This window comes from Mesoplodon densirostris, chromosome 14 (genome assembly GCF_025265405.1).
Source record: "Mesoplodon densirostris isolate mMesDen1 chromosome 14, mMesDen1 primary haplotype, whole genome shotgun sequence".
Lineage (NCBI taxonomy): Eukaryota > Metazoa > Chordata > Mammalia > Artiodactyla > Ziphiidae > Mesoplodon > Mesoplodon densirostris.
Genome location: NC_082674.1, coordinates 88,905,882 through 88,963,885, shown reverse-complemented (window position 1 = coordinate 88,963,885; position 58,004 = coordinate 88,905,882). Strand labels below are relative to the sequence as shown.

General features: G+C 40.5%; 2 protein-coding genes and 1 long non-coding RNA gene across 3 annotated transcripts; 2 read left to right on the top strand and 1 right to left on the bottom strand.

Annotated features, from left to right (window-relative positions):
• Nucleotides 1–257: 257 nt before the first annotated feature.
• On the bottom strand, nt 258–19,920 carry MTHFD2 (methylenetetrahydrofolate dehydrogenase (NADP+ dependent) 2, methenyltetrahydrofolate cyclohydrolase). Its single transcript, XM_060116637.1, has 8 exons — nt 19,785–19,920; nt 7,005–7,189; nt 5,432–5,554; nt 4,655–4,807; nt 4,129–4,236; nt 3,198–3,290; nt 2,694–2,819; nt 258–1,517 (listed from the first exon to the last, which is right to left on the bottom strand). The coding sequence occupies exons 1-8, from the start codon at nt 19,883–19,885 to the stop codon at nt 1,354–1,356; spliced, it is 1,053 nt and encodes a 350-aa protein (XP_059972620.1). The 5' UTR covers nt 19,886–19,920; the 3' UTR covers nt 258–1,353.
• LOC132501184 (uncharacterized) lies at nt 19,262–33,932 on the top strand. Its single transcript, XR_009534185.1, has 3 exons — nt 19,262–19,452; nt 29,846–29,971; nt 32,029–33,932. It is a non-coding gene; the product is annotated as an uncharacterized LOC132501184 (long non-coding RNA).
• Nucleotides 33,933–35,550: 1,618 nt separating this feature from the next.
• Nucleotides 35,551–54,954, top strand: MOB1A (MOB kinase activator 1A). Its single transcript, XM_060117215.1, has 7 exons — nt 35,551–35,787; nt 38,654–38,820; nt 43,992–44,085; nt 45,525–45,658; nt 49,680–49,843; nt 50,957–52,118; nt 52,384–54,954. Exons 1-6 carry the CDS (start codon nt 35,774–35,776, stop codon nt 51,032–51,034), a joined length of 651 nt encoding a protein of 216 aa, XP_059973198.1. The 5' UTR covers nt 35,551–35,773; the 3' UTR covers nt 51,035–52,118; nt 52,384–54,954.
• The last annotated feature ends 3,050 nt before the right edge of the window (nt 54,955–58,004 follow it).

Here is a 58,004-nt window from a genome sequence, read left to right as displayed (position 1 = left end):
CCTGTGTAAACTGAACATATGGTTTAGAAAATAATCAGAACAAGACTAACCACTTAAATGAATCTTACAGATTAAACTCCTGGCTTGGCACGACCTTTTGGGATGTAAGATTAAAAGGACTAGGCTGGTTTCTCCACAGCTCTTTAAACCAATTGTTTAAGGCATCGGATTGGGTATTACCAAATATAGGAATATTTAGGTTGATTACATCCAATGAGAAAAATTAGGTCACAACAAGATAGCAGAAAGATACAGTATTTCAGAAACTCATTCTATACCAGTCAGAAGTGTTTTATTTAAAAAAACAAAATGAAGCAAAAAAGTCCTTTAATCGGAAAGTCTGATTAAATTCAGTATTAACTCAAGTTCTCAAAAATCAATCAAGGAAAGCCAACAGGTGCCTCAGAGAAAAGCCAGCAGCTGTTGACAGTTCTTTGGTGGAAAAGTAAGTTGCACACTTATACAAGCTGCCCTAATGATCATCAAGCCCAAGTTATGTTTTCCAAATACAGGTTTCAAGATACACTAAAGAAACCATACAGACACCCCCAACGGTATAAAAATTTGACAGTGAAGTTTAAGAATGTAGGAAAGTCAAATATGACAACACACGTGAATAATTTATAAAATAAGCCTTTCAATCCTAGAAAACTAAAATGGGGAAACCTCAGTAATGGTAATGAACATAAAACGAGGGCTAATAGCAAATAAAACAACCCCAAACATTTTCCCAATGACTAAGCTATAAAATGACAGCTTAGGAGACTATTAACATGTAGTTTTTCTTCTGGTTATCAATCAATACATATATTAAATTAGGGTAATTTTTTTTCTACTCAACTACCATCACTTCTTTCTTTTTTACCTTTCCCCTAATTTTCTCTTGCAACATTTTTCCTTTGGTTTGACCAGTTGAACTCAAAAGGTTTGGAACCTAAAGTGAGCATCAACTCATTATTGGAATAGCACTTGGGAAATGCAATTGTAGAAAAGACAAATTTGTGCAGCGTTGGTGGTATAGTGGTAAGCATAGCTGCCCTCCTAAAAAAGACAAATTTTAACTGAAGTGGTTGACAAAGTTAGGCAGCCATTCTCAATGTGACAGTGTCCCCTTGTTAATCCGTAGGTTAATGGCTTCTCTTGGCTGGATCCCATGACCCAGCACGATAGTGGCGTGCTCCCTGGTGGGTAACTGCAGGGCTATGTGTGCAAACACCCACCCATTTAAGCTTACAAATAAATAGAAAGCATTGTTTTAAACCATTTAAGTAGAATAAATATTGCATTTCTATTGGCCTGGTTTTCCTCGTGAACTAGTTTGCAGTGCTGTTCACGACACAGAAGACACAACAGTTAATTACTTGCTACTCCAAGCTCCTTAGACTTCAGCACTTCCCGCTCTTCAAGCCTCAGCACTTTTTTTGCAGCAATAATGGTATTCTTCATTAGCATTGCCACTGTCATGGGACCAACACCCCCAGGGACTGGAGTGATGTAACCGGCTTTCTTCCTGACTCCTACATAGAAATAAGACAGGCAGACTGCTTTAATTATGGCAAAGGAACTGTATGTACTTTATCATGGAAGAAGCATTCAAAGAAAAAGCAATAAAATACATAAGCATCTTCATAAGCCTCAAACTCATTTAAAAAATCACAGCTACATTACGCAAGAGTAAAGGCTTTTGAACATACTAATGTAAAATAACACACATATAGGGACTTCCCAGGCGGTCCAGTGGTTAGGACTCCGCTCTTCCGCTGCAGGGGGCGTGGGTTCGATCCCTGGTGGGGGAACTAAGATCCCACATGCTGTGCGGAGCAGCCAAAAATAAATAAATCAGTAACACACATATAATAAGCAGAGTTGTTCAGTGAATATTTATATATCTAAATAACCTATAATTTACCAGCCATACTTTTCCTCCATATTAAATCAACTTAAAAAGAAACATCTCAGTAGGTTAACTGTATGGGAAGTGTAACTATAATAATAATAAGCATTACTTCAATTAATACCTGCCTACAATATTTTCTTAATTTTATCCTATTTATTTAACTATACTGTTTGCCCAAAGCATCAAGCAAAGTAATTTTCTGGAAAGTAAAAAGTAAGATTTTTAAAATTCCAATCTAAAGGGAAAAATACTTAGATACCTAGGCTTGGGTCTGGCTGCTTTAGAAGAAACAGAAAGCTAGAAATAGGATTATTGGCATACAATTCAGAACTGAAAGGAGAAATCTACCAGCAAATTCCAAAACTTTAGCAATCGGGCTCTGTCACATACTTTTAACAGGCCGGGTCTGTGATCTCTCCTCCCAGTAAGAAAATGAGAAATCTGTAGCACTTTTTAGGAGACTCAGTAGTTTAGGAAAATCACTTCATTAAATTTTCAGACTTGTTAAAAGTCTTGAAGTTGTTTTAATTATAAAATAGCCCTAAGCGGAAAAAAACAAAACAATTCTCTGAAAACTCTATATCTGTTCTCCATAATTTGATGATGCAAACACCTAAAGTAATTCTAGAATGACTGTAATTGTTAAAAAGATTTTTCTTAATTAATTCTCATGGAAAGCATTTTAAATGGTATTACCAAGGTAACATAGGTTTAAAAGTTAAAATAGTCTGCCCTAAATGTCCAATAACGATAGTATTTATTGACTTTTATATTTTTTAAAAATTATACCATTTACCTTCGAAATCCACATCTCCAACCAGCTTGGGTTTAGCAGTTACGGGGTCTTGGATTCTATTTATTCCCACATCAATGACAGCTGCTCCTTCCTTAATCATATCTGCTGTGATCAGATTTGGAATGCCTGGAGATAGGAATGATCCGTTTAGTACTGAAAAGAAGATTCTTAGATAAGATTCTTTTCTACTTTCAATTTCAAGAGACTTGGAAGAACGAATTAGCTTGTTTTACAAAAACCTATAAAAACTATTAACCAAGGAAACATTGAAACTTCATAGAGTAAACAGGCTGTAGAAAAAACATTCATCCATCAAATCTATAATGGAATGCCAGAAATCAGTATTCCAACCACAACTCTCTCCTCATCTTTGTAAGCAGCTCACATGATCAATCCTAGGGGAACAATGAATGGAACAGCAGTGCAGCAGGCAAATTCGAAGATGAGAGTCCCATCTCCACCCTCTGAGGCGACGTGCTCCCGCCCCTTCCCTGGTGCCCTTACCTGCGGCGGAGACCACAATATCTGCAAGAGCCGTATGTTTCTTCAGCTGCTCCTTGGGAGTATATCGATGAGATATTGTGACAGTGGCATCACCTATAAGTTAAAAAATATCTCCGAATCAAAGCTGGGATTGGATGAGATCTCAACTAGGCAAACCATGCCAGAAATTCAACATCTCTGAAAAAATAACTGACAGTTCCTGTGCCATACTTTCTGGGCAGCCAATTGTCCTTTTTTTAAAAAAAACAAATACTCAATTTCTTGTAACTTTTACCTGTTGGTTCTAGCTCCACCCTTTGGAGTCATACATCTTTAGATTTATTCCTTATCCTATTTAACAGCCTTTCTAAACAAAATATCACTAGGATTACTCAAGGATTTTTCTTAAAAGCGTGCTGAAAGATACCTGGAAATATTTAGTTTTGACATTATTTCTGATATAATCATGTATAGTCATATTATGATAATCACATTAACTCTGATTTGAAGCTTTTTCTCAAATTAATAGAACTTGACACAATGATTACAGTAATATCAATTCAATCCTTTGCATTGGTCTAAGATTTTTTTCTACCAAATGGCACAGAACAGGACACTAACTTTGAATAAGTTCTACATCTTAGCTCCAACTATCAAAGCCATAACTGGAAATTCTAACTGTCTACAACCATGCTTATACTCAAAACTCAAACTTCTGAGGCATATCTATCTCTGAACTAGTTCCATACTAGTGAATATAAATGAACTTTCAAGTGACACTGAGTACAGCTTCTCCTACAAAGATTACTCCCCAAGTACCTATTAACAAACTTACAACAAAAACAAAGTTTCACAAAGTTAACACTTCCCAACATCCACAGGGCAGTCTCTCAAGCGTCTCTCGTCTCTCGTAAGGGAGAAGCGGACTCACCCCTGGGAGCAAAACCCTTACCTCCAGGGCGTTCGTGCGCCCCGTCTGTGTGCAGCAGCACTGCAATGGGCATTCCAACGTTCTTGGACCTTCCAGCCACAAGCACATTCTTCCCCAGGGTTGGAATACCTATGAAAAATAAATATATTTGCATTTAAGATAGTGCCGGATTATCTTAGAAAGAGCACCTAAGGAAAAGGAAGGCTGATGGCCTAGGATGTGACTCTGATTGTGATAATGAAGGAATTCACTAAGCTTATTGCCTCATCAGTCAACTCGACTATCACTCACTACACATAGCGAAAGCTAAAAGGAAACATTTTACAAGCTGCAAAATGTTATGAGTGTGCACAGTCACCACTATGAAAGCTTAAGTTTCCCTCAGAGGTTTCTGGATTAAACAGCAAAAACAGTTGTAGGCAACTGCTAAAGGAGTTAGGCTCTGGGGAGCAGGACTAGAGGCTGTGGGGTGGGAGTTTCCACTCTTTGCATGAATTTTTACCATTTGTAAGTACTGCCTTGATAATACTGAGAGGGATATACCTACCAGTTCGCTTAATTATTTCCCACACACCCCATGGAGTAGCTGGTAACATGGAATTCTGGTCCAAACACATTCGCCCTACGTTAATTACATGAAAGCCATCAACATCTTTGTCTGGAGAAACAGCATTGCAGATCTTTCTCTCATCAATGTGCTCTGAAAAAGAAATCAGAGCGGTGGTCTTAAGTCACTGTTACGTAGTTAGCACTGCTTGACTCCAGCTTACCTGGTTTGCCACAAAAACCTATTCCGCTTTTACAGCTTTCCCCCATGACTTATTTCTTCATCTGCATATAAGGAACACACATCGAGCAAAGCCAAAGGCCAAGATCAAAGCCAGTGTCCTGTTGTATAACTGCTTCCTTCCACGGTCCTTTGCTTTAAGATCTCAATACCAAATCAAGGAGTAATTGGTATTCTGAGTAGGTCTGTCCCATATCTAATAACATACTCACTCTCTTGAGTTTACCTCCCCTTTATGTCAAAGCCACACAAGGGGCCAGTTGTATAAAGTAAACAAGCCTCTCCATTCCTCAGAAATCATTTAAAATATTTATTTATTTGGCTGCACCGCGTCTTAGTTGCAGCATGCGGGATCTTCCCTGCAGCATGCGCGATCTTTAGTTGCGGCATGTGGGATCTTTGTTGCAGCATGCGGGATCTAGTTCCCTGACCAGGGATCGAACCCAGGTCCCCTGCATTGGGAGCACAGAACCTTACTCCCTGGACCACCAGGGAAATCCCCAGAAATCGTTTTAAATGGTGGTGTCCATATCTCACCTGGAAGAGGCAGCTGAACAAGGAGGCCATCTACGTTATCATCATTATTTAGTTTATTGATTAAATTCAACAGTTCTTCCTCTGAAATTGAAGCTGGTTTCACAATTGTCTCACTGTTGATTCCTATAAGAAAATTTCAAGGTAAAAAAAAAAGAGGCATTTATTGAGACAATGCTACGTTGCCTGCCACGCTACCAGCGAGGCTTTTTATCATCATACCCACCCTGGTAGCTGGAAAGCTTGAATCGGCTCACAAGTAAACTTAAGTAACTTCCCAAATACAAACACTAAAGAATACTAGCTTGATACTTTCTTTTCTTTTCTTTTCTTTTTTAACATCTTTATTGGAGTGTAATTGCTTTACAGTGGTGTGTTAGTTTCTGCTTTATAACAAAGTGAATCAGTTATACATATACATATACCCCCATATCTCTTCCCTCTTTCATCTCCCTCCCTCCCACCCTCCCTATCTCACCCCTCTAGGTGGTCACAAAGCACAGAGCTGATCTCCCTCTGCTATGCGGCTGCTTCCCACTAGCTATCTACTTTACATTTGGTAGTGCATATATTTCCATGCCACTCTCTCACTTTGTCCCAGCTTACCCTTCCCCCAGCTTGATACTTTCTATGTATTATACTACATAATCCTCATCAACCTCATTTGATAGACAAGGCTCAGTGAAATTGAAACACAAGCTGGCTGGTGACAAAGACAATCCTTCCAGTTCCAAAGTCCATGTTCTTTTCCACTGTATCACACTACCTCCCATCCCAATGTCTTAGAAAGCCATGGCTTACCATTTTCTAGAGGTTCTAAAGGTTTTTCAATGAAAAGGGCAGGAGGCTTCGATCCTCAGTGATAAAGAACAGAGTATACCAAGGGCTCACAGTCCAGTAACACTGGCCAGACCCGCCATGGTTTCACAGCCCTTCAGAACGGCAGGCACACAGTTCTCAGACCAGTGACCCACAGATAAGCCGGCAACGGCACAGCTGAGCCTACCCTCCTCTGGTGTGCGGCCACACAGAGTCTGCAGTACAGCGAGACCTAGAACACAACCCTCCCATCACTCAGACCTGTGCCTTCTGCACTCAAACCTCCAACCACTTCTAAACTGCTGATTTAATTGGCTTTGGAACCAACTGGTGGAGAAATCAAAGGCTATTTCAAAGAAGTCAGAGTCATTTCCTTCAAATCCATGACTGTGTTCTAGGCCACATCATTGAGGTCTCCTCAACCAAATGCTCCAACACCTCATTCAGACTCATTATTGCTCAAGGAAAGCAGATGTAAACTGTGTTCAAGGTCACCTGTCAAATGTTAGACTAGAACAGAATTTAGATTACATTCCAGAAGACACCAGGAATACCAACCATATTCCTCCTGTCCTAGTCTATAAGCCTCCCCAATAGACAGCCTGATTTCTTTATGACAAATATTTGGATACAGTTCAATCACATTAGCCTCCTCTGCCTGGGTTTTCTAATCAGAAAAAGAATCATAAAGTGCAATAGAGTTTGCCCCAGATAAGTCTCAGTTTAACAGCAGTCGGGGTCTGAGAGTGACACATACCCACATCGGCAGCTGCTCTGGTTTTATTGAGGACATAGGAGTGACTTGCAGGATTCTCGCCAACCAGGACGACGCTCAGGTGCGGCCGTTTGTGACCTGCCGCCACCCACTCTTCCACCTCTTGCCGCACTTCCTGCTTGATCTGCTCAGCAAGTTTCCTTCCCGAAATGACAACAGCTTCATTTCTGCAGAAGGCAATAGAATCACAAAAACAAATAGCTTGAATCTTTGTAAAGAGTAAAGATCAGGCCACGAAAGTGTTATTAAATACCCAAAACTTCAGGAGGTGGGGAGGGGGAATTGGAAGAAGGGGGTCAAAGGGCATGGTGGGCCCTCCTATCTGCAGGGTCTGCATTTGAGAATTCATCAACCATGGGTCGAAAATATTGGGGAAAAAATTCCAAAAAGTTCCAAAAAGCAAAACTTGAATTTGCCCTGAACCTGGCAACTATTTACATTGTATTTACATTATTTACCCAGCATTTACATGGTATTAGGTATAAATAACCTAGAGATGATCTAAAGTATACGGGAGGAGAGGTTATATACAAATACTATGCCATTTTATATAAGGGACTTGACCATCTGGGAATTTTGGTATCCTGGGGGTTCCTGGAACTAAGTCCCTTCAGATACTGAGGGATGACTGTACAGACTCCTAGTTGTAAGATAAATAAGTACTAGGGCCGTCATGTATGTCCCACTTTCCCAGTTAGTGAAGTGGCTTTTTTTTTTTTTTTTTTTTTTTTTTTTGTGGTACGCGGGCCTCTCACTGTTGTGGCCTCTCCCGTTGCGGAGCACAGGCTCCGGACGCGCGGGCCCAGCGGCCATGGCTCACGGGCCCAGCCGCTCCGCGGCATGTGGGATCTTCCCGGACTGGGGCACGAACCCGTGTCCCCCACATCGGCAGACGGACTCTCAACCACTGCGCCACCAGGGAAGCCCAGTGAATTGGCTTTTAATTTATACATGCTTTTAAATCATTTCCCAGTTAGTGAATTGGCTTTTAATTTATACAAGCTTTTAAATCTATAAATTATGCTATGCAGTTAAACCAATAAGCAATATACTAGACAAACCTCAAACACCTACCACTCCCCACAACCCCTCCTGGAAAAGACTTTCCCGATGAAGAATAGGGATTGGAAGGGGGCTAAGGCGATTCCATCTCACAGGTGGCCGTGTGCTCCACCCCGAGACCCCAGTGCCCCATCCACAGCTGACACACCGGGAGTAAGTATCTGACGCCAAGAAGAACAATTTCTAGGCCGGCCAGCGGTGCAGCTGGTGCAGAAGTCTATTCACCGGGAGCGGTGGTCGTGGACTGGACCAGTAAGGGCGCCTCTCTGAACTACATTCACACGCTAGAACCACAGGGATGAGAAACTGCTTTCTGGGGGTGAGACAAGGAGAAAACTGAGATCTAGAAGAAACTTCAGTTCCCAGAAACACATTCAAACCTCTGAAAGCCTATCTCTCCCCAGTAAGAATTGGTGAGAACAATATAAGAACAGCTCTTCCCGGGCTCCAACGTGGAAGATGCCTGGTTCTCTTATTTCCACATATGTGCTTAGGGTAAAGTTCCCATGACTTAAAGTAGGACAAGCATCTATTCCTTAAGAAAAAACACCCCGGGGACTTCCCTGGTGGTGCAGTGGTTAAGAATCCGCCTGCCAATGCAGGGGACACGGGTTCTAGCCCTGGTCCAGGAAGATCCCACATGCCGCAGAGCAGCTAAGCCCGTGCACCACAACTGCTGAGCCTGTGCTCTAGAGCCCTGAGCCACAACTACTGAGCCCACGCGCCTAGAGCCCGTGCTCCGCAACAAGAGAAGCCACTGCAATGAGAAGCACATGCACTGCAACGATGAGTAGCTCCTGCTCGCCGCAACTAGATAAAGCCCGCACGCAGCAACGAAGACCCAATGCAGCCAAAAAAAAAAAAAAAAAAGTAAAAATAAACATCAAATAAATAAATAAAAAGATAAAGTAAATGAAACAGATCCAACATGTAGTCTGATTTGGCTCTTCCCTGTTACAGAAGCATATTAACTAACTGGGGAAAATTTAGACAGAGTGGTTTAAGAAAACAATTACTTTTCTTTTGCAATACTGTATGGTCCCAATACAAACTAGGGGACGAAGTGATCTGGCCAAAAATAAATTGGGTCATTGAATTACAATACCATCTTGCAACTGGACCTATTTCATAAAAGGAAAGGTAAATGGGGGGAAGTCCCATACATCTAAATGTTCATGACCCTATTCCATAATCCAGGTCTAAAGAACTGCCGGGTGTACCTGGCTCACACCCCTTTCAAAGTGCCTCTTCACAGGAGCGAAAGGTTTTAGATGACCTGTTTATGAGTCCACCTCCCCGAGAGGTCTACCGTGAACTCCTACCTCCCCCAATTGTGAGGGGGGACAGTCTTCCGGACCATTTACCCCTGATGCCGCATCCGGGGAGCTGGAGACACCAGACCCCCATAAATCAGCTCATGGATTTGGCTTTTGGAGGATTTAACAATAGAGAGGCAAAAAGGATTCAGGGACAATAGCAAAAGCACAACAATTGGCAGCAGCCCTAAGCCCTGCACCACCTCAGGGTTACCATCCCTTGCGAAGACCCATGGTGAGGACAGGATCCAGGAATGCTGGATCAGAGTCACTATCTTGCCAGAAAGCATCTGTTTTAAGTGTAAACAAGGGGGTCACTGGAAGCAGAACTGCTCCCAGTCCCAAAGGGGACTCGGGGCTCCCAAAGCAATGATGGCCAAGAGGATCAAAGACTGATGGGGCCCGGGACCCTCCCTGGCTCCCAAAGGACACCTGGTCATTTCTCCGGAGAAACCTCAGGTAACCTTTGACATGGAAGGTAGGAAAGTTATTTTCTTATTAGATACCTGGGCCGCCTACTCTGTGCTGACTGATTTCCCTGGACCCGTGTCCTCCACAAGCTGTATAATAACAAGGCTTGATGCAAAGCCCCAGACCAGTGATTCAGTCCTCCCCTCAACTGTTTGCTAGGAAATTTTACCTTTGCACATCAGTTTCTGCTCATGCCGGAGGGCTCCCTCCCCTTGTTGGGAAGGGACTTGCTCACTAAATTCCCGACAATAATCCAAGCTGGAGATCCTCACAGAGATAGCGCCCCCCAAGAAAAACAACTGCTCTTGGTCAGAGGAATCTACCTCAGTCCCAGCGAGAGGAGATCTCCATTCCACCCCATCTAAGTTTTTAAACTATGGGCTGTTAACGAGTTCATAGTTCTGGAACTAAAGGTCGCTTTCTTCTGCATTCCCCTGCACCCCAGGATCTCTTTGCCTTTGACTGGACGGATCCAGACACTGAAATGCCACGGATGCCTCCACGCTGTGTGCTTGTAAAATTCAAGCTGAGGGTGCTTACATGATAGGAATGGAATGGACCGAAAAAAAAAAAAAAAAAAAAGAAAAGAAAAAACGTGAGCTAGAAATTGTCCAGCTACCTCTAAAAATGCGATCACGTGAGGCCGTAGGCAAGCTGCCTCAGATCAAAGGCCTGACTGAGGGCCACAATTAAAAAATTTCTTAAACCCAGGGAGGATCACCAAAAGTGTTTGTAAATAGAGTACCAAAATGGGAGGCTACTGGTCTGACTAAGCTAACCATACGTGATAGAAATTTGGCGGAAGGACTTCTCCCCTAAGCTAAATGAGGAAAGTAAAACATTCCTCAACATAGGTAAATGGGTACAGCAGTCCTTCAGTATCATTGAGGTAGCCACCCAATTCTTTAAAAAGAAGAAAAAAAAAAAAAAACCTGTCCTCTAATCTTTATAGGACCAGAGATGTAGCTCCAAAAAATGAATACAAAACTCACAATCATTTTACCACTCCCCAAATCTTCCTTTTTTTTTTTTTTTTTTTTGCTGTACACGGGCCTCTCACTGTTTTGGCCTCTCCCGTTGCGGAGCACAGGATCCAGACGCGCAGGCTCAGCAGCCATGGCTCACAGGCCCAGCCGCTCTGCGGCATGTGGGATCTTCCCGGACCGGGGCACGAACCCGCGTCCCCTGCATCGGCAGGCGGACTCTCAACCACTGTGCCACCAGGGAAGCCCAAACCTTCCCTGTTTATCTGAAGAGGCTTGTAAGTATTAAACAAAGGGGAAACAAAGTCATCCTAGGAGGAACTGACCTGTGCCTTTGAGATGCAAATATCCTACCGGTTTTTTTTCCAGGAACACTAATCTCTGCCATCTTTTTAAAATGCAAATTTTGAAAAAGGGGGTAAATAATTTGGAACTTGTCATGGACAAATAAAAATCTTAAGTATCTTTTTCATAAATATTAGTAAAAAGGGTTTAGCCATCTAGACAAGTGAGCTTGATTTGTTCCACCTGCCAGAAACCCAATTTTAATCCAGCCTCCTTTGTAGACTGATGCTGTACCTGACTCTTGGCTAAAATTTTGGAATGGGAACTATGAGGCCTCTGTGTTTGTTTGTATATTTGTATGTATCTATGTGTGTGCTGTAGATGTATGGTATTGCCAAAAATTAATTCATAAAAGAGCTCTATTTAGTTGACTTAAAGAAAATTAAGTGATTATACAAATACTTAGAAATGGAAAGTAATCTGGCCAGAATGAACTTCAGGTTCATGTTATCTGTAAAATATTCAGTACTAAACTGATATCTGGTATTTAAGGTGGCTTAAGCTTGTTGGTTTGATTAATATAGACATGTCTTTAGAGTCATCAATGTTAAGTATAATACTTCTGTTGTGGGATTCCCTGGTGGTGCAGTGGTTAAGAATTCGCCTGCCAATGCAGGGCACATGGGTTTGAGCCCTGCTCTGGGAAGAGCCCACATGCTGCAGAGCAACCAAGCCTGTGTGCCACAACTACTGAGTCTGCGCTCTAGAGCCCGTGAGACACAACTACTGAGCCCATGTGTCACAACTACTGAAGCCCGTGCGCCTAGAGTCCATGCTCCACAACAAGAGAAGCCACGGCAGTGAGAAGCCTGCACACCGCAACGAAGAGTAGTCCCCGCTCACCGCAACTAGAGAAGGCCCGAGAGCAGCAACAAAGACCCAACACAGCCAAAAATAAATAAATAAAAAATAAATAAATTAAAAAAAAAACTTACTTAAAGAAAAAATACTTCTGTTCTACCTAGATTTACTAGACCTTACTATATCTATTGCAAATTTGTTAGCAAATTTAGTTATGGGAGTAACTCAATGAGGAAAAAACTTTTAAGGAAGGTAAGATATGTGTTTTCAGTAAAAGAACGTGTGAGGAATGAAAACATACTGAAAAGTTATGCCGTTTTTGATAATAGATTGTGTGAGTTTCTTTGCCTTTAATCTGTATTCGCTTTTGAGATCTCTTGACACTTTGGTTAAGAAATAAGTATTGTCTCATAGTGACCAATGATTTTATTTGATCAAGTGTTTTAAAACTTTTTGACAAATTTCCCAAATGTCAAATTTTAATTAAAATTCTTCTGACTTTCAACTAACTTTGGGGTGCTTTAGAGGGCCCCTGAGGCATCTCAGAGAGAAATATTTAACTAGTATTATTTAGTATGTTAAATTACATAGACAGCATTATCACACGAGCAATAAACCTATTTAAAAATATACTGTATGGATGAATGTTATTAATATAGACATTCTAAAAATTATGTAAAGGTTCTAAAATTTGGATATGTCCTGGTATAATGCTATAGTTCTAGTTGTTATCTTAAAATATTCTATGTCACAACAGTAACCAAGCTTCTTTATCAATTACACTGTAATCAGATATTTAACCTTTTAAGTCTTTTGTCATTTACAGACAGTTACTATTGTACTCTGATGCTGTTCCAAAAGTGCTTCATCTTCAAGAAGATTCATAGGGAGGCTACAGAAGCAGTTCCACATCAAGATGATGGCTATGCAATGATTCCAGCTCATGTCAACTTAAAACAAGAAGCCGTCCTGCTCCTGGGGCCCCTAGATCAGGCATCCAGAGATTTTTCACTCCCTGACAGGCAGGGTTGATGCCCCTACTCAGCCCTGAAGCAGCTACAGATGACAGACCACTGCCCCTCTGCTTCCCATAAGATTATGGGAGTAAAATCTGTGAGGGGGGAATGAGACAGGAAGGGGGCCGGGCACAACCTTTTAAAGAATAACATAGCCCAAGGACATGACATAAATTGGTTAGAACCAGCTAGGTCCAAGATGGCAGACAAGTTGTCTTCCACCAAACCTTGAGCCTCAGTATACGCTCATTGTAACACATCAGCACACTAAATGACACACCCATATGACAGTTCCAAGGCCGACCATAAAAGGTAAAAAGATGGGCAGTGGCTCAATTCCTGGAAATCCCCACCCCTTCCCCAAAATAGCTGGAATGCTCCTTCCACTCATCAACCTATGAAATTACCTACTCCTATAAAAACTGACAACCCCATACCCTGGTGCCTCTTGCCTTCTGAGATGGCCCACCCTCTGTCTAGTGAGTGTGTTTCTCCCTGAATAAACCTTCTTTCACTTTAAAAAAAAAAAAAGAAGAAGAAGATATCACAATTTTATAGCAAACCAAATGCATTTATCCGATTTTACATGATAATTCTAGCAGAGCACAAAATATATAATAGCATTTCATATATACTCATGATATATTAAGGAACTGAAAACATGTTAACATTTACAAATCCAATCCAGATTTAGGGTTGAGGAGGACTTCTTTAAAAGGGCTTTGCTGCTGTCACTGTTTGCAGATGACATGATACTATACATAGAGAATCCTAAAGATGCTACCAGAAAACTACTAGAGCTAATCAATGAATTTGGTAAAGTAGCAGGATACAAAATTAATGCACAGAAATCTCTTGCATTCCTATACATCAATGATGAAAAATCTGAAAGTGAAATTAAGAAAACACTCCCATTTACCATTGCAACAAAAAGAATAAAATATCTAGGAATAAACCTACCTAAGGACACAAAAGACCTGTATGCAGAAAATTATAAGACACTGATGAAAGAAATCAAAGATGATACAAATAGATGGAGAGATATACCATGTTTTTGGATTGGAAGAATCAACATTGTGAAAATGACTCTACTACCCAAAGCAATCTACAGATTCAATGCAATCCCTATCAAACTACCACTGGCATTTTTCACAGAACTAGAACAAAAAATTGCATAATTTGTATGGAAACACAAAAGACCCCGAATAGCCAAAGCAATCTTGAGAAAGAAAAACGGACCTCGAGCAATCAGGCTCCCGGACTTCAGACCATACTACAAAGCTACAGTAATCAAGACAGTGTGGTACTGGCACAAAAACAGAAATATAGATCAAGGGAACAGGATAGAAAGCCCAGACATAAACCCACACACATATGGTCACCTTATCTTTGATAAAGGAGGCAAGAATATACAGTGGAGAAAAGACAGCCTCTTCAATAAGTGGTGCTGGGAAAATTGGACAGCTACATGTAAAAGAATGAAATTAGAACACTCCCTAACACCATACACAAAAATAAACACAAAATGGATTAAAGACCTAAATGTAAGGCCAGACACTATCAAACTCTTAGAGAAAAACATAGGAAGAACACTCTTTGACATAAATCACAGCAAGATCTTTTTTGACCCACCTCCTAGAGAAATGGAAATAAAAACAAAAATAAGCAAATGGGACCTAATGAAACTTAAAAGCTTTCGCACAGCAAAGGAAACCATAAACAAGACAAAAAGACAACCCTCAGAATGGGAGAAAATATTTGCAAATGAAGCAACTGACAAAGAATTAATCTCAAAAATTTACAAGCAGCTCATGCAGCTCAGTATCAAAAAAACAAACAACCCAATCCAAAAATGGGCAGAAGACCTAAAGAGACATTTCTCCAAAGAAGATATACAGATTGCCAACAAACACATGAAAGAATGCTCAACATCATTAATCATTACAGAAAGGCAAATCAAAATTACAATGAGATATCATCTCACACTGGTCAGAATGGCCATCATCAAAAAATCTACAAACAGGGCTTCCCTGGTGGCGCAGTGGTTGAGAGTCCGCCTGCCGATGCAGGGGAAACGGGTTCGTGCCCCGGTCCGGGAAGATCCCACATGCCGCGGAGCGGCTGAGCCCGTGAGCCATGGCCGCTGAGCCTGCGCGTCCGGAGCCTGTGCTCCACAACGGGAGAGGCCACAGCAGTGAGAGGCCCGTGTACCGCCAAAACAAAAAAAAAAGAAAAAAACTACAAACAATAAATGCTGGAGAGGGTGTGGAGAAAAGGGAACCCTCTTGCACTGTTGGTAGGAATGTAAATTGATACAGCCACTATGGAGAACAGTATGGAGGTTCCTTAAAAAACTAAAAATAGAACTATCATACGACCCAGCAATTTCACTAATGGGCATATACCCTGAGAAAACCATAATTCAAAAAGAGTCACGTACCAAAATGTTCATTGCAGCTCTATTTACAATAGCCAGGACATGGAAGCAACCTAAGTGTCCATCAGCAGATGAATGGATAAAGAAGATGTGGCACATGTATACAATGGAATTTTACTCAGCCATAAAAATAAATGAAATTGAGTTATTTGTAGTGAGGTGGATGGATGTAGAGTCTGTCATACAGAGTGAAGTAAGTCAGAAAGAGAAAAACAAATACCGTATGCTAACACATATATATGGAATCCAAAAAAAAAAAGTGGTTATGAAGAACCTAGGGGCAAGACAGGAATAAAGACACAGACCTACTAGAGAATAGACTTGAGGATACGGGGAGAGGGAAGGGTAAGCTGGGACAAAGTGAGAGAGTGGCATGGACACATGTACACTACCAAACGTAGAATAGATAGCTAGTGGGAAGAAGCCACATAGCACAGGGAGATCAGCTCGGTGCTTTGTGACCACCTAGAGGGGTGGGATAGGGAGGGTGGGAAGGAGGGAGACGCAAGAGGGAAGACATATAGGGACATATGTATATGTATAGCTGATTCACTTTGTTATTAAGCAGAAACTGACACACCATTGTAAAGCAATTATACTCCAATAAAGATGTTAAAAAAAAGATATCTGTAATAAAATCTTTAAAAAAAATAAAATAAAATAAAAGGGGTTTGCTGATACAAATACCCCTGGCAACATTCTTGATTTATAGTAATACCTGCCCCGTGCCAGAAATAGATTCTCAACCCTGGAATAGAATAGAGTGAAAGATTACTTTAAAAGGGCTTAGGACAGGAAATAACAAATAAAGTGCCAGGCATATGGGGACTTCCCTGGCAGTCCAGTGGTTAAGACTCCGAGCTTCCAATGCAGAGGGCAGGGGTTCGATCCCTGGTTGGGGAACTAAGATCCCACATGTCACGTGGCATGGCCAAAAATAGAAAATAAATAAATAAAGTCCCAGGCATATATATTCACTAAACATTAATATCTAACTCTGTTGGCTAAATTTATACACACACACATCCTTAATATACAATAGATATATTTATCTATTTAAACACTCATAAGGATAGCTTTATTAAAATAATCAGTGAATAGGACTTATAATGCACTTCATTAAAAAGCTTATTTAAAAAAAATTTTTTTAAGTTCCTTTTGAAATCAGTAAACTTAGAGCAAATGGTAGCAGCACATTTGGGCTAAGCATGATATAATAAAGTTAAGGACACAGGGTTCTGGGAGAATCCAGTGTTCCAAGTTCCAAAGGCAACTTCTGGATGTTATGCCAATTTGCTTAAAAAAAAAAGAAGTCAAGGAGTAACAAGAACCAAAACAAAGCCACAACGCACGGAGTATCTTTTACAACATAACTGTGTTTTAGCCCTCGCCTGCATACCACAACTCTGCCAAATGTAAAACACAGTCCTGAGAGGGAGTCATTACCTAATTTCCCAACTTTTTTTTTTTTTTTTTTTTTTTGCCAATGGGCAGATAAAGTTACTGCTACCCCAAAATAAATGGAAATGGAGACTGAGATCAGTCCTACGGGGAATCCCAAATGGATTAACCATATGAGCTAACACATTTAGGAGTGCTTTCACAGATGTGTTTAGAAAAATTTCCAATAAAATTATGCATCAATTATGCATACTGAAATCCAAGTCAGTAGCATCTTCACTTTCCTTCTAATTCAATAGTTTACAGTACTGTAATTTTCCATGAAAAATTAATATCAGGTGCATTTTACAATTCATGATCAACTTATTTTGGAAAGAGTTCTGTTATCAACTAATTAATGGAATCAGTAATGAGTGAACAAAGACACAAAGGGGGATGGATCTAACGTCTCTTAAACACGAGATATTTTGCTTAGAGTTTTACATACGTTACTCTCAGTTACCTTGGGACTATTATAATAAGCATGTTATACAGTACAAGAAGCTGAGGACAGTAGAAACAAAATTCAAACACAAACTTCTGCCTCCAAAGTCCATTTTTTCCTTTACCTCACTGTCGCCTTAGACTACAGTAATATCTCTCTAACCATGAAAACTCTCACACTACCCCCCCCAAAAAGGAATACATGCAGACCCATATTTTTTTTTCATTTCTGTTCAATTTTATTTTATTTTGACATCTTTATTAGAGTATAATTGCTTTACAATGGTGTGTCAGTTTCTGCTTTATAACAAAGTGAATCAGCTATACATATACATATGTCCCCATATGTCTTCCCTCTTGCATCTCCTTCCCTCCCACCCTCCCTATCCCACCCCTCTAGGTGGTCACAAAGCACCGAGCTGATCTCCCCCTGTGCTATGCCATTGTTTCTCACCAGCTATCTACTTTACATTTGGTAGTGTATATATGTCCATGCCACTCTCTCACTTTGTCCCAGCTTACCCTTCCCTCTCCCCGTATCCTCAAGTCCATTCTCTAGCAGGTCTGCATCTTTATTCCCGTCTTGCCCTTAGACCCATATTTTTTAAAGGATGTTTTAATTTTACCAACTAGCAGTAAGCAAAGCAATACATTACAAACTTGAATACCAATGTACTTATTGCCTTCAGAGATGTGGAAACCTACATTTCATTCAGAAAAGGGAATGAAAAGAGGGCATTTGTTTTTTTGTTTTTTATAAATTTATTTATTTTGTTTATTTATTTTTGGCTGCATTGGGTCTTTGTTGCTGCGTGCGGGTTTTCTCTGGTTGCGACGAGCAGGGGCTACTCTTCATTGCGGAGTCTGGGCTTCTCATTGCGGTGGCTTCTCTTCTTGCAGAGCACAGGTTCTAGGCGCATGGGCTTCAGTAGTTGTGGCTCGTGGGCTCAGTAGTTGTGACTCGCAGACACTAGAGCACAGGCTCAGTAGTTGTGGTGCACGGGCTTAGTTGTTCCGCAGCATGTGGGATCCTCCCGGGCCAGGGCTCGAACCCGTGTCCCCCTCATTGGCAGGTAGCTTAAGCACTGCGCCACCAGGGAAGCCCCAAAAGCAGGGCATTTGTTACTGGCGAGTGTGAGCAAACTGTTCCAGTTCTTTAGGTAAGGAATTGGAGTATTTTTATAAATCTCTTCAATCATGAAAGCACATGTGGCCAGAACTCAGGAAGGGAGGAAGAGGGAAGAGAACAGACAGTAATGAAAGATGGGGCTGGAAAGGCAGGTCAGGGTCAGACTAAGGAAAACCTTAAATGTCCCTTCGGAAGACTTCTTTCAAGAACGCATTAATCCCCATTCTGTGCTCCAACAGCACCTTGGAAACGTCTCTAATAGCATTTTTACACTGATTGGAAATTACATTTTCTGCCACATGTACGTGTTCTGCCTCTTGACAGGTATGGAAGTTCCACTAAAGAAAACCGCTTTTACCATCTCCGAATTCGCACAGCCTAGCACAGTGCCTGGATAAAGGGGCTGCTGTTACAAGGCTTAGGTCTCTGCAGTGTAAAGGCTCTAAAGATTGACGGGAAAGAGGGTGCATAGCTTTAAGGAACGAAATCACAGCTCTCCCTCCACCCCACCCCCCCAAAAAAAGATTCTTCAACCTAGGTTTAGAATAGGAATTTGAGGTCCAAAACCATCAGGAAATATTTATTACCTCCCTAAGAAAACGCAGACAGAGCTTTCCCTCTTCTCTTCCCGGGCGTTTACCACCTCAAGTTACTCGGTCTGGCACTGACCGACTCCGGGTGGGCTGCAGTCAAAGTCCTGGTGACCACAACACATTTATTCTCTTGGGAGGGGAAGGGGCAGCTTGTAGAGCAGCGCGAGCCACACCCACGACCGGGAGGAGGAGGGAAGTGCTGGTACCCGGCGAGCAAGGCTCCGCCCCAACCCCCGCCGCCGCTAGCGTCCCGGGAAGGCACGGCTCACTGAAGGCTGCTCGCTCACAACTCTTCCCCGCGCTCGCCAAAACGTCTCCTCTGCTTTCCCGCTCTTGGTATCAGGGCCAAGGGCGGCCGGCAGGCTCTGACCGGTGACCTCCGTACGCTCCCAGGTAAGTCGCGGAGTCCCAGGGCCCGCCAGCACCTCCGCTCCATGCCGTGGGCCCCGTTCAGCCGGCGGACTGGCCTTGAGACAGGGCGACGCCCGGAGCCTGCCGGAGGCCGGCTCCTCCGAAAGGCGGGCTCCCGATTCCAGCCCACACAGCCGAACGAGCGCCCTGGTGGTGGGCTGCGGCCACTCTGGGATGCCACGTCGCCCCGCCACACCCTTCTCGGTGGCCACCACCTCCCGGGACGGAGATGCTCAGGAAGGGAGTCCCTGGGCGGGCCCCGCGCTCGGTTCACCTCGGATTTCCGCGCTGACCCAGCCCCCCGACCCTCTTACCGAACTGCCGAGAGGTGGAAGGGGCGATGGTGGAGGCGGCAGCTCTGCGCCGGCCGGAGCAGCCGGGTGGCCAAAGTGGACAAGTGGGACACTGCAGCCATGGCCAGCGCCGGGAGGGAAACGCGCGCGGGCCCTGCAGTTATACCGCTGCCGCGTGGCAGGCCCCGCCTCCTGCCGGCACCCATTGGTCCCTGCGGCTCTTCACTTGCAGTCTGTTGGGCCGCTGGAGCTGAAGGAACCGATCGGTTGTCTTCCTTCAAACGCAGAGAAGCCTGGTAAAGCCATGCTCGTGATTGGAGCAAAAAGCGCCAAGAGCGAGGCCCTGGATGGTGCCGAAGGCTCCGTAGCTTGCCGAGACTGGCTGAGGAAGGCAAGCCCCTGGCAAACGTTGTCACGGACGCCCGGCCAACGCGTTCATTCACTGCCCAAATATCTGAGTGCCTACTGTGTGCCAGGCGCTTTAAGAGTGGATAAAAAGATAGGCAGATGGAATAGCAACTAATAAATGTAGAAGAATGGTGCAGTTAGAAAACGACTATTTGGCAAAATCATAGTAAAAATTGATTGAGAATCATCAATGGATGTCAAAACAACTGAGGGAAGTTGGATGAGGACCAAGTTATTTACATATAGTGTTGCCAGATCTTGCAATAAAAATACAAGATGCCCAGTTAAATTTGGATTGGGAGGAGGGGTCGTACTTTACTAAAAAGGTATTCGTCTGTTACCTGAAATTCAAATTAAACTGGGCTACCTGTATTTTATCTGGCTGGCCGCCCTATTTGCATAGTCTCAAAGTATCTCTCCCACAGGATATTTTTTTAATAGCAAAGCGGGGGACTTCCCTAGTGGCGCAGTGGTTAAAACACTCTGCTCCCAATGCAGGGGGCTGGGGTTTGATCCCTGGTCAGGGAACTAGGTCCTACATGCATGCCACAACTAAGAATTCAAATGCCACAACAGTGGAGCCGGCGAGCCGCAACTGAGGAGCCCGTCGGGCACAACCAAATTAAAAAAACAAAAATAGCAAAGGGAGAAACCTGACAGTCATTTGCCGTGGAGAAACCTGACAGTCATCACCTTAAACAAGTGATCAAAATTAACACCAGTAATAGGACAAAAACACATTATATGCCCCCAGATATGACGCATTGAGGAAGACACACCACTTCATAAATCTTAGCAAGTCTGAATATTGAATAAAGTGATTTTCCTAAACCATTGAATTCCCTAAAATTGTTACAGATTTCTTATTTACACAATGAGAGGAGAGATCATGGACCTGGAATGTTAAAACAGTCCAGGAAAAAGGCACATTCCTGAAATTTTGCAATGTACTGGTAGATCTAATCACAAGGAAATACCAGATAAGCCAAAACTAAGAGATGTTCTACAAGAAAAGCAGCCTGTACTCTTCAAAAATGTCAAAGTCATGAAAGACAAAGAATGAGGAACTTTTCTAGATCAAAGGAGCCTGGGCATGACAATTCAATGTAATATGTGATCCCAGACACCCCGCCCACCCCCCAATTATTTTCGTTCTTTTTCTTTCATTCTTCTTTTTTTTCCTGCCTCTTTTTTGCTATAAAGGGCATTATAGGACAACTGGCAAAATAATAATAAAGTCTTGTAGATCAGTTAATAGCATTGTATCAATTTAAATTTCCTATAGCTAATCATATTGTGGTTATGTAAGAGAATGTACTTGTTAGGGCTGCAATAAAATACCACAGACTGGGTGGCTTAAAAAAATTATTATATCTATATGAGATGATGGCTGTTTGCTAAACTTATTGTGATGATCATTTCTTGATGTATGTAAGTCAAATCATTATGCTGTACACCTTAAAATTATACAGGGCTCTATGTCAATTATATATCAATAAAATTGGTAGAAAAAAACAAAATTAATTTTCTTGCAGTTCTGGAGGCTGAAGTACAAGATCAAGGTGTTGGCAGGTTTGCCCTCTCTTGAGGCTTTTTTCCCTGACTTGCAGGTGGCCGCCTTCTCACTGTCCTCACGTGGCCTTTCATCGGTGGGAGCACCCCTCTGGCACCTCTCTCTGTATGTCTTAATCTCCTCTTCTCATAAGGACGCCAGTCAGATTTAATTAGAACCCACTGTGACCACCTCATTTTAACTTTATTGCCTTTTTAAAGGCTCTATTTCCAAATACAGTCACGTTCTAAGGTACTGAGGGTTAGGGCTTCTACATATGAATTTGGGGTGTGTGTGGCACAATTCAGTCCATAAAGATGTATATACAAAAAGAGAAGCTGATAAAGCATACAGTGAATATAGCATATTAACAACTGGGGAATTGGGCGAAGAGTATGTAAGCATTCCTTGAACTTTTCCTGCAACCTTTCTGTGTGTCTGAAATTATTTCAAAAAAAATTTTAAATCAGATTTCTGCCCTCCTGGGGTTTGAGGGAAAGGTAGACATACAATAATCAAGAGAAGAGACTAAGAAAAAGACTGTGGTGCTGAGGACCCTCCAGACAGTAGATGTGAAAGGTTGTACAGCTCAGAGCACGCCCTCAGGTTATATGCCTGGGTGTGATAACTCACAGAATCTATCCCCAGCAAGCCCTGGTGAGGAGGGCCTTACAGTTACTTGGACCTTGCAGGAGTGGCTTTGAAGAGGGAAAGGAACCAGACATGCCCAGATTTTAGGATACACAACCCTCTCACCGCTCTGCAAAATTCTGGAAATTCTCTTTTCCCAAAAAGAAAACTCTTGAGAGTGAAAGCATGAGAACATTATTATATATTTTTTACTATGCCTAATGAAAGAACTTCCCTCCATGCTCCCACAGTATTATATTGAAATACCACTTGTTTAACAAAAGTACTTCATGCTCTAATTTTTAGCCCCAGTCCTGTGGGGAGCTCAGGCCCTTCTAACTCAGGCCCCAAATAGCCTTTCTGCATGCTCTTTCCTTGCTCTCCCCTCCACTGAGCACATCCTGTACCTCTGCCTGCTGTTTGATTGCCCTCCTCCATCTACTCCCCAGAACCGCTGCTACTCATCCCCAAGGCTGCACCCCCAGACTGCCTGACTTGCCCGTCTTGCCTATGGGCCTCCACGTTAAGTGGCCTCACATGTTTCATTGACACATAAGGAAGAATTGGGACCACACACAGGCAAGAGAGCATTTTTGCTCCAACATAACGCCGATAGGCAGAATTCATTGCCCTCTCTTTGGGGCTATCATAGAATATGAGAATAATCCTATGTCAGTCCTCAGAAGGACATCTTGATATTTGTGCATCTGTCTTATCTCTTCAAATATTGAAACCGTGCAACTCAGATTGGGACTTACATGCTGGGTCTTTTTTTTTTTTTTTTTTTTTGCCCCATGGCGCAGCATGTCGGACCTTAGTTCCCCGATCAGGGATCAGACTCGTGTTCCCTGCATTGGAAGCATGGAGTCTTAACCACTGGACCCCCAAGGAAGTCCCCCATGGTCTTTTAATTGAGACCACACACCTGGTCTCAAGACCTAATGAAGCTCAGGTTCTTGACGTCTCATCGCAGAAAGAATTCAGTGAGAGACAAAGTGATAGGTAAGAAGTGGATTTATTTAGAGAGAAACACACTCCACAGAGTATGGGCCATCTTAGAAGGTGAGAGGCCCCAAAATATGGCATGGTTAGTTTTTATGGGCTGGGTAATTTCATAGGCTAATGAGTGGATTATTCCCACTATTTTGGGGAAGGGGCAAGGATTTCCATGAATTGGGTCACCACCCACTTTTGGGCCTCTTATGGTTGGCCTCAGAACTGTCCTGGCACCTGTGGGTGTGTCATTTAGTATGCTAATATATTACAATGAGTGTATAATGAGGTTCAAGGTCCACTGGAAGTCATATCTTCTGCCATCGTGGACCTAGTTGATTCTAACCAGTTTTTGTCATGTCCTATGGTTATGTCATTCATTTAAAGGTTGTGCCCTGCCCCCTTCCCTCCTGTTTCAATATGATGTGAGCTTATTAAACCAAGACAATTCATATCTCATGATTCATTTCATTCATGCAAGCACAAAGCACATTTATAATCAAACATCTATTAATGATCATTCTAATAATAGCTAAGCTTTATTGAACACTTATAATGTGTCAGGCACTGTTTTATGCCCTTTGCAAATATTATCCTATTTAATTTTCACAGTAAGCCCATGAAGTAAGTGCTATTATTATGTCCATTTACAGATGGGGAAAATGAGGCACAGGAGGTTTAAGGAACATGTCTAAGGTCAGGGTGCTAGTAAGGGGAGGGCAGAGACTGAAGCCAGACAGGCTGGCTCCAGAGTCCATGCTCTGCTATTAAGTACCATTTATTGAGCACTTATTCTGTGCCAGGCACTGGGTTCAGCACCATCTTCTATAATCCCAACAATCCTGTGAGGTACGTATTATGTTCTGCATTTCAGATGAGAAAACTGAGACTCAGAGAGATGACCACTTGCCTGAAGTCACTCACCAGCAAGATGAGGCCTGGCATGGAAGCCTTCCCTCTAGCCCTCCACTTCACGTGGGCCTGAATATTTAATAGATAGCTAAGGAGGAAACCAGACCACACACAGGCGAAATCACTTAAAACTATAAATGGGTGAGAGAGAACTGTTGGGCAGAGGAGGCCATGGTGGTGGGACCCACAGAATTGGCAGCTAAACTCTAACAGTGTTCCACGTCTAGAAGGAACCACAGAGCTTATGAACACCAACACATTCCACCACCCATCAAACCTCCAGTGTAACTGATTTACCTGAAGAAATCAAGGACTCATTATCATCCCAGAGCAATTTCTAAGTAAGGATTATGCTGGGCACCCTTCATGACCTAGAGCTCATAATGGCATCAGGATAGGCACTGCAGTTGTGAAAATATTGAAATGTTTCTGTACCGATTGGTAAAACCTGTTCTCCCAAGCCCTCTGATTGTCTACCACACCCTAGTGCCCCTCCTTAGGGAAATTAATATCAACACCCGGACCATGATGCTGCTTTCACACTAGGCTAGTTTGGGCCATGCCTATCCATTTCATACTCCTGACTTTCATCTTAGAACATACTGTAGCACTAAGACAGGACAGCCCAGTCTCCGAAACACCCAACCAGAGAATTGTTCCTTTTTTCTTACTATGAAAGCAATTCATGTTCTTTGTTTAAAACACACACATGTACGCATACACACTGGAAAATACAAAAAAGATTAAGAAGCAGAGACAAAATGACACCCACTCCAGCACCAATCAGAAACACCCAGGATTAGGTAAATGGCACTGTTCTTGGAAGTAAGGATATTTTTAAAAAGTTGAATAAGATACAAACTTGTTCTAACTAGGTTTCTAGCTCAGTGAGGTGGAAGACAAATCATGTTAACAGTTGAGTAGATAAGTGAGAGAGGTGTGCCCATGGGTCTCTGGGAGCTGAGTGGAGGGACCCCTGACTCTTGGCAAAGTCCTGTCCTCGCCTTTATACTGGAATCACCTTTATGGCCATAGTGAAAGTGTGGACTCAGGGAAGCAGGCCAAGGAGTATGTTCAGCCTTTTTGACAGGGCCATAAGGCCGACAGAAAACAGGAGAGATGGGCTTCCCTGGTGGCGCAGTGGTTGAGACTCCGCCTGCCGATGCAGGGGACACGGGTTCGTGTCCCGGTCCGGGAAGATCCCACATGCCGCGGAGCGGCTGGGCCTGTGAGCCATGGCCGCTGAGCCTGCGCGTCTGGAGCCTGTACTCCGCAACGGGAGAGGCCACAACAGTGAGAGGCCCGCGTACCAAAAAAAAAGAAAACAGGAGAGCTCGTGGCTCACAAGCAATCCATCCCAGCTCATAACAAGCTGGGAACTTTGTTCAGAAGACTGCACAGAAGCCTCCAGTGATTTACAGGGCCGCTGTGATATCTCCTTCATAAACCATTCTAGGGTGAAAGGCAGCAGGTTAATAAGGATCCAGTGGTTGGAGAATATCAGCCTCAGAATTTTCAGGATTTAGGTTCTTTCTTCAATTCTTCTCTTTCTTATATTTGAACTGGGGGTGGCTTCTGTTTAAAGGGTTCTGGATATTGGCGGAGTCCGTGTAGCACCCTGAGGAGATGCAGTTCAGTTTTCTTCTAATTTCAAGGAGAAGGAAGGGGACCTTACTTACTTGACAGGATAGGAAAGGGGGCAGGGAGTCAGACTGCGGAGAAAAGGGAACTAGTTTCATAGACCATTAACCACGTGCCAGGAAATATGCTAGATACTTCCCCTACGTTTACTCATATAATCCTAATGTTCCTGTGAGGTCAATATATTATTATATCTATTATAGAAGAAGCAACAAAGTTAAAGTAATTTGCCCATGACCACCAGCTAGTCATGGCAGTGCCAGGATTAAACATAGGTCTGTCTTCATTCAAAACCCATGTTCTTTCACAAAATATGTCTATCACAGTTGTGTGAGGTCAGAGTGAAGAGAGGGCATTTGGCAGCATGTAACGGCTGGAATGGAGCAAGTGGAACAGGAGGGTTGACAAGGTTACAGAACATTTAATGACATGATCCTCCCCAAAGGTTGTACTTTATTAGCCTGCCTGCCTGTCTCCTTCCTTTTCTTCTCCTCTTCTTTTTCCTCCTTTTTCTTCCTTTTGGCCTGCCAAAAAGAACTCTTACTAAATTTTTACCATTTACAAAAATTTTGTATGATTTTCTTTTTTTTGCAGTATGTGGGCCTCTCACTGCTGTGGCCTCTCCCGTTGCAGAGCACAGGCTCCGGACGCGCAGGCTCAGCAGCCATGGCTCACGGGCCTAGCCGCTCCGCGGCATGTGGGATCTTCCCGGACCGGGGCAAGAACCCGTGTCCCCTGCATCGGCAGGCGGACTCGCAACCACTGTGCCACCAGGGAAGCCCTGTATGATTTTTTAAAGAAGAGAGATGACGTTTTGTGGTTAAAAATACATGTTTCTGACAGCAGCACCAAAAATTGTTATGGAAAATATTGTTTATCTTCCAAACTTCAGTACTTAGATGCCAATCTATCATGTTCTTGCTTATTATCTCCTTAGAATTAATTACAAATAAATCAAAACTTGTATTTTATCATGAAAAAAAATCTACACACTTTTTACTTGTCCTCATTTTATTACATTCAAGATTAAAGGCGGTGGCAATACTGAGGGAAATGATTAGCTGCAGAGAACAACATAACTAAGAGGTAGCACTTACTATGTGCCAGGCACTGTTCTAAATGCTTTACGCTTCATAACTCATTTAATCTCACCATAACTCTATAAAGCAGTGTACTGCTATTATCCCCATTTTGCAGATGAGAAAACTGAGGCACAGAGTGGTTAGTAACTTCCTGAAGATCACACAGCTAGTAAATGGCAAATCTAATTTTCAAATCCATTTCCTTTTTTTAAAAATATAAATTTATTTATTTATTTTTGGCCGCTTTGGGTCTTTGCTGCTGCACTCAGGCTTTCTCTAGTTGTGGCCAGCGGGGGCTACTCTTTGTTGCAGTGCGCGGGCTTCTCATTGCAGTGGCTTCTTTTGTTGCGGAGCACAGGATCTAGGCATGCAGGCTCAGTAGTTGTGGCTCGCAGACTTAGTTGCTCTGCGGCATGAGGGATCTTCCCGGACCGGGGCTCGAACCCATGTCCCCTGTATTGGCAGGTGGATTCTTAACCACTGCGCCACCAGGGAAGTCCCTTTTTTTTTAAGACATGAGAGAAATAGCTTTTGAACTTTAGGAGAAAAGAAAAGATGTCAACAACACAAACTTTGGTTTCTGAGACTAATAATAGCCAACATATTAGCACTGTTCTGAGTATTTTACATGTATTATCCAATCCTCTTATCAGTCTTATTATTGTCCCTATTTTACAGATGAGAAAACTGAGGTACAAAGAGGATAAATAAGTGCACAGGTGCACAGCTAGTAAGTGGCAGGGTTAAGATAGCAAAGGAAAATGGCAAAAAATATGAGAAAAGACTCTAAAAACTTTAGAGTCTCTGGGTTCTCTTTGTGACTGAAGGCGATCTGAGCCAAATTCTTGTCACCATTTCTTACTCAAGAGTATGCTTTCAAGGGGATTATATGAAATGTGAAAATTTTGAAAATTGTAAAGCACTATAGAATTTAAAGAATCATTCAATTAAAAACAGTTGAAGCAAAAAAAGAGTAGCCTTCACTTTCAGAGAAGGCTACTCCTCAGTGAGTACCACAGGACATGCCTGAGTGACAAAGGTTTTCATCAATACATCTGGTTCCTGCCTGACTCTCCTCCCCCACACTGATGGCATTTATAAAGCTTCCCTCCGAAATCACCACAGTGGAACGTGAAGATGAGAACACAGTCAGAAGATTTCCCCAAGGTCACCACTTTTATAAACTTTCCCTTCAGTCCTCTTCCTGGAACTTTCAAGATCATTCCATAGAGTTGACCCCCTCTCTTATCCTTCAACACTCTTCTCTTGCTTTTATAACATCCCCTCCTAGGTTCCCTCCTGCTTCTCTGGCTGCTCCTTCTCAACCTCCTTTGCCATTTCTTCTTTCTATGTGGCCTCTAAATATCAGGGCTCCTCAAGGTTCTGCCCTGGCACCTCTTACTGTCTACTCTACCCCTGGCTATTGTATCCACTGCCATGGCTGTAAATATCTATACGTTGGTACCTGCCAAGATGATCGTCATCCTGGTCTCTTCTTTGAGCTCCAGACCTGTATATATCTGCATCGTAGATATTTCAGTGTTAATACATTCAAAACAGAACTCCTGATCTACCCCCAAAGCTGCTTTTCCTCCCATCTTCTCTATCTTAGTAATTGGGAACAACGAGCTAGTTGTTTGTGCCAGAAACACAGAACTTAGCCTTGACTCACAGTCAGCTCATCACTGAATTATTTCTCCAGAGTAGATCTCAGTTGTGTCTGCTTCTCTCCATTGATCTAGTCTAGGTCAACTCCATCTTCTGCCCAGACAACCACAATACCCTCTTAACTGCTTCCACATTTTAAAGTGTAGATGGCATCACCCTTCTCCTGAAAACCTTTCAATGGCTGGCCAACCGGCTTCAACTAAGATCTAAGTTTTTGCTGGCTAGTTTCAGCTCCCTTCACTTTCCCTTTGCCTACCACATTCTCATTACACTGGCCTCTTCCGGTGCCTTTTCTTTTTTTAAATTAATTTTTATTGGAGTATAGTTGCTTTACAATGTTGTGTTAGTTTCTACCGTACAGTAAAATGAATCAGCTATACGAATAAATGTATCCCCTCGTTTTTGGATTTCCTTCCCATTTAGGTCACCACAGAGCACTGAGTAGTTCCCAGTGCTATACAGTAGGTTCTCATTAGTTATCTAATTTATACATAGTGTCAAAACCAATCTCCCAATTCTTCCCATCACCCCCACTGCCCCCTGCCCCGTATCTATACATTTGTTCTCTACATCTGTGTCTCTATTTCTGCTTTGCAAATAAGATCATCTATACAATTTTTCTAGATTCCACATATATGTGTTAATATACGGTATTTGTTTTTCTCTTTCTGACTTACTTCACTCTGTATGACAGTCTCTAGGTCCATCCACATCTCTACAAGTGACCCAATTTTGTTCCTTTTTATGGCCGAGTAATATTCCATTGTATATGTGTACCACATTTTCTTTATCCATTCCTCTGTTGATGAACAGTTAGGTTGCTTCCATGTCCTGGCTACTGTAAATAGTGCTGCAATGAACGTTGGGGTGCATGTGTCTTTTGGAATTATGGTTTTCTCAGGGTATATGCCCAGTAGTGGGATTGCTGGGTCATATGGTAGTTGTACACTTTTGGTGCCTTGATCATAGCAAACTCTTACCTGCTTCAAAGCCTGTGCACGTGCTGTTGACTCTGAGCAGACCCTCTTCCGTCTCTCTTCATTCGGCTACCTCACCTTCTCGGGTCTCGGCTTAAATGACACCTCCTGAGACTCCCCAGTCTCTCCTGTTACACTCTCTTAATGCTCTTAATGCATTTTGTGCTTTTCTTCCTAGTAGTAATCATGTAATTATTTGTTAATATCTATCTTCTCCAGCTGGATGTGAGCTCCAGGAGTGCCAGGGCCAAGAACTGCGTTCACCAGTGTATGTGACTGACAGAGGTCTGACCTTAGACTGAAGACATTTTCAAAGTGGAAACTTTCACATGGCTTCTTCACTGAGTGAGTTTTCCGTGTTCAACAAATTGGGATTTCTCTTTCACGACCTGTGACCTGAGTCATGAGAGAAGGAGCAGGGACAGCTGAGCAACTTTACTGTCTGTTTGTCTTTTTTTATCCACTTGTGACAGGGGCTAAATCACAGGCTGCCAAGAGCACCGACTAGCTGGGAGGGGCAGGAAACTTGCTGTGACCAAAGTGAGAAGAGGTGGGGCTTGAGCGAGTGTGTTCAAATGATGAGACAGGGCACTTATACAGAATGAAAATGCAAGGTTGCAAATTCTGCCCGAGGGAGCTGGAAAGGGGAACTGCGTGATGAATGCGGGTGGGGCAGGGGGTGGGAGAGGTTCAGAAAAGGCAGTATTGGCTGCGGTACAATTTGCTGCTTAGCTTCTGCTTTCAGCATCTGCTGTGACCAGATGGTGTGCAGTGATCTCTCTGGCCAACTGAGCCAAGGAAAGAGTAAAACCTCCCCAGTATTTGTAGACCATAGGCTGTGTCTGAGGGGAGCAAATTGCCCTGTAGCAATTAGCCATTTCTCTCACTCTCTTCCTACGTTTTACTCTATCTTTCTCTCAGAAATCTTATTATTTTTTTTACGTTTTACCTTTACATTTTATTACTTTTCAAATTGAAGTATTATGGCCTTGCAATATTACATTAGTTTCAGGTCGATATTTTTATACACAAATGATCACCATCATAAGTCTAGTTACTAAGCGTCACCATACAAAGTTATTACAATATTATTGACTATATTCCCTATGCTCTACATTACATCGCCATGACTAAATAAGTCATTTTACCTGGAAGTTGGTACCTCTTAATCTTCTTCATCTACTTCACTCATCTCCCCCCCGCCCCCACCATGACAACCACCCGTTTGTTCTCTGTATCTATGAGTCTGTTTCTGTTTTGTTGTATTTGTTCATTCAGAAATCTTATCTTTGATCTCTACGTGGTCTATATTGACATCCTGGTCAAATATTTCCAAGTCCCTAAGGCTCCCCCTCCTCCCCTCTGCTGTCTGGAAAGGTTTTCTTATAAACGGCTGGCCTTTCATATCCTCGGTGATTCTCCAACTTAAGGAACAATCCCATTAAAAGGGAGGAAAATTTTCACAAACTCCCTTCTCATGCTCTCTGGAAATATTTTTAATGACAATTACATTATTTAAATAATATAAATTATTATAAAAGTATAAATTTCTAAATGTCCTTATGTTTATAGCTTTTAAAAAGCTATCAAATTACAGTTATAAATTAAACACCAAAAAAAACAGTAAAGTTAATAAAATCCAAATAACATCATTACTTAATGTGACAGGGAATATTTGGATGAAATAAAATCACCTGCAACATGAATGTGGTAGTGACAGGTACAGGGTAAATTCTTTTGCACTGGGCATCCTGCACCATTTGCTGAGCTATTCTTGATTCTCCCCCAGTTTTGCTTTTTCTTGGTTTCTTCATTCCAAGGCCTGTCATGTGGCTGTCAGTTGGTACTGATGCATTGTTTTCCCATTGCTTGCTTCTGTTAATGTTTTATTAGATCATGACAACTGGCACTTTGATACCAAAAAGAGCAAGCAAAAATGAAGGTATGTTATGAGAGGATCATGCAGATAATCTAGAACTGTATTGTCCAACATGGCAGCCATTAGCCATAGGTGGCTACTGAGCACTTGAAATGTGGCTGGTCCAAACTGAGCTGTGTGTAGACGTAAATACATTCATATCATGTTTTGCAACAAAAAGTAAAATATCTTATTAAAAAGGTTTAAATTGATTCCTTGTTAAAATCACATTATTTTGGATAAATCAGGCTAAATAAAATATATTATCAAGATTAATTCCACTCGGGTTTTTTATTTTTGCTTTATATATATATATATATATATATATATATATATATATATATATAAGAAAATTTAAAATTACTTATGTGGCTCAAACTCTGTTTCTATTAGACTGCACCTTTCTAGAATAACTGTGTGTGTGTGTGAGTGAAAGAGAGAATATGTACAACAAACTGAAAATACCATATAAAAATTCTCATAGGGCCTTCCCTGGTGGCGCAGTGGTTAAGAATCTGCCTGCTAATGCTGGGGACATGAGTTCGAGCCCTGGTCCGGGAAGATCCCACATGCTGCGGAGCAGCTAAGCCCGTGCGCCACAACTACTGAGCCCAAGTGCCACAACTACTGCAGCCCCCGTGCCTAGAGCCTGTGCTCTGCAACAAAGAGAAGCCACTGCAATGAGAAGCCCACACACCACAACGAAGAGTAGCCCCTGTTCGCCGCAACTAGAGAAAGCCCGCGCACAGCAACGAAGACTCAATGCAGCCAAAAAATAAAGAAATAAATTAATTAATTAGTTTTAAAAAATTCTCATAGAAAACACGTGGGTAATGAAGAGGTTTCCAGTCTAAACCACTGCTCTATCATTTAATGGCAGCATTCTTTCTCAGAAGCCAAGGTTACAGAACCAGCATAGGACTTTCCTTGTGGCTCTCATTCTAGTAGCCTCGTGATATAATATCTCTGTTGTTTTCCCACGTGGCTTCCTTATTAAAATATTTTGGGGAAGGATCCAGGCACTTCCATCCCTTCCAGAAAATACGTACTGCCTTACCTGGTCATTTTACTGCCATTTGATCAAAGATTGTTCCCCATTGAGGAAATATGAGGTAGGTTAAAAACAACAACAACAGAAAGTGCGAATGTACTCTCTGGGCAAGCAGATGCAACTACTTCCTAAGCTACACAAGAACTGCTGAAATTCAGGGACTGCATCTGTTTAAAAACATTGGTCTAAAATAATACGTAGCCCGGAATTCCCTGGCAGTCCAGTGGTTAAGAATCTGTGCTTTCACTGCCGAGGGCCCAGGTTCAATCCCTGGTCGGGGAACTAAGATCCCATAAGCCACGCGGTGCCACCAAAAAATGAATAAATAAATAAAATAATACTTAGCCAAATATTCAGTTGCATTACTTAGCAAATATTTGCTACATTTCTATTTGCTAAATATCTCATACAAGGCTCCACAATAGGCACAGTTAAAATACAAAGCTAAGTAAGTCAGGGATTTGCTTTCAAGAAGCTGGTCATCCAACCGAGGTAATAAAATATGTCAAAATTTCTTCCTTTTTAAATAGCAAACGTTGATTGAGTAAATATATGTTCTAGAACTGTCTAAGGGAGTTCTATACCTTATTTAATCCTCACAACCTTAAGAGATTGCCCGCATTTTACAAATGAGAAAACTGAGGCAAAAATTATGAAAATACTCAACGTTATATGGTTATTAAGTAGCACTGGCAGGGTCCAAATACAAATAGTCACCTCCAAAATATGAGCTTTTTAGTCACTATTCTATCTTGCTTCTCGTTTCAAAAAGAAAGAAAGAAATTAATATTAGTATTTGCCTTTAGAGAAAAATTGGAATTATACAGAAAAATAGAAAAGAACATAAACCCTCAAAGTCCTACCACCTAACAAAACAGCTGTTAAATATGCAAATACTACTCTTTAACTTCAACTATAATTATATTATAAGAAAGATATATCAATAGATAAAGGGCTACAAGAGTTCAGAGGTAGGAAAGAGGATTTCCTGCTGGATCTTGAAGGACAAGGTAAGATGTGGATGTTGGGGCATTCCAGGCAAAAAGAACTGCAAGCACAGGAGCATGGACTCAAGGAGGCCCAGGACTTATAGGAGAAACAGCAAGAAGTTGTTTGGCTGGAAAACCACCTTGAGCAATGAAGCTAGAAAACTAAAGGCGAAGTCATAAAAAGCCTAGAATTCCTCTACCTTTCATCTTATCAGTACTGGTAATACTGCACTAATTACCGTTTATTTCTGTGTCAATCTCCTCTGTTAGCCTGAGAATTCCAGTCTATATTGAGCATTTATTGTGTGCTGTGCTGAGCACTGGCGATGACAAATAAACAAGTTATGTTTTGTCCCCAAAGGAATTCACAGTCTACTGGGGAAGAAAACGTAAGATGGCTCTGATGGAAAGATGAACAGTGTGGGTTTCTGTCACTTGCATCCAAACAAGCCTGGCTAAAGTAGACTATTATCAACATATCTGGCCATGGTTTCCCCTTTTCTGTGCCCTACTTGTACCTTACAGAAGCCAGATCACAGGGAGGGACAAAGAGGTTCTTGAAAAATAAAATCAGTGATCAAATCAGGAGTCTAGTGGGATGGGCCAGATAGAACTAAAGGGCAAGTAAGATAATGACTGAAAAATGCCTGTGGGATTTGGAAACCGACACTGGAGAGCTTGGTGAGAGAATTTTCTGTGGGAGGGAGGCACCCCGCAGAATGTGGACTGACTGGTGTTGAGGAACAAAAGAAATGGTAATGTTGTGGAGACAGTGGATGAAGACTGTTATTGGACCAGGACCCTTTTCCAGATGGTCTTTTGGGGGCCTGAGGTAACTTAAAGGAAGGTAAAAATGTATTTGTTTCAAAGGCCAATAAGCACATGAAAAGATTCTCAACATCAGCCAACAGGGAAATGCAAATCAGAATCAAGAGATACCACTTCACACCCACTAGGATGGCTATAATCAGAAAAATACATAATAGCAAATGCTATCAAGGATGGGGAAATATCAGAACCCTCAGATATTGGCCAGTGGGCATGTAAAATGGTGCAGCCAATTTGGAAAACAATCTGTCAGTTACCCCAAAGTTTAAACATATAGTTACCATATGACCCAGCCACTCCTAGGCATATACCCAAAAGAAAATAACACATTCATCCACACAAAAACCAGTACAGGAATGTTTGTAGCAACAGTATTCATAATAGCCAAAAAGTGGAAACAACCCAAATGTCCATCAACAGATGAATGGATAAACAAAACATGGTATATTCATACAATGGAATAGTGTTCGTCAAAGAATGAAGTACTGATACATGCTACAACATGGATGAATCTGAAAAACATAAGAAGCCAGACACCAAACACTACATATTGTGTGGCTCCACTTAACATGAAATATCCAGATTAGGCAAATTCATATAAAAAGAAGGTACACTAGTTGTTGCTAGGTGTTGGGAGGAGGGAGGCATGGAGACTGCTAATGGGTACCGGTTTCTTTTTGGGGTGATGGAAAAAAATGTTCTAGAATCAGATAATGGCTATTGTTGCATAACTCTGAATACACACACACAAAAAGAAACACAGGCGCTTTTTAAAAGGGTGAATTTTATGCTATGTGAGTTAGAGCTCAACTTAAAACTCAAATTAAAGTTTTAAAAAATTTTGGGGTAATTGCCTTGCCGTCCAGTGGTTAAGACTCGGCCATTTCACTGCCGTGGGCCTGGGTTCCATCCCTGGTTGGGGAACTAAGATTTCGCATGAGCAGCAATTCAAACCACGCACAAGCTCAGCCGCTCTTCCAGTCCGAAGACCGCAATTCCACCACGCCTCCGGGAGCGGAAGTCCCGGCCTAGAGGCTGCTGATTGGCTGAGACGGAGGAGCGGGCGGTGCGAAAAGGGGCCTCTTGAGACCCTCTCAGCGGGGAGGAGCAGAACGAAGCCTTAGCTCGCGAGATTTTGCTGGTTCCGCATTTTGGGTCTGTAAGGTGGGGGAGGGGGGCGAGGCGGGTGCAGTTCCTCTCACCTGCTTGCCCCAGCTCGATCCCGGCCCGGAGCAGCGGCGGCGCGGGCTTCCGCTGTCCGCTGGCTGAGGACCTTCCGCTCCCCCTTGGTCCCGCGCGGGCTCCGAATCCTGTCCGCGGCAGGGGCCAGCGGCCCCTCCCCTCCCCTCCGAGGATAGAAGATGAGCTTCCTCTTGTGAGTGTGGCCCGGTCGAGGGCTCCAGGACTGAGGGCCGAGGCCCGGGAGGGGCGGACGGACGCCTGAGGCGAGGGCGGGTCCCCGGGGCCGGGGTCTGGTGCCCGGCGCTTGCTTTGCCCACGCTCGGGGTCGCGGGGGAGGCTTGGATGTGGGCAGAGGCAGAGGGAGATGAAGGTCGAGGCAAAGGAAGCGGAGCGAGAAGGTTGGGGAGTAGAAAGGCCCCGAGGCCGGTAGTGCCTCCAGACTTTTCCGCCCGAGGGCACTTGAGGGCAGAGGGATGATCTGGGCGCCTCAGTTTGTCTTGAGTCTCGAGCCTTTTAGTAACGATGCATATGCTGACTTAGCTTTTTACTCCACCGTACGTCCAGCTTTATTATTGTCAGTATTAAATTACCCCCGCGGAAAAATGCCGCCCCAGGAAGATGTGGGGGTGCCGCTGAAGTTAAGCTGCGGGCCTTGCATCCAATTCTGATCCAGCCCACTTTGTGAACTTTTATAATTAACTAACTTCTTTTTAACTCAGTAGAATCCTATTTTAGAGGTAACGTCTGGGCCCAAAGGAGCCTTGAATGGGAAAGTTTGTAAATTCTCTGATGATGCTTACTCACATTAAGGTTTGAGAAGCATTGCTCTAGCACCTTATTTTTCTCAGGTGGCTCTCTTTACCTAGCATGTTGCTTAAATATGTATTGTATGAGCTAATAAATAATCCATTTTCAGTTATGGGCATCACCCACATACTTGACATGTGAAATAGTGTTTCATAACCAGAGTTTACCCCGTTTCTTATCGTGAGAAGTTTGGATTCTTTCTAGTATTTTGCTATTATAAAATAGAACTACTGAGACTTTGTCTAAATCGCTTTTCCCCTCCTTTGGATTATTTTTTTAAGCGTATAGTCTTCAGAGTATGATGACCATATCAAAAAATCTTTGATTTATATTTTAATTGCAAATTTCCATATTACTAGAAACCACCATCACCCTCCCCCCACCCCAGTCTTTTTTTTCTGTTAGTGCTTTGTGGATGAACAGTTCTTATTTGCTTTTTGGACCTAAATGTGAGGCCGTTTATTTCTTTTAAACTTTGTTTTGTTGATGGACATTTGAGTTTCCACTTTTGGTTATTATGAATAATACAGCTATAAACTTGGATGTACCTATGTGTTCCTTTCTCTTGGGAATTGCCTGGTTATATGGTAACTATGTTTAACCTTTTGAGGAACTGCCAGACTTTCAAAGCACTGCACCATTTTGCCTTCCCATTAGCACTGTATGAGTTTCAATTTCCCCACACCCTCCCTAGCACTTGTTAATTGCATTTTTGATTATAGCCATCCTAAGTGGATGTGAAATGGTATCTCATTGTGATTTTAATTGGCATTTCCTTAATGACTAATGATGTTGAGCATCTTTTCGTGTGCTTATTGGCCATTTGTGTATCTTCTTTGGAGTAATGTCTATTCAGATCCTTTGACCATTTTTTAAATGGGCTTGTCTTTTTGGTTTTAAGTTGTAAAAATTCTTTATCTTGGATACAAGTCCCTTATCACATCTGTGATTTGCAATATTTTCTCCTACTTTGTGGATTCTTTTCACTGTCTTGATGGTGCCATTTGAAGCACAAAAGTCTTAATTTAGATGAAGATCATACTGAACCTTGAGACATCATTTCTTGCTAAGTACGGAAAATATCTTAACTACTGTATGGTATTCCATGATATAGATGTATCATAGTTATTCATTCCTCTACCAGTAAGCTTTAGGATCATTTCCAGGTTTTTCGCTATTAAAAACAATCTTGGGAAACACATCCTTATTCATATTGAGGAGAGACACCTAGAAGTAGAAGCGATGGATTGAGAAGCATTTCAGTGTTAATAGATATTGCCGTGTTGCCCTCTTAAAATGTTAATGCACTTTGACCATTAGCGAATTAAAGTACTAATTTCTCTCTACCGTATCCCACACTTAATGTAATTGTTCTGATTTCTGACACTCAGGTTAAGGAAAAATAAATCTCATTTTAATTGAACAGCTTTTCATATGTTCATTTGTCATTCTGTCTTTCTTTCTGAATTGTGTATTCATCTCCTTAGCCCATTTTTCTAAAGCATTCTTTGCCTTTTTCTTAACAGATTATAAAAACCCTTTATAATTTCGTTAATACTTTTAATATATGTTGCAAATACTTTTTTTTTGCTACTTGTCTCCTTGTTCTGAATTATTGAAGTTTTAATTGTTACGGTTAGAAAGCTGTCCATTTTTTCTGGGCTTTGTGTCATGTTAGGAAGACCTTCCTTATGAATGGTGTGAGATAGGAATAAAAACTTATCCCCCCCCCCCACCAAACCAGTTGTCTCATTTATTTTCCCTGCTATAAACTCTAAAATGTTAAGTGCTACTTCTCTGGTTTGCTTTGATGGCATCACAAATATTTTGATACAGAAAACTGGATTTTTGAGCTGTACGAACCTTAGAGCTAACACCCTCACAGCACTATTAGGTGAAAATTGAGGCCAAAGGAGGTTAGGTTTCTCAGGCAGTCACAGAGTTAGTGGTAGATCAAGAACTAGAATCCAGGTTTTTTCTTCTTTTGGTTAAGGTGCCCTTTCTGTTACACCAGCCTGCTTCATGAGGCATAGTAAAATTGCCTTCTATGTGAAATGGTGCTGCTAATCCTGTTTCTATGTAGGGGAAAAAATTTAACTCTTTCTTTTATTGTGTCTATTCTCTCTTCCCCTACCCCCCATCTTGGCACTTTTCAGGGAATATTTTTTAATTTCAAAACAATTTATATGCCTAAAATTGTCATTCTGCTTCCGGTCCTAAAAATTGATGTACTTTTACTTTTAACCTAACAGTAGTAGCCGCTCTTCTAAAACATTCAAACCAAAGAAGAATATCCCTGAAGGATCTCATCAGTATGAACTCTTAAAACATGCAGAAGCAACTCTAGGAAGTGGGAATCTGAGACAAGCTGTTATGTTGCCAGAGGGAGAGGACCTCAACGAATGGATTGCGGTTAACAGTAAGTTTTTAATAACTTTCAACTCTACTGGTTTGTAAGAAGATTTTGCTAAAATCTTTTTGTTAATGAATTTTCTTATGGATGTAGCTATCTTAGTAAAACAGATTATCTGTAAAGAAACATGTAAGTACAAATACATCCAAAGTGTGTTCTCTTCACAGTGTACCTGATTGTAGCTTGTGTGCTTAAATAGAGAGACCTGAGGAGAAATGAAAAGTACTTTGGGGTGATCTCTGAGGAGAATGGTCTGAATTGCTGAGTAAGGTCAAATGAAAGATTGATAAATACAAAGATTCTGCCTGTGGTGGACATGACTTTGTAGGGGTCCATCTTCATAGTTGTGCCCCCTCTCCCAGCAGCTTTCATCTGCCTGTGTATACAGAAAAGTCAAGTGCAGTTGCTATGGTCAGTCACTTGATTATTGTGAGTTAGGAGTAGTCAGAAGAAAATTGAGAGATTGGGAGAAAACAGAGGGACCCATGAGCTGAAAGTCACTCTGAATTCAAGACGTAAAAGCATGACATGGAAGGATATGCTGAGTCTAGAGGTTTGAATATTAGTGTCTATCATTTCTGAGATGAGATCAGTTCTGCATGATAGTCTATTAGGAATTTTAGTTGTTCCAGGAATCTTTAAAACTTTTTTTTTTTTTTTTTGCGGTATGCGGGCCTCTCACTGTTGTGGCCTCTCCCGTTGCGGAGCACAGGCTCCGGACGTGCAGGCTCAGCAGCCATGGCTCACGGGCCCAGCCGCTCCGCAGCATGTGGGACCTTCCCGGAACGGGGCACGAACCCATGTCCCCTGCATCGGCAGGCGGACTCTCAACCACTGCGCCACTAGGGAAGCCCTTTAAAACTTTTTAATGGAAATTTTCAAACATACAGAAGTAGAGAAGCAAGTAGAATGAATTCCCAGGTATCCATTATCCAGCTTCAACAGTTATCAATTCATGGGCAATTGTGCTGCTTCTGTACACTACCCTGATTATTTTGAAGCAAATCCCAGACATATTATTTTATCTATAAATATTTCAGTATCTAAAGGATAAGAACTTCCCCTTTTAAAGGTACTGACAGTGCCATCATTCCTTTATGTTATCAGATATCCAATTAATGTTCACATTTCCCCTGATTGTCCTATAAATGTTTATTTTTAAAAAAATATAAGGGGATTTCCCTGGTGGTCCAGTGGTTAAGACTCCGCACTCCCACTGCAGGGGGCCCGGGTTCAATCCCTGGTCAGGGAACTAGATCCTGCATGCTGCAACTAAGAGCTGGAGCGGCCAAATAAATAAATATTTTTATGAAAGTAAAGAATAAAAATATATGGTTGGTTTAAATCAGGACCCAACAAGGTCTGTACATATGTTTCTTGAATCTCTTAATTCACAGGTTGCCCCTCATTGCAGTTATTTTTCCTTGCTCTTTTTGTTGTTGTTGTTGAAGAAACCAGTTTGTTTTCTACAGAATGAATTTTGCTGATAACATCCCCAAGGCGTCCATTATCTTGTTCTTTTATTTCCTGTAAATGTTAAATCTAGAGCAGCACTGTCTAAGAGAACTTTCTGTGATTAGGCAAATGTTGTATATCTTCACTGTGGCCATTTAGCACTTGAAATGTGGCTACTGTGACTGGAAATGAATTTTAAATTTAACTTCATTTTAATGTAAATTGCCCTGTGTGTCTAGTGGCTACCATGTTAGAACAGATTTGGAGCTTTGATCAGATTCAGGTTTGATTTTGTTTAAGACTACTTTGTAGGTGGTGGTATATACTTCCAACAGTGTAGATATTTCCATAGTGTCTAGTTGTTTTTTTATGTGGTTTTCAACTGTTGATAATCATTGCCTTGGTCAGTGTGGTCCAATAGAAATATATTGTGAGCTACAAATGGAATTTAAAATTTTCTAGTAGCCACATCAAGAAAAATTTTATTTTTCTCAACTCATTAAAAAGCCATTATTCGTATTATTAAGAGAAAAAAAATCAGGTGTAGAACTATGTAATGTGTTATCTTTTATGTTAGATGGGATAAAGAAACTTAGGGGGCAAGACACAGAAAAAATTACTATAGTAGTTACCTGTGTGTAGGGGGTAAGTTGGAACTTAGATTTTTCACTGTATATTTTTATCTGTTTTTTGGCATGTGAACCATGTGGCATATTATCTATTCAGAAAAGACCACTTTTTTTGTAACCTTATTCAAATTATTATCTTCCATTCTTTTTTTTTGATTTTTCTTAAATGAAGTACAGTTGATTTACAGTGTTGTGTTAATTACTGCTATATAACAAAGTGATTCAGTTATACATATACATACATCTTTTTTTTATGTTCTTTTTCATTATGGTTTACCATAGGATATTGAATATCGTTCTCTGTGCTATACAGTAGGACCTTGTTGTACCCATTCTCTATATAAAAGCTCACATCTGCTCACCCCAGCCTCCCACTCCATCCCTCCCCCAACCCCTTCCCCCTTGGCAACCACCAGTCTGTCCTCTATGTCCATGATTCTGTTTCTGATTCATAAATAGGTTCATTTGTGTCATATTTTATTTTTTAATTTTTATTATTTTTTAATTTATTGATTTTATTTATTTATTTTTGGCTGCATTGGGTCTTCGGTTGCTCTGTGTGGACTTTCTCTAGTTGCAGTGAGTGGGGGCTGCTCTTCATGCAGTGTGAGGGCTTCTCATCCTGGTGGCTTCTCTTGTTGCAGAGCATGGGCTCTAGGCGTGGGGGCTTCATTAGTTGTGGCACGTGGGCTCAGTACCTGTGGCTCGCAGGCTCTAGAGTGCAGGCTCAGTAGCTGTGGCACACAGGCTTAGTTGCTCCGCGGCACATGGGGTCTTCCTGGACCAGGGATCGAACCCATGTCTGCTGCACTGGGCAGGTGGATTCTTAACCACTGCACCACCAGGGAAGCCCCTGTGTTATATTTTAGATTCCACATATAAGTGATGTCATATGGTATCTGTCTTTCTCTTTCTGACTTACTTCACTTAGTATTATAATCTCTAGGTCCATCCACATTGCTGCAAATGGCATTTTGTTCTTTTTTGGGGGGGCTGCACTGTGAGGCATGTGCGATCTCAGTTCCCTGACCAGGGATTGAACCCATGCCCCCTGCATTGGGAGTGCAGAGTCTCAACCACTGGACCGCCAGGGAAGTCCCATATTTCATTCTTTTTTATGGCTGAGTAATATTCCATTGTATATATGTACCACATCTTTATCCATTCATCTGTTGATGGACATTTAAGTTGTTTCGATGTCTTGGCTATTGTGAATAGTGCTGCTGTGAACATAGGGGTGCACGTATGTTTTTGAATTATAGTTTTGTCCAGGTATATGCCCAGGAGTGGGGTTGCTGGATCATGTGGTAACTCTATTTTTAGTTTTCTGAGGAACCTCTGTACTGTTTTCCACAGTGGCTGCACCAATTTATTGATACATTCCCACCAACGGTGTAGGAGGGTTCCCTTTTCTCCACATCCTCTCCAGCATTTGTTATTTGTAGACTTTTTAATGATGGCCATTCTGACTGGTGTGAGGTGGTACCTCATTGTAATTTTGATATGCATTTCTCTAATAATTAGCAATGTTGAGCATCTTTTCATGTGTCTGTTGGCCATCTGTATGTCATCTTTTATTCTGAAGGCATCTGTTGGCCTTCTTCAGCTTTTCGATTTTTCTTTGAGACTTAATGCTCTAATCAACTGTTCTCAAACCTTTTGGTTCCAGGATCTCTTTATTCTCTTAAAAATTACTGAGAACCTTAAAGGGCTTTTAATTATGTGGGTTATATTTAGTGATACTGTGTTAGAAATTAAAACTGAGCAAGTTTAAATACTTATTTTAAAATACATGTTAACATAAATATATTTTTATGAAAAATGACTATTTTCCAAAATAAATTTTAATGAGAAGTGTGGCATTGTTTTACAGGTTTGCAAATCTTATTTAATGTCTGTCTTAATAGGAGGTTGGCTGGATTCTCATATCTGCTTCTGCATTCAGTCTGTTGTGATGTCATACATTATGGAGCCTCTGGACAACTCCACTGTGCCTCCTGAGAGAGAGTGAAAATTCAGAGCAATTAAAATGTTTCTGACCTCACAGATTCCCCTTTGAAACAGGGGACCTCTGGACCGTATGTTGAGAACAGATCAATAAACCAGCACACCATCTGGGCACACTCTTTGTTTTGAATGAATATTGAATGCCTAAGTATTACTTTCTTAGAAACATGGCTAATTTAAGAGGAAGGTTTGTAAGTGAGGGAGTTTTGTATAAAATTCCTTTTGACATGGTGGAATATTGATTTGTTTTCTAAGAAACTTGGAAAAGCCCTAGTTGATTTTTTAGGTAATCTTTTAGATGGGGAACTAAGATATTTTTTAAAAAGCTTGCCAAGGCTTATGTGGTTCTCTTTGCACATAGTAATATGTTTCACTCAGTTAAGTTCATTTCTTACCCCCTTCCTCTTCTGTTTTCTTCCAGATCTAGCTGAAGCTCCTTTAGGAAGTACTCCTTGACTATCTCAGCTCCTCGAGATGTTGCCTTTTCTCTGAACTCTTCTAGTACTTATTGTTGGCCTTTGTATGCTATCTTCTTATATGTTATATTACTCCTCTCTTTTAATTTTGTCCCTTTTGTTAGCTGGAGAGTCTAGGGGAAGGGACATTATCTCCTGTCTTTTTTATGTTCTCAATATGCACTAGGTCTCAATTTTTTATGATGAACTAGATTTTTTAAATGCCTGACACAGCTGATACACCTCCCTCCCAGTATATTCCGCAACGATTTTTTTCTTTCCCAACACAGATAATATTGTCTGGTCCAGATTGGTAAGAAGCTATGGATTTTTTCATTTGCTTTTATATGATCAAATTGTATATTCTAATGTAATAATCACCATTACGTTAGAATTATCCCTAATATTTTATTTTCCTGCTTACAGGCTGTTTAAAAGCTTAGCATATTAAAAGTGAATGAATATTAAAAGTTAACTTTACTTAGGTGTAACAACTTAGAAAGAGAATTTATAGTGCCCCTGGATTGTTGAATCTCCTGAGGATTCTTGGCTGAATCCTCCGACTGAGAGGTCTGATGTTTTGTTGTGTTTACACAGACATTTTAACACAGTTCTGCTATTATCTTTCCAGCTGTGGATTTCTTCAACCAGATCAACATGCTATATGGAACTATCACAGAATTCTGCACTGAAGCAAGCTGTCCAGTCATGTCTGCAGGTCCAAGGTACATATACTGGCTATTATATAGGTATTTGAATTATTACCAAATAAAGCTAATCACCAATTGATATAAATTAAATAATAAAGACTTGTTTTTCTTACCCATTTGCTTGTGAAAACAAAAAGTTTACCTATAAGCTTTTAGTTATTAAATACTTTGGTATGTGGTACCCCGTATTTTGATTTTTTATAATTGCATTATATTAAGTATGAATATTCAGTAGTAGGATTGAAAGTAAAGAAATTTGACTTAGGTTTATCTTGCTTTTACGAAAGTTATTTTTTTCAATTTTATTAACATTTATGGTTCTGTTTCTGGTTTTTAAATTAATTTCTTGGAAGAGTTTTTAGTTGACCCTTTAATATTTGATTTTTTTTGTTGTTGTGCTTATTTACTGTTAGCTACCTCCAAATGGTGCTGCTTTAGTTATCTAGATTAAAATGTTTTTGACTATCATAAATTTCTAGAAATGTTGAGGAAGAGATGGAACTCTTTATCACCCATAAAGTTAAGATGTGATGGAATTAACATTTTAGTGTGTCCTTCCGGCCTTTTTTCCTATAACAAATGATTGATTTTATGTGATGATAGATGGTAGCAAGATATTTACCTCTTGGGAAAAAATAGTCCTTTCTGAATTTGCTATAGATGTAAAGGAAAAAAAAAGGGCCCCAATGAGTTTGAGTCCTATTTTTATTATGTTATTTTAGGAGAGATGTTTTTTATTTTGTGAAGTGTTAAGTTTTATTCCTCAAACTATCTTTGGCTTAAATGCTTCACACAGTGAAGTTTTGATTAAGTCTTATTAATCATTCTAGCAAAGGTGAGGTAGAAAAAGACGCGTGCCTAAGATTGTTTCTTTAAAACGCTCTCCAAGAAACAGGGTTTTATAATCTTGGCTCTGTTGTTGATTACTTAATGGCCAACAAGCTCAGAATGTGGTGGATCCATCAGCACCTTGCCCAGTCCTCAGCACCCTCTGTCTAACAGACAGGAATGCAGTTCCTTTGTCTTTCTCAGGGCTGTGTTGTAAAACAGATTCTGGCACAGCCAGCTGCCACACCGGCTTCCTTTTCTTTTCCTTTATTACCATCACATCTCAGAATACAGTGTAACTTATGGTCGGCCCTCCGTATCCATGGTTCCTCTGCATCTACAGAGTCAACCAACCGTGGATCTTGTAGTGTTTACTATTGAAAAAATATCTGTTTGTAAGTGGGCCTTGTGTGGTTCAGACCCACATTGTTCAAGGGTCAACTGTACTTCTACAGGGAACTCTCAAGTAATCTTCAGTAGAACTTTAGGTAATTTACTAAATATAGATACTGTACTATACTATAGTACTATATATATAACTTCTGTTGACAAACTGTGAACCTACTTTGATTACAAGTTGCAACATGTTTTTGAAAACTTTATCACTAAAACTTTTTTCTCTCCAGATATGAATATCATTGGGCAGATGGTACTAATATTAAAAAGCCAATCAAATGTTCTGCACCAAAATACATTGACTATTTGATGACTTGGGTTCAGGATCAACTTGATGATGAAACTCTTTTTCCTTCTAAAATTGGTGAGTTAATGTTGTAGAACTAATTTTCTTTTTAAAAGATAAATGTGTTATTGTCTTTTTAATGCTCTATTACTATTAAAAAAGGTTGTAAATGTCTACTCCTTCCAGCCATGCTTGTGTCTGCCTGGGTTTCTTCATCAGTACTAGTTGTTACTCAGGTTTTCATCTTTTCTAATATAGGTAAATAAATTTCTAGTATAAGGTACATTCTAAAAAATATCAATAACAGTGAGCATTTTTTGGTTTATTGATCCTTGTGTGTTTTCTGTTTATATCCTTTTTCTGTTTCTTTATGTTAAGGTTATTAGCTCTTTGTCATGCATGTTGTGTGTATTTTTTCCCTGGGTTGCCTTATTGTCTTGTTTATGAGGTTTTTTTTGCTATGTATAATGTTCTTATTTTGACCTATTAATCTTTCCCTTTATGATGTCTGGATTTTAATACAATGATTAGAAGGGATTTTCCTACTTACAGATTATAAAATATTTGTCCATGCTTTTATTTAGTACTTTTGTGGTTTTGCTTTTACATTTTATTTTAATCTTTGTTCTGTCAGGAATTTTTTTTCAATGCTCCCTTTACTTTTTTCCAACTATAAATGCTAGTTTGTCCAGTGCCATTTATCGAATACGTGTGTCTTTTATCCCCTCATTATCATATGTGTACACCAAATTGACATATATCTTGGAGTCTTTTAATCTCTTTACCTGTTGTTATAGAAATTCCACACTGTTTTAATTACCATGGCTATGTATCTTTGAACATCTTGTAGGGCTAGTCTCTCTTCCTTGCTCTTCTTTTTCAGAATACTTACAGCTATTCTGGAAAATTTGTTCTTCCAAAGAATTTAGAAACATTTTGCAAGGTAAAAAAAAAAAAAAACTGTGAGATTTTTATTATGATTTTATTCAATTTGTAGATTAATGTAGGGATTCTCGTTCTCTTGACAACACTTGAGTCTTCCTATCCAAGAACAATTCATATTCCTTTATTCATGTCTTTTAATTATTTCTTATTTCCTCGTGTAAGATTCTGCATTTTACTTTATGCTAGTCCTTCAGGTTTCTTAAGTTTATTCCTAGGCACTTAATGTTTTTATTGATAATCTGGTTTCTAACTGGTTATTGTTTAGTATATAGGAAAACTATTCCGATTGTTTCTTTTGGATTGGTTTTCTTGAGTTTTTAAAGTATACAGTTATATCATACTAAGATAATATTAATTTCACCTCTTCTGATAAATATACTACTTGTGTAACTCTTATCTAATTGCAATAACTAGTACTTCCAGAGCAGTACTGATTAATGGTGATGATGGCAAACATCTTTTTCTTGTTTACTTTTATGTGAGTGCTTCTAGTATTCAGCATTAAGTAGGAATCTTGCTTTTGGTTAGAGGTATGTGAATTTTTAAAAATCAAGTTGGTTATAGGGTTTTATCAGATACTTTTCTAGTATCTGTTGTTGATCATAAGGTTTTCTCCATTTTTTTTTAATGTTCTGCTGCAAGAGTAGTTTTTTTATTTCTGCTATTTTGATTAAGATTTTGGCATTGGTATTCATGGATGTGATTGGTCCTTGTCACTTTCAGTATAAGGGTATATTATGAACAACATATTGTTGGATTCTGTCTTGTCTGTTCGGGCTGCTATAACAAAAAATACCAGAGACTGGAGGGCTTATAAGCAATAGAGATGTATTTCCCACAGTTCTGAAGTCTGCAAGTCCAAGATCAGGAGCCAGCATGGTCAGGTTCTGTCATAGGTCCTCTTCCTGGTTTACAGATAGCAAAAAGCAGTGTTTTTGTTGTATCCGCACATGGCAGAGAGGGAAATCATCTTTGTCGAGTTTCTTCTTATAAGGGCACTAATCCTATTCATGAGGGCAGATGCCCTATGACCTAATCACCCCCAAAGGCCCCACCTCTTAGTACCATCATCTAGGGGGTTAGAATTTCAACATGATTTTGAGGGAGACACAAACATTCAGAACATAGCAGATTCCCTTTTGAAGTCTAATCAGAGGCTCTTTCAGGAGAAAATTTTATATCATGTTGTTATGTTTGGTCTGTTTGTTTTTGGTCAACTTTTCCATTCTATAAAACCTTTTGTTTCCTTTCTCATAGATCCTTTATTGTGTATTGGGTGTGCTTGAATGTTAAATTCAGCTTGGAAAGTGCTGCTTAGATTAAAACAAATCACTTGTATTTCTTTATTAAAGTCTCCCTCTTATGGAGGTAAAGAATACTTTTGTCATTATTCTCTTTCCTCGGCTTCCCAGTTCTTCAGTATTCTATCCTAATGTTCTGGAATTCTTTCCCCCTTCATTAGGCTATTATCCAGATCTTACTTATGCTAATTATTTATTCTTATTAGACAAACTGTCTATTATTCATTTTTAAACAAATATATCCAACTTATTAATGTTCTTTTTAATAGCATAGGGCCCATTTACAAATTCTGAAAGAAAAAGGATTTGACTTAAATCCATCTTTTCAGTACATGAATATAAGACCAAGTCCAGAAGAAACATGTCCATAAGCCCCAGAATAATGTGTGAAAAGGCAAGTTGTTAACAAGACTAAGGGTGGGGACACACACACACACACACAAATCAGCTAACAAGAGCAAACTATACTAAATTTCAAGCTATTAAGGACTGGTTGAGAAATAAAGAACACAAAATGCAGGGAAGGAGAAAATGACAGCCTTTGTTTTCTGAAAGATTAGAGAAAAGAATATGTTCAAGAGTAGTGTAGTGGAACAGACCTTCAAGGCCAACTAATCTAGGTTATTTTGGAAGCAGATGCCTTCTTATGTATTTGTTAACTATACACAGTGCCAGTTGTATTGTCTTTCTCCTGTCTCTGTTTTCTAACAAATATTGGTCTTGTCAACCAAAATTCTCAGGAATGCAACCAGTCACATCCCCACCTGCACTGCTTGGAGAGAGATGACTAAGTCCTCTCCCAGTTCTTTTCTAAGGAGGTGTTTATATTCTTTGAAAAATAGGGAGGTGCCATTCCTCCCCTGTACAGAAAGTATTATTCCCCTTCTTAGACTATAGGAAAATGAAAATAGCACTTTAAAAAATTAAATAAAAAGTCGAGGACTCCTAGTTTAAGAAGGAAAACTGGCTTTTCAGAGTACTTCAGAAGAGGAAATACTTTTTTTTGTTGTTTTGTTTTTTTTTGCGGTACGCGGGCCTCTCACTGTCGTGGCCTCTCCCGTTGCGGAGCACAGGCTCTGGACGCACAGGCTTATAGGCCATGGCTCACGGGCCTAGCCGCTCCGCGGCATGTGGGATCTTCCCGGACCGGGGCACGAACCCGTGTCCCCTGCATCGGCAGGCGGACTCTCAACGACTGCGCCACCAGGGAAGCCCTGAGGAAATACTTTTTATTTGTAGACAGTAGATAATAATGACTCAAAGTGTGCCTTTCTTTTTCTTTTTTTTTTTTTTTTGCTCGGGAGAGTTTCCAGTCCTGGTTGAGTGTGTATGTGTTTGTGTAAAAAAATTTTTTTTAGAGTTAAAAATTGCAAAAAGTAAAAATTTTCTATTTATAGTCAAAAATACTTATTCTCCAGGACTTCCCTTGTGGTCCAGTGGTTAAGACTCCATGCTTCCAATGCAGGGGGCGTGGGTTCAATCCCTGGTTGGGGAATTAAGATCCCAACATGCCATGACGTGCAGCCAAAAAAAAAAAAAAAAAAAAAAAGTTGCATTTAATTTTAGGGAGAAACTCTCCTGTATTAAACAACTAAAACTGATTTTGATTCCTCATCATCTTGCATAACTTGATACCTGTGTCTGCTATTCTAAGGCAGTCAGGAAAAGTGTGGTATGTGAGGATACCTCATATACTTAGGTTTGGGTTTTTTTTTCCCCTTGCCTTAAAAAAAAATGGAAATAGGCTTGTATTTGTGAATTTGTGTATTGGAGTTGCTCATGGCAGCGTCTAAACTTTTCTGCTATTTTTCTTGAATTGATAAAAGACTGATTGATACATACCTATATTACAGGTGTCCCATTTCCTAAAAACTTTATGTCTGTGGCAAAGACCATTCTAAAGCGTCTGTTCAGGGTTTATGCCCATATTTATCACCAGCACTTTGATTCTGTGATGCAGCTGCAGGAGGAGGCCCACCTCAACACCTCCTTTAAGCACTTTATTTTCTTTGTTCAGGTAAGTTGAACCGCGTTGACTTTTGTGTCCTTTGACCTGGACATATCTGGATTGGTAGTTAATATGGAGTAATTTTTAGAGTCTTATTTATAGATGTAGAGCTAAGCATGCAGGGTTCTCGTGTTTTGTTCCCTTTTCCATGTTTATTTCTTTGATGTGCATAGCAGCATAGAAACCATTACCCCCATTTTGGACCTTTTGCCTCTGGAGAGACCTGCCCCAGGTCTCTGGTTAAGATATGACAAGAAGCACCAAACACTCAAGAAAGCTTGTTCATACCCTCCTGTTCCATTGCCACTGCTGGGTAAAGGGATGCCATGGAAAAACATCTATGGTTGGGTTGTTTTCATGAGATGTCTATGCCTAAAAGAGAACTTTTGGAAGAACTCATTAGCTACTATCTTGGGTTAAGTTTCCAGAAGTCCACTTCAGGCCAAATCTTACAAAGCCAGCAGCTAGAAACTTCAAAAAGAACCACCCCCTTCAGAGGTGTGGCCTATTTCCCTATGGGCCCTTAGTTGGAATTAGAACTTTTTAAAGTCAAAATAATTCACATTGTTTGAAAAAGATATCAAAGAATAGGGACTCGTTAGCCTAACTTTCGAGATATATAATTCTATATGTAAAATATAAATATGTCTCTCTAGATATTTTGGAGGGAAAGCAGGTAGTTTTATAGTAGATATTGTATGTCACAATTCTATGTACCACACAAAGGAGAATGTCCTGTGCTCTCTTCTTTGTTTTCCTTCTGAGACTATTGCATGGCATATATAGAGGATAGATATAGATATACGAAAGTAAAAGGTCTGCTGCCCTAGAAGAGGCCACTGTCAAGGGTTCAGTGTATAGTTTTCACATAATTTCTGTGTAAATGCAAACATTATACGATTTTACACAGGATCATGTTAATATGTACGGTTGCTTATTTCTTAAGTCCCCTGTATTTTAAAACAGGGAGTAAAAATGACCCCATTTAAAAATGTTCATAGAGATTATTTCATCATTCTTTTGGATTTCAGAAAGCTAAGGTTGGGAAGCCCTTCTCAATGACATTTATAGAGTTTTAATTTTAGATCTGTTTTTAAATTTTATTTTTCTTCTTTATTTTAGGAGTTTAATCTGATTGATAGGCGTGAGTTGGCACCTCTTCAGGAATTAATTGAGAAGCTTGGATCGAAAGACAGATAAATTTTTCTTCTAGAACAGTTACCCTCTTGCTTCATCTACTGCTAGAGCTATCTTGTTGCTTTCTGTTATAGACTAGTGATACAAACTTTAAGAAAACAAGATAAAAAGATACCTATTGTCTGTGTCTACTGATAAAATTGTCCCAAAGGTAGGTTGGCCTAATACCTTCAGAGTGAGAAATTCAGGACACAGCTGAATCTGAGGCACTGTGTGACCACTGCCGTTACCGCCATAGAGCCATACTTGGTTGTAGAATGTGAGGACTAACCTGTAGTTTATTAGTTTACTTACTCTTTTACTGAAGAAGATGATTGACTCTGTTTCAGGTGACAGCATGATGGATATTAAGAATTTCCAATAATTTATTAACAGGTTTCCAGAACAAATTTCCTAATAAGGCAATCACAGATCAGTTTTATTCTTCTTTTATTTTACAAATAGAAGAGGTGTTCTAAAATTTCCTTAAGATTTAGAACATTTGTGTCACTTTGGATAACCTTGTAGTTTGAAGTTTGTATGCTAGTGTTTTTATAGGTAAGATTATATATATGTATATTTTTTCAAAATCCATGATTGCAGTTTAAATCATCACATGACATGTGGTATGGGAGTAACCAAAGTTATTTCTAAAAGGACTTTATTTTTTAATCGTTTTAATCTTTATTTGGAATTTTATTCACATAAACCTGTCTAAATTTTTAGTGTGTGTGTATCAAATAATTTTTTTAAGTCATCTAAGGATCGTCTTGCAGATTTTTATTTTGAAATGCTTCATTCAGATTAATTTTAATATGTAGGTTTTGGCTGAGAAAAGGAAAACTTCCAAAAAATTATAACAAATTTGGGTCTCAAAAACCATTATTTTCATTCATGTTTGTTTCAGAGGCCTTAAAATTTGGATAGGAGAATGGAAGAAAGTACTCAGAGTACTTGACTATTTAATTTTGAGTTTTCCTTTAAAAAGAAACTACTTTTATACGTTTTTATTGTGACTTGAGACTTAGTTAAGTGTAGTGTAGAAATGCACGAACCTTATGCCAATAAGGATAAAACGTAAGGAAAACCACAATAAAAAACCTTGAAGGTGTACACATTTTTTTTTTTTTTTTTTTTTTTTTTTTTTTTTTTTTTTTTTTTGCTGTATGCGGGCCTCTCACTGTTGTGGCCTCCCCCGTTGCGGAGCACAGGCTCCGGACGCGCAGGCTCCGGACGCGCAGGCTCAGCGGCCATGGCTCACGGGCCCAGCCGCTCCGCGGCATATGGGATCCTCCCAGACCGGGGCACGAACCCGTATCCCCTGCATCGGCAGGCGGACTCCCAACCACTTGCGCCACCAGGGAGGCCCGAAGGTGTACACATTTTATAACCCAGCTGAAAGTTTGATGTGCTGCCTGTTCTTTAATGTGTGTATGTGTTGGGCGAGGGGGGGTAATATGTTTAAAGGAGACAAAATGGGATAAGTTAAAAAAAAAAAAAAAAAGAAAACTTCATCTGTTAATAGTCAAAGGATGGATTGGGATTTTATTCTGTTTTGTTTCTGTATTAAAACTTGAAATTATTCTGTTTCTATTGGGATAAAAAGAATCTTCTCCTTTAGTGAAGAAAAGATCTAATTTTCCTTAGGTTTCTGAGATTTAGACTGTTTAAAATGTAATGAGGCACACATATTACTACAGACTTGCCAGACTGGCAACACTTTAATTTCATCAGCGTTCTTCGTTTCAGAGCTACGATTTTTTTTGCAAAGTACTCACCATCTTCCATCTTGATACCTTTGGTTAAGGTTAAATTTGATAGGGTTTTATTTTTATTTTTATTATTCCACTAGAATGTAAAGAAAAGAATTGCTTAGAAACTCCATTTTTGTAATAACCCAATTTCAATAAATTCTTAAATATATGTAGAATTTTAAAGGAAACAAAACATTTTAACTGATTTAGGCTGAAACCGTACATCGTTGTTTTGGGAAATAAAGCGTAGAAAAATCCCTTATGAAAAAAAAGAGAAAAGCCCTCTATGAAACATTCCATAATCCACATTTTAAGAATATCCAAAGTCCCTGTCAGGCATTCTGTATGTTTATGTTGATCATTTCCAAACAAGAAAGAAGGTTTTTACATGCCACCTAGAATGTTACCGACTCTTGACTTTGAACATTGTTGGCTTTAAGTATGCAAGGCATGAAATATTTCTCACCTAGGATTGTACTTTCATTATTTCTAATATTTCACATATCATCAAACAAAAGGGTTCTCACTTTTCTCCATTTATTTTCAGTGGTAGAAATCCTTCCTCTCTTCATGACTCAGCCCTAAAACTAACTAAAGATGGCCACAGTTAGGACAGTAGTAGAGGCAGCTTAATAATGGGACATAAATTTTTAAATTTGTTGGTAATTTGGGAATTCAGGTAATTCAGAATGTCCTTTTTTTTAAAAAAAATAAAAGCATTACTAGGTTCCCAAGCTAATCTGGCTTAACCCACAATGCATCTAAACATTGGTGTCAGCATTATTTGTTTACATCCAAGGCCCGGGAGTTGAGAACAGGAGAGGTGGAGGACGGGGAGAGAATAGGGAGAGGATGATACCTTTCTGACTTGGCCGGAGGGCCAGCCTTTGACTAAAGCTGGAAGAAGTCAGTCTCTCTCTGACTCCTCTCAATCTTGATTTATCTCCCCGAGTGACACTCACTCCCCTGGCTCCTCCTACTCAGAAGTCACCTCTCAGTGCCTGGTCACTGCCCTTTACACCTGACTAAAATCATGGGTTGGACAGGACTCGCTAAATTATGCAGTTAATCCTACGGTGCTTCAATTTCCAGGCCTTTAAAAAAAACTTCTGGCCTGGAAAGTTTTTTTTAAACGCCTGGAAATTAAAGCACCGTAGGATTAACTGCATAGTTTAGCGAGTCCTGCCCAACCCATGATTTTAGTGCAGGTTTTTGTTTAAATAGTGCAACTTCCTTGCACTACAGTTTCTGTATTGACAGCCAAATGTACCCTTTATTCTCCAAACTGTGAAGAAAGTGATTTTTACTGCGCTGCCAGCTAACAAAGTATTTCCTTTCACCTTAGACTTGTAGATCCCTAGCTCATGTAGCTGCTTACTTGAGAAATGCACATCTGTATTCATCATGACATTGATAACAGCAAGAGGAAGGTTTTTCCAGTAATGCAAAAGCAAGAGGAACAATTCTGGTGGTGATTTTAATCTTTCAAATATTGTTGAGGTTTCTTGATTATACTCTTGGCCTTCTCTCTGAGCAGTGAGGTCACATTAGAAGTGGAGAAGCTTCTAAACATAACATCATCACCTTATAAGCATAAATAAATCAGTACTGAAGAGTATGAGTCCTAGAAATTTGTTTCTAAGCAGCTCCAGTCATGGTGCTGTTCTTCCCCTTGCCTGGTTGTAGGAGGCTGTCTCTTCTGTCTAGAATTCTGGCCTGAAAGTACCAGCTGGTACACCAAACTAAGCAGCTTCAACAGGGACATTATTTCCTCCTAATACCAGTTCAGTAACTGGATTTGGTTTTTTACTATTGTGCAATTCTGGCAAAGAGGGAAAATAAGTAGTTCCTCAGTGTTCCTTTGTTTTTGCATTAGATTTTGATATTTCAGACTGTAAGGGGCTTTGGGGGATGCTATTGATATTACCTGTGATAGCAGTAATTTTATTGAAGCAACTGAATTGAAATTCACTTTGGTTTTCTCTCATTATCAGATTCTTTTCCAAACAAGTATTCTGTAAATCCAAATGGATTACCAGTGTGCTATAGATTTATTATAGAACAACATTCTATGTTTGGTCTACATTTAAAACAGTTTAAGTTAGTCTTGGTTATCATCTAAAATATTTTTAAATGTTCTTTACATGAAAATTTATTTTGTATTTTTAAACCTTTAGGGGCTTTATCTATTTTTCTAAGTCAGTTAACTGTACTTTTTAAAAAAATATTTTGTATCTACTTTTGTAACTTCATCAGAATAAAATATATTGAAAGAAAGGAAGGACTGATGAAAGTATGTCTCAACACACTTGTTTCTGTTTAAATGTGAAACTTGAGATTTTTGCAGGTTCTGTGAAAGGTTACCTTTGCTTATCATTTAGTAGCGAAAATGGTTTCTTAACTCTTAGAAGAAAGGGAAGTTCCTAAATGAACTAAACATCTTGTAATAGCAGGCCCACCCCCAAGGAACAGACTGTGCCTCTGGATGCAGTGGCTAAAACCTATCCCATACAAAAAATAAGTTGTCTCCTTCTTACCATGCTAACCAAGCTCTTGACCTCTTTTGTACATTCCTGGTTGTGAGATTGAGAAAAGGGAAGAGGAAAGACTAGACTCATTAATTTTCTGACCTTGAAATTGAGTACTCGGCTTATTCATAAGACACCCCTCCCCACATCAAACAGACATTTTTCATTATTATAGGAGAAATATTAGTTATTTTTAGAGGTTCAAATTACAGATACCTAATTTTAGGTCCATTCAGAATAGCATTGCTAGAATTGTTTCGACCTTTTTTGAGTAGAGTTAATGAAAACTTAACAATTGTGGCTAAATAATATGGGTTAACACTCATTTTGTATAAAGGTATGGGTAAGCTAGTAATCAAAATTTGGACTTTCTTTTTTGATGGTTATATTTCAGTAAACTTAAAATCTGTTGCAAAAGTGTTAAGTTTGTGAAGGTATCTAATGGCTAAGTTTGAAAGCTATTTTAAACTTTATAAATGAGTAGAAGAACTTGAATAATATTTGGGAGAGCCAGAGTCTGGCTTTGAAGCTGCACAGCCAGAAACAGTGTCCAGGCCATGCTTTGGGCCTTCTTTAGCAAATGCCCCAGTGCTGTTGAGGTAGGTTTGGACACTGTAGCCTGCATTGTTGTTGCTGGCCACTAGATGTCAGTGAGCCTTACCTCCTCCCCAAAGCTAGATGCGTATGCCTTGACCAGAATAAAGGATTTTACCTAGCACCTCCTTCCTTTCGTGTCTCTTCCTAATCAGAAGCTTAAATGGGTGACTCTCATTGGCAGAGCCTAGGTCACATAGCTCTCTTCTGCAAGAGAGGCTAGGAAAAGGTTTCTGGATTTTACTTGGGGTTCAGAGTTCATAGCAAATTGTTGCACACTCCTGGATGGTCCAAAAGCTTGGACAGGCTGCTGTTCTGTGAACTTTTTGCTCCTGTTCTGTGAAAAGCTGAGGAGTTTTCACCAAAATGTAAGTATCTGAGTGTACTGTTTAGCTCAGCTGACATTTTTTTGTAGCAGATTTGCTAACTGAAGGAAGTAGATGACTGATGCAGATTCTGGCCAAACTCTTTGTCTTGTGGCTGACCAGCATTTTGAATATCACTTCCTTAGAGGAACCTACCTGTTTAGGGGAGACTTTTAGCAGGTTCATCTCATTTAATCCTTACAGCAATCTGTTGAAGGGGTGACAGTTGAGAGGTATGTTAGGAATTTTTCAGTGTTTTTTAGACTATGTCACAAAAGCTCAGACTTTGAATACATAGTGAGGTGGGTCTCTTTCTCTGGCTTGCATTTGTAAAAGTTCTGTGTACTCAAGAGTGCTAGGAGACTCTGTAAAACAAAATGACTGCAATTAAAAAATCATCCCAATGAGGTAAAAAAAAAAAAAAAAAAAAAGATGTATCCAAATAGATCCTACTTAAGGAATTTTCTGCAGTTAGCTCAGATACAAGTATGAAAGCTGGGAGTGATCATGGACTGATACAAGTGAAGAGGAGAGAATCTCAAGTTCAGGGCAAAAAGAGTAAATGCAGAAGGGATAGACCCATTTCTGGAGACTAAAGGCATTATGCTTCTAATCATAAAGTAAAACTGGCCTTTTTTAAAAAAATAAATTTATTTATTTATTCTTGGATGTGTTGGGTCTTCATTGCTGCATGCGGGCTTTAGTTGCGGTGAGCAGGGGCTACTCTTCGTTGCAGTGTGTGGGCTTCTAATTGCAGTGGCTTCTCTTGTGGCGGAGCATGGGCTCTAGGCTTGCGGGTTTCAGTAGTTATGGCTCATGGGCTCAGTAGTTGTGGCGCACGGGCTTAGTTGCTCCGCGGCATGTGGGATCTTCCCGTACCAGGGCTCAAACCCGTGTCCCCTGCATTGGCCACTGCACCACCAGGAAAGTCCCTCACTCTATTTTTTTATGCCACCAATCCTCTTCTTTTGCATTTTTCATCCAAGTCCTAAAACTGGCCTTTGATTTGCTTCTATTATAAAAAAATATGTGAACTGTTATCTTGGAACTAATTTGGAAGCCCAAGATGGTGAGATTGTTCTGAAAATCCTTTTCTAAAAAGGTTTGGATTCATACTGTGGAGCTAGAATTGTTAAACCACTGTCAGTCAGTGCAAAGCCTTTTTGTCCCGTGCCGTGCTGGGCCTTTGACATAGGTTACTAAAGCAAGATCCTGTCATGGAGTTTATGGACCAGTGCGAAAAACAGACATATACATAAATTGATAGTTCTAAAGGGCTATTTTGTGTAGTAAAAGTTATGCAGAAGTTATGGGCCCTTAGTTTACTGCGGGGCACTCAGAGGTGGCTCCCTGGAGAAGACAAGGCTTGGACTGACTCAAAAGATGGGTGGGGCTTCCCTGGTGGCGCAGTGGTTGAGAGTCCGCCTGCTGATGCAGGGGACACGGGTTCGTGCCCCAGTCCGGGAGGATACCACATGCCGCGGAGCGGCTGGGCCCATGAGCCATGGCCGCTGAGCCTGCACGTCCGGAGCCTGTGCTGCGCAACGATAGAGGCCACAACGATGAGAGGCCCGCATACCGCAAAAAATAAAATAAAATAAAATAATAGGAGTCATTCAACTAATACTAGAATGAATGAGCATACTTTTAGCTGATCACTTTAAACAGCAACTGTAGGTCCATCTGATATCAGGTGGCCTTGGCCTGCAGTGGCTGGAAGCAAGATTTCGGTTCCCTGGCCAGAGATTGAAGT

Bases quoted from the DNA above. Each gene is read 5' to 3' on its own strand.
- MTHFD2 (XM_060116637.1), bottom strand. From the start codon at position 19,885: ATGGCTGCAGTGTCCCACTTGTCCACTTTGGCCACCCGGCTGCTCCGG. The intron at 7,190-19,784 runs GTAAGAGGGTCG...TGCCTTCTGCAG, and splicing joins TTCCACCTCTCGGCAGTTCG to AAATGAAGCTGTTGTCATTT. The intron at 4,237-4,654 runs GTAGGTATATCC...TATTTTTCATAG, and splicing joins GGAAATAATTAAGCGAACTG to GTATTCCAACCCTGGGGAAG.
- MOB1A (XM_060117215.1), top strand. The intron at 45,659-49,679 runs GTGAGTTAATGT...CCTATATTACAG, and splicing joins TCTTTTTCCTTCTAAAATTG to GTGTCCCATTTCCTAAAAAC. The intron at 49,844-50,956 runs GTAAGTTGAACC...TCTTTATTTTAG, and splicing joins ACTTTATTTTCTTTGTTCAG to GAGTTTAATCTGATTGATAG.